Genomic DNA, 72089 nt, shown 5'->3' on the forward strand with positions numbered 1-72089 from the left:
AAATAACTCAGTGCCTGGAAAGTGCTTACAAAGTTTAATGGAATCAAATAAGAACCACATTGGATTAATATATCTTCAGTATATGAGACAGATAAAAAAAAGATATTAACCTTTAATGTAATTGATAGAATGAGTGAAGAAAGATGAGAAGATATGTTCCTGGTAGTGGAGCAGAACAGTGAAATATTAAAATAAGGAATAAGGGAAAGACAAGCCTCTGCTCATTGAGACCTAAACAGAACTGAAACTGAGGTTACTCCATTGCAGGAGATAATGGAAGATTCGTGAGCTAACTAAACTAAGAGAATAGAAAGGCAAGAAACAATATTATTTTTTTAGCAAGTTTGTCAATAAAGTCTTTTCCATCTCTACTTCTCACTATTCTGAAAACTACAAATACTCTTCAGTTTGTTGTCTCTATGAAAAAGCAGGCAGATTCTACCCTTTCTTACCTGGTATTGCAGCCTTTATGAGGGAGGTGCATTTTTTCAGCATTTTTCCAATTGACTTCCACTGTGGTGCTGCACAGAGTGCATGTATATATGTATGCGAGAGACATTGTCTGTTCATGAAATTAAATTGTGTCTTTGAACTGTATTATGTTTTAGAGCAAATTTTCTAGCTTATAATGAAAATCCTTAATACTGTAAAAACCAATTATTCCCTGCTTTATTTACCTTGATGTGTTTTATTAATAAATAGAACATGAAGTGAGTCAATGAAAATAAAAAAATTATCTTTTTTGCTTTCCTTACTTTTTTATGTGAAGGTATGGTTTCTTTAAGTGCTTGTAAGGGACGGTTTTTATGATAATTTACTTTACAAATGAGTCCTGGTAAGTTTCCTCAAATATAAGCATTTGAATCTGATTTCATTCCAGTTTGTGGATGATTTCATTTAAGGGTGTTTCTGATTTATCTCATTTTATGTGGAAAATTGGCTCTAAAGCCAAAACCACCAGTTTAACAATAAATCAAATTATAGCGAAAAGCATCCACTTAACTGAAATGTTGAAGCTTCTTTTTATCCTTGGGTGTTTCATGTTTGGAGGAATTAAATCTCCTCAAAAACCATGGGAAAGGTGAATTCATTGCACTATTAATTTTAATGTACGAAAAGGATAATTATGAATGAAAGCAGAAAGAGGAACCTGAACCCTAAAGAGAGTTTTGGAGCATTTCATAAAGTGCCTTCCTGAAAATCATTTGGCAAACAGATTCAAGTGTGAATCACAGAATGTGGTCCTTTTTACATCATTATGCTGACAAGTGGTTCTTCAGTACTGAGTGGTATCCTGCAGAGCCGAAAATGTTCCAGTAGGATTTGCCCAGTGAATCAAACATCTTGTAATTGGATATGCTACTTCTCTACAATAAAAAGCAAATGCCAGAAGGCAAGAATTTCTGTTTTTACTGTGTACATGTGTTAGTCTTCTTAATCAGCAAAATATTTATGCTAAAAGACATGGCTTTTGTCATAATTTTCTATAGTGCAGACTATCTTAAAAATAAATAATAGTCATAGTTAAGGAAAGCTACAATTAAAACTAAACATTTACTTATTTTTAATGTAGACACTGCAGTGTACCACAACTACTGGCATAACTGAATCTTTTAGCATCTCAGCATCTGTTTACTAAATTGATTTTTTCATCAGAATAAAATTGCTGAAGCTATAGAATGACTGCAGAAAATGAACATAATTTTTCATAAAGTTAAGTCCTAAGGTAAGCATTTCAATTTTTCTTTAGCTAGGAAGCATCTGGACCAAAAGAGGATGTAGCTGTATGGCAGAATAGTGTGTGAAAAAGAACTAAATATAATCATTAATTTACCAGTGTTTAGACAAGAGACACAGATATTCTTACTTCATTTTTCCTTTCTTTTTCTTCCTTACAAGAAAGTGAAGTAGGAATATCTGTGTCACTTGTCTAAGAAACCACTCACCAAATAACTTCTATTGTTTAGTTAATAACATGTAGGAAGGCTATGCTTCCGGAAGAAAAGATGCCACACCAACCAGGGAGAAACCTTAAAGGTTTAATTACCTCTGGGGAGTCTGCTGGAGCTCTGTGTGTGTGTCAGTGTGACATCCTTGGTGATACCGGCTGGTCCCTTTGCGGGATTTCAGTAGACTCCAAGAAACCTTTAATTTTTCTTTATTACTTCCTGATGTTCCAGATTTAATTTTAGTATTATCTTGGTTCCAGCTGAAAAAACAGTAACGCACACACTCACAGGGAAAATTTGCAGTAATACAGGGTTGCTTTTGGCTCCACTGATACGCAGTGTTTACCTTAACCAGCACTCCCAAAAGTCACCGCTGCAGAATGAAAGCAGTCTGGCACAGTCCTGCCCACCAGCTTATCCTTCCCCACACACTTTATTCCATTGATGGGAATGGTGTGGGTGACTCTTTCTTTGTACCCAGAGACTTTTTAGATGGGTTGGGTCATCTTTACCAAGCTGTTTATAAAGGAGCTCAAAGGAATTGCAACGAGAGGACTGGGGTCTCCTTCTGCCTTGGGCATGACTGAAGTATTTGAGGTTGCACTTCCAGCTCTCTGTAATAGGATTGATAACAGTGAGTGAAATAATGATTTCGTGTTTCCAAATTCATGAGAATCTTTGTCCACAGAGTCACAGCAGTGGCAGCAGTCACCTAAGGGAAGTCAAACATAGGAATGCTGAAACAGACCCAGAAATATTGAGTTGGTCCCAGCTACACATATCTCCAGCAAACTGCAGATCAGCAACCAATTACTCAGCTCTAAATATACTTGTGGAGCAAGGTTGAAAAAGGCAAGAGACTGGCTATCTCATTTTGTATGCTCACGTCCATTAGGAAATAGGTATTGTGCAGCCAGTTTTATATGACAAAGTTCAAACAGAATAGAATAGCACCAATAGTCACTGGCTTTAATTCAGAAAAAGGTTATTTCTCCATGTTGGTTTGCTCACATCTTTTGGTGATTAATATAACTCCACTAAGGGAATGAGAACGACCAAAAATACTGTGGCGTGAGGTTGTAAAACATAGAATATGTCACCCCATCCTCTATACTATCTCCTTTGGCTTGTGGGCTGAACAGGGAAGAGCTCTACCACTTGCTTTCTTCAGTCACTGCAGGAAATTTCATCCTTCACCTTTGGCCCCTTCCCCTTCATTGAAAACAAATGTCTTAACTTTCCCCAAAGTTCCCATAGGCTTTTAATGAGAGACATAGGATTTGAAGAAATAAATAGCACAATTTGATACTGTAGAAGATGGTTTTAATCTCTAGTATGGACAGATTTCTGCCTACTGCTTGTCTTGCTTTGAAGACTCAGGGGTTTGTCATCTGAAATGGCATCTGGACTTCTTCTACAGTGCCACAGGTATTCTAGTAAAATACTGGGGTTAATATACTACCTGGAAAGATAATCAGTAAACCATTATAAAACAATAGGAATGACAGGATTTCTAGTCAGTCAGCTCCACACTGATTAAAATTCACAGACTTAAAGGCACTAATCAACTAACAAATTAATTTCTCTAAAGCTATTTTGTCCATGTATAACTGACAGATAATTACTCTGGCAATTCTATATGACAGTTTGAAGGCCTTCCCTAATGGTACAATAACATATTTACAAAATGAAGAAAATAATGTACCAATTAAAATGAAGTTAAATTTATACCACATTCATAACATCTAAGTAATTGCTCTCCATGTAAGTGAAGTGCTGGATGACTAGGAGAAGCATACAGCTGTACTGTGTTAGTATGCACTACCAGTCAATATAATTTGGTCAAACATCACATCAAGACATGCATTAAAGAAGACATTTCTCAAGGTTAAGCAGTAGCTTTTAAAATAGCTAGTTGTGCAACAGACTAGCAAGACTATTGTTGGTATAGCTCTAAATAATTGACTGAAGACATTATTACATTTTCGATGTTAGTTCTGATGGCCACAGTATAATTAAATTCAGCACACTTGTTAGATGTAGCATGTTTTTTTTTTAAAAAAAAAAAAAAGTGTGAAAGAATAGGATTAAGTCTACTACTTTGCACACTCTGGAAGATTTTATCATTGTACTACACAGATTAAAAAAAATTGACCACAAAACATATGCATTAATTAAACTAGTTGAGATATATATATATATATTACTAATTCTTTAGGAATTCTAGAAGTAATATAGCCTAGGTGTCTACCTTATAGTGGGAAACCTAAATTGGTCAATGAAAATTAGTCCATATACAGTCTTTTCTGGAAGGAAAATAGAGCAGCACCACTATAATACACTAGAATTATCAGTAATCAGCCATATAAAATGTAACTAGGACTAATAGCCAGTAGACATAGTACAAATGAACAAATGTATAGTTGAAACTATGAAGGTTTTTATCCATTCAAGCTTTTTCTAACACAGTAATCTGTAGGTGTTAGTTACAAATACCCATTCCTCTTTATCCTATTAAGTGAAAATTAAAGATAGAAACATACAAGGGAAACAAATTTCATTATAATCATAATAACACTGATGTACTAAACAGAACTTGCAACTGAAACATCATGTTAGGCCTCTGCTTGAGATAAGAAATATGTTTCAGAAGCTGCATATTAATTAATTAGATTGGCTTACATGAATATTTCCACTTTGTTGTTGTTGTTTGCTTGATGTTATTAAAACAAGCAAAGACAACACCAATCTCCACAAAAGGAATGACTTTCAGTCTCGCATTTTTGGTTCTGCTCAGTACTTGTAAGGACAGAGAGATTTGTTTTTCTCAGGAGTCACTGTTTCAAAATCCTGCTGTAAAGTAGGATCAAGTACATATATGAGATGGTCCTAATGGTATCTAGTTAAGGAGCATGTGCCACGTCCATTGTTACAATGTTCCGGTGTTTGTTACCTCCTAATTAAAAAGACTTGTATTAAATTATGGGGGTTTTGTTGAAAATTAAGCTGTTTTTCCTTATTCTTCAGCTAACAGTACTGGAACAGAATTTATCCTCACATTCACTGTAATCTGGGCTTTTTTAATGCTTTAGAAGGCTGCTGTTTTGTCTGCCCTTAGTTTTTTATTTTTTCCATGAACAAATGCATAACCTCACTATATCCCAGAGGCTGTATTTTTAAAACCTTTTATTCTTCCTATTGTTATTCTTGCAATGCTAGGCAGTAACAGGTATTATTTTGTAATTCATTGACATGGTCATAATTTAAAATAAATTACTATTATTAAAACAAAGGGAATTCAGAACTGAGTCAGTCTACCAGGACACCTAAAACTAATATCTAGTTTCAAATGGTGACAGAATGTCTCTTGGTGATGGTTCGAGAACAAACCTGACAAAGCACTCTGCAACTTTGTGCCAAGAAGGTAAATCTGTTCCTAGTCTACAGGGAACTCATGATTTTCATTCGGTATAGAAGGAAGATACTGTTTTAAAAGCTGTAGCCTGCTTATTACAACTGCAGTTGACATTCTCATTACTCTGCTTTAAGTATCAGTCTTTATTATTGCAATCCAATGCAAGTGAGAAAGAGTGGAGATGTACTTCCTGAAGAATAGGACAGGAGCAGAACAATGGTCCCTATTTCTCTCGTTCCCTTGGGAAATTACTAGTGATAGCTCATTTGCTCATCTCTGATAACATATTTGTCTTTTTTTTCAATAAGAGATTATTCTATTAAAAATTATCTATTTGTGCATATTACTATAACACCTAAAAGCTCTGTGCTTTTACTAATCCTCCCTTCTGCTGCATGTTATAATTATAACACAGAGTACAAGGTCATTTCATTTACAAAGTCCTTACAAATTGAGTGTAAAAGAAGAGACAACTGATGGATAGGGAAAGACAGAGGAGTACAAGGGAATAACGAGACAATACGAGTCACTGTGATAGGCAGCAGTCTCAGCACAGAATCACTTTAAACACTGTGAACACTTTTTTTCCTTTAAGTAGGTAACACTGAAATTTAGATTTTTTAAGGAAAGACTAGAAATAGAGGAGGGAATAAGAAATTAGTTTCTAGATATTTTACAAGACCTGTTTCTGAGAGTGAGTTACAGTCTGTGGAACAGAAAGAAGGTGATTGTTTCACAGGGGAACAATTGGATTTATAAAGAATGGCAACATGTGCTGGCCAGAGGCTGGAGGCAGTGTCTCAATGCCAAATGAGTAGGAATACGTTGGAAGCAAATATGCTTTGAAAGGTCCTGAAAGTAAAGGCAAATTGAGTATGTCTGATATAGCAAGAAGAGAAAACCAGAAATACATATAACTCTCAATTCCATTACATAGCTTTATGGGTTTTTTACAATAATTTGCCTACTGTCTATATTTTCAAGGTAAAATCTTTTTATACAAGTAACAGTGTGCAACATGTCAAAATCTAAAAATGTTTATTCCCCCCCACAATTTGTCCAAGACATGACACTTGAATCCATGTATAGGCTATTATCATGAATTAGTAAAGAAAAGACACTGAAACAGACCAAAATATTAATTATGTTCTTTAAGGTGTTCATTGCTGATGGCTTACTGCTGACTGCATTGCTAACAGGAGGCCAACAGTAGACCAGCGTAGCCATATTCTGTACCCTCACTATGTTGATGTGTATACACGGTGTCTGTCAGATGAGTTTGATAATGAGCGTCTGTTTGGCATTCACTCTGCATGAAATACTGCCCCCCAAGCCTGAAATACTTCATTGAACAGGGTGGGCAGTGTCAGAACAAGTGGCCAAAACACCAGCTAATGGGTAGCCAGAAGCATTTGCTATGGCCCAGACTGAACACCTGTCTCCTCGTTTAAATACTGATTGAAATAAATTTCTTTATGATTCCTCAGAAAGTTCTCTTTGACTATTCAGCTTGCTTTGTTTGAGTTGTCTGTCCTTTGGTATGTACTGCAATAAAATGAATGTTCATTTTCAAGATTAGTTTCTGCGTAAATTACTGCTTAGTGTTAAATACACCTGCTGTACAGAGACACTCTCCAAGGCCTTTGGGCCTTTTAAACCCCACTCAAGCTTTATTTGAGAGCTGAGTTGAGCTTTGTTGGCGTTGTCTTCCATGTCACAAATGTTATTCTTGCAGCTTTAGGAACATAAGCAATTTTCCACAGAAAACTGAAACAAAAAAGTACTCAAATCACATTCGTTCCATTCAAGTCTCATCTTGCACTGTTACAGCTTTACAGTTGAAAAACAGAGAATGTTAAGAAATTGGAATGTGCACTTTAACACCTACAATTTTATATGACTTACTGTTAGAACTCTGTTATCTTTTTCTCAGTAAATACACATACACAGATTACATTTCAACAGAATGATGTTCAACGTTATGTAAAACTGCTGGAAGGAAAGAAACAGTTGTCTGTATGACCTGTCTGTCATTTTAAACAATTATGGCATTTGCCTTTGCATAAGGATGGTATTTATAACATTATTATTTACATCATGATCTTAAAATAGATAAATTCATATTTTATCCTGGACAGGTAAAAGTGTCATGGATTTTTCAGGCCTAAAGTAAATGCAGCCAAATATTTTTTCCAGTGTGTTTTACAAACTGACTGACGTGATAAATTCATAAGCCAGACTGCTCCCTGCATAGAAATGTTATTCTTCAAGGTTAAAGCCTTGAAAAGAATGGCTAATGCCATTGCCAAGTAAGATTTTAAGACTTGAAAGGTATGTGGTAAGGGTTTTCAAAATTTTCCTTTTTGCCTCATAGAAGATGGTCATTCTTAACTGAGCATTGCCCTTTATTTAAAATTCAGAGTTTCATTTACTGTACCAAAAATCACTGAAAAGACAATAATAGCACATAGTTTGTGCAAAGCCTTCATTTTCTGAAAGAATATTTTGTGCCACTGAAACTAGCTGCAGAAACATACAAGTTTCAAGATGCATTTGCCCTTTGTTTATTTGAAGACAAGAATGTCAGAAGTGATAAAATCAGTTAAGACAATTTCTATTGACCAGGACGGAGAAAGTTGCACATTTTTTTGCTGCTTCTTCATGGTACCCTACCACCTTCGGCATTTTTGCAGACATTTTGCTGAGTTGGGAAGGAGGGAAAGAAGAGGTTAAAAAAAAAATCTGCACCACTCTGTTTCAGCTGTCAGTCATCAGGGCCACTAAGGCTAGATATTCACCCTTCAGGCAGTTCTGTGACTGCAGTTGAAAATGAGCCCCGTCTAAGCAGAAACATACAATTATTCCAATCAAATTATTTCTAGGCTACACAATACAATTACCCAGCTTAATTTGAAAGATGAATTAACTGAAGGATGATTTTTCTTTTTTGCTTAGAGAGTCCCTGTGTAGGATATTCATAAAGGAAAGTTGAACACTTGACTTTCATGACAGAGTCTCTAAGAGAATCTCTATTTTAATCAGAAACAGACTTTGTTTCAGGTCTTTCCTTTTAGAGAGAGGAGAAGGTTTTAAGACTGAAAATCAGCTCTTATATTAGCACAGAATCAATATGTAAAAGTGGCAAGACAGAAGTGATGTTTTGTCAAAGATTTTTATTTTTTTATTTTTTTCTCCTCTTCCACAGATGCAAATTGATTGAAAGAAGGATTCAGCATGAATTGCTCCACATTGCTATCTCTCGTGCTGATGCTTGTTCAACTTTGGCCTTGCTCTCCAAGCATGCAGAACCGCAGTGCTCAAAACATAGATCAGTCTTTCACAGCAGTTCGAAGAGTGAAACGTGGCTGGCTATGGGAGCCACTTTTTGCAACTGAGGAACAGACTTCAACTGTGCCTGTGTATGTTGGACAGGTATGATAAGTAATGATTCAAGGATGGTACAAGGTTAGATGTAACATTGCTGATTAGCATCTTACTACCTTGACTTGCAAGACCAAGCATCTCCAGTGGCCTGGAATTATCAAGATAGAAAGAGGAGCTCAGGGATCTGTAACTAGGCAGCACAACATCTCTCCTTTCCTGTGACCTGACACAGGGTCAGAGAACTCCAAAAGCTGGAGGTCATGACAGTACCAAGGACTTTCCTTCACCTAGGTCAGCTGTCCTAGGAAACTCCACAAGGAAACTCCACATTCACTCTGTTACTAAAACTAGTTCTATTCACAGCAGGCAAAAATATCAAGCTGGAAAGTTCCTTTCTGTCTTCTGAATGAAAGTTAAGGACTCATTTATCAACATCTGGCAATTTGCTTGTGCTATTTTTGGCACTGCATCAAAACAGCCATACTGAGTGCAGTGTAGTTTACAAACAGTATTTAGCATGATTTTCTATTACACTAAGTAGCAGCTGATTTACCCCTCATTAATTTTTAATGAAGCAGATTAATACTAAATCCTTTTACCACTGAGAAACTACAGGAATCTGCATGGTTCATTAGATTAACATAGGTTTAGCACAACGAGCAATTATTTTTCACCCTCCTTTAAAAATGTGCTTTAAGATAATTGTCTTAATGAGGCTTTATCTGCCCCTTTCTTCTCTCTCTGCTTATTATTGTTATTATTATTGTTATTATTATTGTTATTATTTATTTTTGTATACTAGAAGAGATAGTAATCTTGAGATCTAGTTTTCTTCTCTTTAAGGCACTTTCTAGATGAATGAACCAAAATAAGTTTAACTGCTAATTAACTAGCACTAAAATTTAATTGGGCCCAAAGGGTGAAGTGCTCAAAATTCATTAATTACTTTTTCACATCCCCTTCAAAGTAACTACTATGGAAGTGTGATGTCTCACTTCGGAAAGAACAAGTGTAGACATACTCATTTTTTAATTATTATTACTTTTCCCATAGCTGCAAACAGTTTCCTGTAAAGAAACTTCATATATGTCATGTATTTTCATACAACTTTAGAAAAATTTCATAATCTTGCCTTTCTATTTCTCACAGGTAAACTATGGGGAATTTTTATTGAAGATTATGATTAATTTATTGCAGTCTAACCATTGTCTAATCAGACATATTTACTTGTGTCTTTTTATTGAGTAGAATATGCTTTCCTTTCAGTTAATGAAGTGATAGTCTATGATCAACACACAATTTTTTAATAAATAATGCCTTGAAGGAAACTGCATCAATGAAAACACAAAGGTAGACAGTCTCTGTTTTTAAGTCAGTATTCCATACCAACTTCTTTTCGCAGTCAAATTCAGAGCTCAATCTTCAAATTTCATTTAATACAGACTCATGAATCCTTTTCCATTATCATGTTTAAGAAAAATAAATGTGTCCATCAGCACTACAATGGCAGATATATGATGGCAAGTACATAAATTTTTGTTCCCAGTTCTCATTTACAACAGAAAGACCATTTATTCTTTTGTGTCTAGCTTAAAACAGGTAAACTGAAAACCTTCAGTATGCTTTCTCAGGAAATGTCACCTGTAAGAGACCTCTCATTTAACATGGTCAAGGTCATGAAAACCTTTTGGGGACAAATTATTCTGAGTGAAGTGGTTCAACACAGGTTATGTCTGAACAGCTAGTCTGAGGCATGCTTCCAGTCTTGGGGTTCGATGCACTCTGTGATCACATCTGAACCCCATTTTAGGTTAAAGATCTAGATATTCATCACTTTTCCCATGCCCTGGGATTCATGCCAAGGAAACCAAGATATATGGATCAAAAAGAATCTGTGGTGCCCCTTAGCCAGATGCCAAATTTGGATGGTGTTAAAATGAGTTCCGCCAGACCACTCATAAAGGGGTGAACCTGCCCTATGCTTTGCACACAACTACTTACGTTGAAAACGTTTGACTTTAACTTGTTCATATTTTAAACGGTTCTAAACCCCCTATCCTTGATAATTTTCTCTTTTGTACTGGCTAGGGAAATCAAGTCTGTATAGTTTAGGGCTTAAATACTCTGACACAACTCAGCAGGAACTGTTTCTCATCTGTCAGAGCAGTGTCCCAGCCACATTCTGAATAAACTATCCATTTGATGCATGCAGATAATTATGCATTATGAAAATCTTCTAAAGGCATGGGCATTGTTCCAAAGAAAATTTAAAATTATTTTTGCAACTTCAGGAACTATTAAAAAATATGTTGAGTAGATCCAATAGGGAAATGTGCCCTTTGCATCCCATAGTTACTTCTTTCCCACTCTGTGGCTGTATACCCTACACTGAGCTCTAGGGTCAATAAGCATGGAGCAAAACAGTGAGATTAATGACATCAACAGGTAGACATATTATTTGCATGTAAAACATGCTGCCTTGCAAAGGAAGCAGGCTGAATAGAACTTTTTTTTTTTTAACATTGGATTTTTCAATGATTATCCAGATTTTGAGAGATTTTGACCTCTTTTGTTCTAAACACTAAATATATAAATAAAAAATTAGAGCACACCTCATTGACTCCTCCACCACCTGTGTCAAAAACTTATCATCAAGTCTGTGCAGGAACCTGCTGGACTGTGTGTGCCTAGCTGTGTTGTCTTTCCAGCAGAAAGGGTGGTATATTTCCATCAGGGTGGTTGAAGTCCTCCATGAGAACCAGGGTCTGTGATCGTGAGGTTACTTTCAGCTGTCTGTAGAAGGCCTCATCGACTTCCTCTTCCTGATCAGGTGGTCTGTAGTAAACATCCACAACAGTGTCACTCATATTAGCCTGACCCTTAAGTCTTACCCATGAGCTCTCAACTCATTCTTCATCCACCCCTCGGCAGACCTCGATACATTCCAGTTGCTCTCTCACATAAAGAGCAACTCCACCACCTTGCCTTGCTGGCCTGTCTTTCCTAAAAAGTACGTAGCCATTCATGACAACATTCCAGTCATGTGGGCAATCCCACCATGTCTCTGTAATTGCAATGAGATCGTGGCCCTGCAACTGCACACAGATCTCTAATTCTTCCTGTTTATTCCCCATGCTGTGTGTGCTGGTGTACAGGCATGTCAGGGAGGTAACTGAGCATACATATTTCCCAGGAGGGGTGCAAAAGGATCCATCATAGCCATATACACCCTTGTATATGTACATATTGTTGACATTAACAGAACTATTTTGTTGGCATAAACAAATGCAGCTGGACTGCAATGGTCTCCAGGGCTCAGCTTCATCAGAAGAATCTTCATCATAAAGTTCATCTTAGCAAGACAACAGAGGATGCAGACCATCCTGGAAGGAAATGGAAAATGTCTATCAATTTATTTCAGAATAAATAATACAGGCTTATACCACAGAATGGCTTTTCATCTCTTTAATATTTCAACAGAAATAGAACACCACTGTCTCTCATACTTACATTTAGTATTGCTGAATAGAAAAAAATATATAAAACTTACAAAGTACACTTGCTATTCATAATAATAAAAAATTTAGATAATGTTTAATGACCTTTGCATCATTTTCAGCAGAAGTTTATGGGAGCTGATAAAGCAATGAACTAAAGTAGGTACTTACATTCATTCCCTTCATTTCAAAGTGACTGAAGCATCTTTTTTCAGATTTGCCATGCATTTATATGTCTGTTATATCAATACTCTAAAAATGAGCCATGACTGGCTGAAAATATGACAGTACACTCTTTTAAATATTAGTATCCAAGAAGGCTCACTAGTGACAGGGTTCACTGTAAAATGAAAACAAACAAAGCCTAAAATGAATATTCCAAAACTTTATTTCTCTCAAAATGTGGCTTATTTTTCTGTTTTGTACTTGCAGTTGAAATCAGATTTAGACAAGCAAGACGGCAACCTAAAATACATTTTGACTGGGGAGGGAGCTGGAAGCATTTTTATCATTGATGAAAATAATGGCAAAATTTACGTGACACAAAAACTGGATCGAGAGAAGAAACCCTTCTACACTCTAAGAGCACAAGCAATGAACAGGAGGACTGAGCTTCCTGTTGAACCTGAATCAGAATTTATTATCAAAGTTCGAGATGTCAATGATAATGAACCACAGTTCTTGGATGGACCTTATGTGGCCACTGTTCCAGAGATGTCACCTGAAGGTATGACATGCCATGAACAAAACTCTTTATTTCCTGATTTTTTCCTAGATAGCTATGTTGATATAAAATCTTAATAGCATATTTTATAGAGTGCCTTTCAGTGAGAAGGGAGCAAACTATTTTACAATCTTGGAAATTTGCAAAGGTATAGGTTGTGCATACCTCTACTTAACATCATTGCCTTTAAATATTTAGGTACCTACATGTATCCAAGTCCTTTTACAGAATCTGGATACATGCTTGGATTGACTATAGAGAGTTGTCTTTCCCATCAGTGATTCAGCCTTGAAATTGCTACTTGTTTACAAATATAACATTACCATTCAAAATAGGTAGAGTACCATAGACAGTTGATACTGCAAAGGAGATTTGGGGCTGACAGATGTCACTACTTTTTCAATCAGTATAGGACCCTAGTCTCTAGAAAATTGTTCAGTATATGATTATTGTTACAACCTGACAGCTTTTCAGCCTTCTACAAATCTGAAAGGAAAGTAGTAGGTACATAAACTTTAAAGTCCTCTGACTTCAGTTGACTCTTTTAAGGACATAAATATAAGCTTGGTTGAACTGAAAAGTACTCAAGAGCATCCTGAAGTCTACTCTGATTCTGCTTAATAATGAAACAATATGTCTTTATTACACCCTGTGTAGCAGAAATCGTATTGTACTGTAACTGGAAAAGAGTCACATTTACATCACAGGCATTCACCATTTCCCCTCCAAAGATAGGGATAGTTTCCTTCCTATATGTTCAGAACAAGAATGGTATAAAACTGATGTGGGGCTGATGTGATGACCACTCTCACACCATGCATGATGTCTACCTATTTACACTGCCAAGCCTCTTTCCTATCAGCCAGCTTCTCTTTGTTTGGATTAGATGGTGTGTAGTGAAGCACTGCGTTCTGATTTCCTAAGCACATGAATTGTAATTTTGCTATCAAGAGGAACAACTTAATCCCTGCACCTCTTCTTTCCCACTTCCACATGATCAAACAGACCTGTACTAGGATCTGTCATGTACCTGGAAACTTAATAAAACAAATACAAAGCAAAGTCAACATTGGACAAATATAGGTGTATATGTAAGTATATGTGTATATGTGCATATGCATACATAATGTGTATACACATACATTTAAATCCTTAAAAAAAAAAAGTGTGAATGCAGCTGACATAAACAAACATGTTATAGATACTGCTATCTCCAAATAACTATGTTAAAAATCAAAGGAAAACTGGATTCTTTAAAGCTTACAGAAAGAATCCCAGTCATCTTTTAAATTTGTACCCCTATCTCTTTTGGTTATTTCTATTGCAAATAATATTGAAAAGAAATTCAAATATTGTGCTACTTAAAACTGTATGAATTAATGAGGTCATTAAAGTAATAGCATCAGTGATCATAAAAGGTAATAAAAACTATGTTTCATTCAGCATTACCCATTCAACTTTTAGGGCAGATTCAGTGAATCTTTCACAGGGAGCTATAAAATTTATCCTCTTCTGCCAGCCTGGGTAGCAGTTGCAAGAAAAGGATATTCATGCCTGGGGTTTAATCAAAAGTGGGGTTAGTATCCTATTTTCTGCCAGGAAGCAGTAGCTCACCATCATCCAGCACTAGCTACAAAAGACATCCATTTAATCAATTTATTTCCTAATCACCCTGCTTATACAACCTTCTACCAGGGAAATCACTTTTGGGGGTATGATTATTTCTTCACTGCCACTTTCTTCCATGCAGACAGACTTATTCGTCTCAAGAGTTCTGCTTCTGAGCTCTTGGTCAAATAACTTTTTCCTGACACAATCAGTTGCTTGTTCAGAGGGTATTTCTAGCCTTTGCATTTTGCTTGTTCATTCAAGTTTGGAGACAAGAAGACAGGTGCCTTGTCAAGGACCTTTGCATTTTTTTATGTGCTCACAGTAACAATGGGCATCGTTCATTGTTTAGAATTATCTGGGTATTTTTATCTGGGATTACACAGATTTAGGATTTTGACAATGCCCTTTTTTCTTTTCTTTTCTTTTCTTTTTTTTTTTTTTTCTCTGTAGTAAAGTGTTGTTTATAAGGCATTTGGTCTCTTATAAAAGTGGTTTTAAAGTAGCTGATAATTTAGTATGGTTTGATGTATACTTACACAGACCTGTAACCATTCACAGAAGCATATCAAGAATTGACTTACAGATTACTTCTATTTTATCTTCCTGTCTTAGTGATGAGCTCCTGTCTTAATGATGGCTATATGGAAAAAAAAGAAAAAAGTTAGGTAGGGAGGTACTTATGGCCCAAAACAACAGTAGTAATCTTTCCCCGTATATTTCTGTTTCTCACCTGAAACCATCAACAAGCAGTTGACAGATCTATATTGACTTGAGTTGGCTATAAACTGATCCTGTAAAAATGAAAGGCTCAGCAGTCTTTATCAATAGATGACACAGTCTCCTGTGTCATCTATTATATATTTAAATTCCTAAAATACCTTTTCTCTTCAGCATAAGATTAATTAAACTGCAAAAAAACCTTAATTTATTTTGTGATATTCCTGTAAGATTATAAAAAAAGATTCCAGTAAAATGTAGAAACATATGAAAAAAACCAAACCAAAACAAAAAAACCCAGAAGTAACACCACCTCCCATTTGTCAGAATGGGTGAAAAATAAAACAAGATCCCTCCTTGCCTCCTATCTCAGACACAGACTACCTGAAATAGTAAACTCGCAGATTTGCAATCATCCAGTGTATGATATGTGAATCTAAGTCAGTCTTATGGATCTTGAAATATTTTCTACACTGCTTCTTCTACATTTTACCTCTCTAGCATTAATACCATAGCTATTTCAGAGGTCATTCTTTCACCTACTTCTTCCATGTAGACACTACTACACTACTGGCAAACTAATGCATATGTCTGGCATATAGAATGTAAGTGAAGTGTTATATAATAATATATACCTTAACAGTGGTCAGCTCCAATGGAAAAGCTGAACCACACCATGAGGACTTCTCTGGGCTCACTTACCCTGCTCCTCAAAGGGTAAAGACTGCAATTGTGAGATGAAACCTCTTTTAATGTGCATCCTAAAGCATCAATCCTTACAAGGACATTTCTAACCTCCCAGTAGATAGAAACAGTAACCAAGTAAAATTTGCAGCACTGATATCATAATAGTTCATTATGTCAGTGCTTTTCTCCCAGTAAAATAGAAAATCCTCTTGCATAGTAAGGGATGTAGACCAGAATTAGTTTAAATGATACAGTGCAATAGAGAGACTTGGCCTTTGCTCTATTTCAGAGCTCTCTAGCAGCAGTTCAGCTTACTGGTGCTAGACTTGGGATCTCCTAGTAATTTCCTCATAGAAAACATGCTCAGGAAGCGTGGTCAATACTTGGGAAAGCAGTTCACTGTTAGTGAACATTTTGTCTGAAACTAAGAAAGCAAGGAGAGAATTATTCACAGCTGGCCACTTGCCTCAGAGAACCACAGAAAAACAGAAAACAGGCACAGGTAATTTTGCCTAAAGTTAGGTAAAAATATCAATATATATATACTAATGTGCCAACAAATTAGAATACATTTTAATTCTTTCTTACCCTCTTTTATCTTTGATACTAAATTTTATAAGGATTTTATATGCAAGTGTCACAGCAAATGAAAAGTGTGTCAGCAAATGGACTCTTTTCTAGGAACACAGGGCTGTGCTTTTCCCTCAGGCATTTGGTACAATTTTACATTAAGTGTCTTCCATATATCTGTTAAACTTATACAAATGCAGTATATCTGATGGAATGGTTAAGAGTCAGATGCAATAATATACCAGTACTTAATGTTTTTATAGATTTCAAGCTCTAGTTAGAAAAATGAATAACTATTTGCCATATGAGGACCCTATAGTAGACTTAATGGGCTGCAATGTGTAAGTGGCACTGCTATGTTTTGCCCAAGAAGAGTAAAACCAAGGCTGCAGGAATACAAAGAAACAGCAATCAGCAAAATGTAGTTTGTCTTAAATAAAGCTAACAAAAAGCAAAAAAATGTGTAAACATGTTTATTACCCAGCTTAAGACATTACTGTGTACATAAAACACAGACTTCAGGCTAAAGTTTATATCAATATCACACAGACTCCCATATTCAAAAATGCATGTTTGAAAGCCCACAAACATATTCAGTTGTCTCTTCCATGACATCCATCTTCACAAAAGTGTTGTGAAACTGTATCATGGTTGGATTATTAATTATATCATGTCATAGCTGGAATGTCAAGAGGTGGGTTTTGTTTGTTTGTTGGGGGAGGGGAGTGTTAATTGATTCTTTTAAAAGATACTATTTGTATCTGATCAATTATTCTTCTACCAACCATGGAGTTACAAAACATGGCTTTTTGGAGTTTTTGAGTATATAATATTAACTTTATCATTTCTATCACTCAAATACAAATGTCTAAGTAAACGTGATTCCATTCAGCAGATGGCTTGCTTTGTTTGCTGCAGGTTAAATGTATAAAGAAATACCTGCTTCATGGCAGTGAAAAATTAAAAACTGAAAAAGTATTCTAAACCCAGGATACTACTTTTCTGCTTCTTACATAGTCCAATTTTAAAGTAGATGTTCATATAGTGATCATGAAATCTTTGTCCTAAAAAAATGCCAGAAACTGTAGTCCTCTCTTTACATGGTATCCTGCCACCCCAGTTTAGAAATAGTCTTCCTTCTGAGAGTGCAGGAGATTTGCTATTTCTTCCCTCCAGGTCACCTCCCTTTTTACCAGATGCCCCTTGCCTGCTCACCTTTCCTCCTCACCTATATCTACCAGCTGCATCTCACTGAGCCCAACTGGGTAAATTCCATGCTTCTGTCTTCTGCTATTCTCTGAAAGAGTCAACAGGCTAGCGGAAAAGTAGACAGGGGCTTAGAGAAGCAGCAAATGTTCATTTAGATTCAGCATTTCTTTCTAATGGTTAGAAACTGTGTAGAAAATAAATCTACCTTTAAATGAGTGAGATGCAAAAAACTGCTATAACTTTGCAGTCTTATACTTGTTGGATTTTATTCCTGATTTATTAAATATGGTGCTCTAAACAAGTCCATTTCTAAATGTAGTTGTTGGCACTTGGGTTTGTTTAGTAGAAAATGGCATTTATAACACACTGTACCTATTGGATTATTCATAGTTCTTGATCCCTTCTTAACTAGCACTCCATTTTTTTTTTCAAAGCAACTGCATTCTCATCATGCTAAATTGTCTTAGAGGATTAATTTCCTGTATTAGTTAGAACAGGTTCCATAGGCCACAGCTGATATGAAGTTAACAGTTTTGTAGCTGAAGATTTCCTTTACCCCTTCGGTCTTATTAAAGAATACTGTTATTTCTGAAGCATATACGTACCTTGATTAAATATTAATCTGTCATTTTATCTTTACATTTCTTCAGAGCAATAGGAAGCAGTATGTATATATGTATACATCTATACACACGCCTAATACAAACCTAAATGTCAGAAGTTTGGTATTGTATGTTTTGAAGGACATATCACTTCAAAAGCTGGTGACATTTAATAACACTTTAGTGTACCTCCACTCTGAGAGAAGATAACATGCATTACAGAATCACTTGGAGTGCCGCTGAATAAATTGACAGAAAATGCAAAAAGTATTTTTTTAAATAATCAAAATATTTCTTTCAGCTTAACCTTATATGAGAAAGTCTTCTTCATTTCTGTTTAAAAATAAAACTATTGAACTGCTAGAAAACTCAGAAATTAATATATTTGTTTTATTGGGGATAAGTATCAACTTTGATTTTGCCATAAAAAAGGTGTTTCTGGTCTAACTCCTTGCACTCCATTGTTTCTTCTTCTTTTCTCCTCCAGCATAACTATACAGCTATATTGGTAAGCAGGTGCAACCATGTGAACGTATGCCAGAAAGTTTTAGAAAGTAGCTTGATTTCCTGCTGTTCCTCATGAGAAGTGATATTTGTATTCTTATGCAGAACCTAGGTGAGGAAAAAAGACAAAAATAATGATTACCTTACAAAACAATGCTACTGCAAATATTTTCTTTTAAAGAACAATCATCACTGATGGTGCCATGAGATTGTTACCAATCTTGTATCTAGGACATAACCAGTTTCCAGCCAGAGATGAAGTCAAGCTCTGCAGATTGATTCTGCTGTGTCTTTTGAACTGGGGATTCTGCCATGACTTTTGCACTGGGACAGGCTCATTAAAAACTCAAAGATAGAAAATGTTATCAGAGCCTTGTTATACTTCTTGGCTGCTTTGCTTGCTAACAATTAATTTTGTTATCACCAGTGGGCCTACTGGTGATAAAGTGGCTGTGTTTTCTTATTCCCTTGGGAAACTTCCATAAAATACTCTGAAGAATATACAAGGGGAGGAGAAACAATTTGCTGTATTCCATTCACATATCAGAAATAAGGGAATAAGGCATAAGATATGTAGTATTTTAAGCAACACAAATATAGTGCTGAAAAGTCATATACCATTTATTTTCATTTTAATTGAAAATTTGAATGCAACAAGAACAGTTGCTGAGGAAATATTTTCCTTTTTTAATGATAAATTTCAGAAGGTGCCATTTGCTCCTGTAAATTTTCAGGACTGTTTCCTAATATAACTGGTATGTTAAAAAGTTTTTAAAGAGTTTATGTTTTGTAATTATGAGATAATTTATACGAGAAGAAAATAAACATAATCTTTTTTTTTTTTTTTTCCTTGAGGTACTTCAGTTACACAGGTAACAGCTACAGATGGTGATGATCCTTCTTATGGGAATAGTGCCCGTCTACTTTACAGTCTCATTCAGGGACAGCCTTATTTTTCTGTGGAGCCAAAGACAGGTACTACAAGTGATCTTATAACTTAAAAACATTCATAAACTAACATAAAATGGATGCAAACAAAAATGCTTGTCTGCATTTCAACACAAAGATCAATTGATACAGCCCTACACTTGTACATCTTTGAATAGTTCCTGATCAAAAAAAAAAAAAAAAATTAATTCTTTCTTTCCCATAGGAAGCTGAAATTCTTTCTCTAGAGAATCATCAACTTACTTAGCAAATTATCTTGCTAAAGAAAAGAGTTGGATTCTGAGTACCCCATCCAATAAATGGGCCGAGGAACGCTTCTGGATTAACAGCTCTATGACTCACTATGTGACATTCCTATCTCTATGTTGGAGAAACCAGAGCTGTATGACATCCTTCCAAAATCCTCATTTCTGGGGAAGAAAGAAGGTTATATATACGGTTGTTGCGGTTTGACCTGGCAGGCAGCTAAACACTACACAGCCGTTTGCTCACTCTCCCCCTCCCCAGTGGGATGGGGGCGTGAATCAGAAAAAAAAAGTAAAATCCAAACCACAGCACTATGCCAGCTACTAGGAAGAAAATTAACTCTATCCCAGCCAAAACCAGGACAATGGTAGAGGAGATATACGGTGTATTCTGCTCCCCAGAACTCTAAGTATGCAGAATGGATCTGTCATACAGTGTAGATGTTGCCATGAGTACTAATTCCCAATATTAGGACAGTTGTGCTGTGCATGGTGTAGAATGTAAATTCATAACTGTGTCCAATAATGCATTTTATATCCATGTTATATGGTCATATATTGGGAAAAAATGGGACTATTATATGTTGTTATATTATACTTTTCATTTTTAGGGGTCATCAGAATGGCCTCCCAAATGGATAGAGAAACAAAAGATCAATATTTGGTCATCATCCAAGCTAAAGATATGGTTGGGCAAGCAGGGGCATTTTCAGCAACAGCCACTGTTACCATCAACCTCTCCGACATCAATGACAATCCACCTAAATTTCAACAGCGTGAGTATAGGCTATTTACAGTAGTTGAAGTCTTGAGGAAATTTACATCTACTGTAGCTCTATTAAGTTTACTGGTGGGTCTTTTCAGAACAAGTCTGTGCTTTAACTACAACATACAGATTTAAAAAAAAAATTAAAAAAAAATCCCTCACAAAAGCTCAAAAATGAAGAGGAAAAGAAAACCTATCATTACAAAATACCTCAGGCTTGCTGGTTTTATCGTTAGGCTTTGGAGGCAGATGACTTACTAAACTGCTTTCCATACAGTTTGCCCTAGCTAAGGCTAAAATCTGGGCAATGGGATATTTAGTACCATTTTCACTCACCTTCTTTCTTTTTCTCCTCTCTTCATTCTTTGCTGACAGATAAAGTAAACCTTTTGGCAAGTGATATGACCTTCTCTGTCCAAGAAGTTTCTAGCTGCTAGCTGGGCTGTCAGGAAGAACAAGTGAATGTGGTTGTGAGGTTTTGCCCTCCACTTTTTTTCACCCTGTTGGTTTTCCTCAGCTCTTTATTTACTGCTAAAGTGGGCTGAGAGACGAGGCTGCATGAGTGGAAAGGTTGTCATCCCCTGCCCCCAAGATCTATCCATTGCCAGATTAGTTCCATTGCTCTAATAAAAGCTGGGGGCTTTCCCAAACTTTCTGAGAGCCTCAGGCCATCATAGCTACAGCAGCTATTAACCATGGCAGATCACTAAACTGTGCCAGTATTTGTTTCTTTAGGACTCTACTATATGACCGTCTCTGAAGAGGCTCCTGTGGGCACTACTGTAGGTAAAGTCTTTGCAGAAGACAGCGACATAGGGGAGAATGCAGCCATGAACTATTTCATTGAAGATGATAGCTCAGATGTTTTTGACATCATTACTAACAATGAGACTCAAGAAGGAATCATCGTATTAAAAAAGGTGACATCTCAGAAACCTTCTAAAAATCTCTAAATACTGGAAAGAATCCCCTCAAGCAAGTTGGATGTTTAAATAAGGCCTATTGCTTTGGATTCTACTATTTTTTCTTTCTTCAGGTTTTGTGATTTGATTGAGCTATTAAGGGGATAATAAGAAACATGCTTTTCTTTTGTTTGGGTTTTTTTTTGACTCATTTCTATTACTTCTGAATACAATAGTGGCAGCCAAAGTATCTTAATGTTATTCCTAGCTGTGCAACACAGTGCATCCCATTGTGAGAAAATGTTCTATCTCTTCTGTCCATCATCTGTAAAATCTTTATCAATAAATTGTATATAATATTTCCTCACTTCCAACACCTCCTGTTAAACTTAACTCAAGCCAGAACGTATTACAGTATTAGATAGACAGTAGAGTTCTCGTTATGACATAGCTTTGAAAAGACACTAAATACACTCAAAAATATTCTAGTTTATGAAATAAGATATTTAAGAGGCTTTGATACTATATGATTTATTTTGGAATCACATAGGAAGATTGCTGGGTCAATTGAGTCATCAGCTGAACTGATGATAGAGTTTGATAGTTTAGTGAAATCCAGGAGTCTGAAGAACTGAATGTTATAAATTTCATGGTTTGTTTTGTTTTGTTTTGTTTTGTTTTCTATTTGGATTCATTGCAGCTCAGGAAGGTATTTATTTCGTATTTTTTTTTAATTACAGAAGATAACGACTATCTAAAATAGCAATATAACTACGTGTTTAGTAAACACTCACTGTTGCCTTCTGGAATGTATGTCCTTTAGAGACTAGATTTTAACATACTCAACACCTCCAGATTAACTGATTTGCATGGTTTATGTAAGAGTAAAGGATAGTGTTCACTAAGGTTACTCTTATGTTGGAAATACAAGTACTAATAGAAGTTGTTTTTCTTAGGGTTGACATTCTATGAGAAGACTTCTTTTACAGTGTTCTTTATAACATTAAAGCCAGCCTACATGTGAAAGCAAACAATGGCATAGCACAGTTTAATTTAAAAGTGTTTTTAATGTTAAAAAAGAAATCTTAGAAGTAACTATTTTTCAAACATTCCCAAAAGAAGGATAGCAATATTTTGTTTTTAACCTCACACCACTTATTGAACTGTATTTAATTCAAATGTGGAGAAAGAAATATTCCATATCTCACTTTCTTTCTTAACAGAGAGTGGATTATGAGACCAGGAGGAGATACAGTATTCGAGCAAAAGTTGTAAACAGGTACATTGATGACCGTTTTCTGAAAGAAGGACCATTTGAAGATAAAACCATTGTCAAAATCAATGTGGAAGATGCTGATGAACCTCCAGTTTTCACCTTGGAGAACTATGTGATGGAGATTGCTGAAGCGGCTGTGAGTGGCTCCTTGGTGGGCATTGTAACTGCTAAAGATCCAGATGATGATGACTGCCCAGTCAGGTACCTAACTTAAAATGTGAACAGGCCTCAAATATAAATGTAGTTGGGATTTCCAAAGGCTATTTCTGTTCCTTACCTTGGCTCATGATTACAGTTAATCATGCTTTCATTGTGACAGCCTAGGTTATTCTATGTGTAGTGGTTTAACCCCAGTAGACAGCTTAGGACCACACAGCCACTTGCTCACTCCCCCAATCAGTGGGATGTGGGAGAGTAACAGAAGGGTAAAAATGCAAAAACTCCTGGGTTGAGATAAAGACAGTTTAATAATAAAAAAAAAAAAAAGAAAAAAACAACAAAGGGGAAAAAAAACCACACAACAAAACCCCAAGAAAAACAAGTGATGCAAAAAAACCCCAAACAATTGCTCACTCCCAGTTGGCTGATACCCAGCCAGTCCCTGAGCAATAGCAGCCCTGGCCAGCCTCCATCCCCTCCTGGTTTTATTGCTGAGCACGACATCATATGGTATGGAGTATATCTTTGGTCAGTGCGGTCAGCCATCCCAGCTCTGTCCCCTCCCAACTTTTCGTCCACCCCCAGCCTACTTGCTGAGAAACAGAAAAGGCCATGATGCTGTGTAAGCACTGCTCAGCAGTAACTAAAACGTCTTTGTGTTATCAACACTGTTTTGGTCATCAATCCAAAACATAGCCCTGTACTAGCTGCTATGAAGAAAATTAACTCTATCCTAGCCAGAACTTAGGTTAAATCCTGCCCCCTAGCCCAAAATCTAAATAAAGGAGCTTTGTCTGTGCATCTTTGCAATCACTTTGAGATGGGGTAATATTTTAAACAGTAGTCTGGAAGAGTCTGTGGATAACAGCAGAACTAGGATACCACAGCCAAACCTGTAAGTGCCTGGAGGTGTTCCAGTCTGTTCCTAATAACTTCTGGAGATATGGAGAGTTGGACTCATTGCTGGGAGGGAGTCAGGACAGCTCCCCTGGCATCTGCTCAGCTCAGCATGACCAAAAATTTACAAATTCCCTACTTTTATCACAATTGCCCTATAGAGATATTATATTTAAAAAATCCCCCAGGCTTTTAATTTTGCAAAATAATTTTGCTGTTTCTTAAGGGAGAAAACAGGTAATTAATCTTTAACAGGAAGTTTATAATTAATATAGTTTCTTAAGTTACTCTATATCACTGTGTACTGTGCAATTTAGACAAGCTAGGATACAGGACCATGATGAGACATAAAATAACTTATGGTATGTATATTAATTTAGCAGATTCCTAATAGAAGAAATATATATATATAGCTACCTATAGTTACTACTTCAGAGGTTTAGTCAATGCAAGGCCATTTGCTACGATTTTGCATTCATTTACTGTTATTTAGTAAGCTAGTCATAGGTTAAATTAACTAAGAATAAATAAAAATATACATGCACCTTTTTTCTTTTTCAAAGAAAAAGGGGGTTGTGTTGTGGTTTATTTAGATGAATGCAGCATCTCATGTGAAAGATTTGAACACGGTGCATATCTATGACTTCTTAGTTTTAAATATTTTGATGGAACATGCTACAAAGTGAATATGTCTGCATAGTCCCAAAACAGTGACAGATACATTGCTTCACTGAGTTTCTCTGAAACCGAGCATGTCACTTCTAATGTAAAGACATGTTTATTGGGCTAAGTGCCATGTGTATGAATCTAATTTTGAAACAACTGCTATCATAAATGACAGCTGTTGCTCATAATACCAGAAACTGACTGTGTTGCATTGTGGACCCCAGTTCTCAAATAAACAAAGTAAACAAAGACATGCAACAAAACCTCACCACATCGATAATAAAAATAACTAAAAAAGTATTCAACATAGATTTTCTGAAAATTATCTGTCAAGACTCAGATTACCAAAAAAAACCCCAAACAAAAGAAAACACCAATGTCAGAACACTCTAAACAAGCTTTGGATGCAGAGAATGAGAAATACTCACATTAAAAAAAAGAAAAAACAAAAAAAGGAATTTTAAATCCCTAAAATAAAGGTTTATAAATGTCACATCTTTGGCTCAAATGATAAGAAATTTCACTGACTGTGTTGTGCTGGTTCCTTGATTTATCCTCTTACTGATTTTCAAAACAGACAAAATGTAACTATAAATAACAAGTTATAGAGCCATCCAACCACTGGCACATAATCTGAGCTGGAGTCCTAAGTGCCAACAGGAGACAGAAAGACTTTGTCAAGCACAATTAAAGGTACAATAAAAGAGGGAATAATTGCATGTGGGAATTCCAAACTGGAATGGTAAGAACCTTTCAACCTTTCAAACAGGTTTTATTTCCATGAAAAAAACTCTACTAGGACCTGTGACATACAGTCTTTTTTATGTGACGTGAAAAATATTTGTAAATATCCTTTCCATTTGAAACAATATCTTTGGTGTCTTTTTCAGTCCATCTCTGGCCTGTGACTAGTGGTTAGACTTTAACAATTTGAATGGTATGTATGTATGTACGTGTGCATGTGCATGTCTGCATACGGATGTAGCATCCAGAGCCTTTTAAGTGAAGCCTCAGGAACACCAGACTTGTTTGCAATCATCGCCTAGTTTATGAATTTGTACCCTATCTAGGTGACACCTCATTACAGATAGTTGCCTGTCTTTATAATGCCCATTCCCTTGGCATCAGAGCATGTCAGCAATGATAAAAAAGATTTGCCATTATACCTCCACTTAGCTGTTAGTATTATTCATTTCACAAGTGGCACTTTTTCTGTTTCTTTTCAACGAAGTCATTCACCTGCTGTGAGCCTGACTTAGAAGTAAGAATGAATAATGCATTTCAGATTCAGTTCACATTAATATAGATCTGAGACATATTTAGTTTTATAAAAAGAATAGCTTTGATCTTGGCAGCAGTGTATTTTAAATGTTTATAAGTGTACATTTTTCATGATTTCTGAGTTGTTGCAGCATGCATTTATATGTATATATGCACAGCTCTGTTTTCTCAAGTGACAATAGATTTCTATGTCCTTGCTTCTGATGGAACATTTCAGTATTAGGGAATCTCTTTACTTTTTTTGGTGCAGATACTCTATTGTCCACGGCATGCATTTAAAGAAATTGTTCAGCATCAATGAACACAATGGAACAATCATTACAACTAAACCTCTGGACCGAGAGATAGCTTCTTGGCACAACATAACTGTTACAGCCACAGAAACAAGTGAGTAAGAAATTTAAGGAACACTGTGCTTTATATACTGCAAACTGTAATTATCCTCTGAATATGCCTTCTTTTAAGTGGAGAATACATGCTTCTTTCTCATTATATTACTGTTGCTTGCTACATTAAGGAGCATTATTAAAATGAGTAGTTAAATAGAAGGGGAATGTATCTGAGCTCCAAGGTCCTGTGCTCTTTCATAAAAGATGACCTTATAAAAAAAAAAGGAAATTATAATAGGATCGAGACCGCAACACTTTCAAGTTACATTGAAGCATATGAATTGCTCCTGCAGTGCAAGATCTTATGTTAAATTAGACCCTGGTTAATTTCACACCAGATTTCTGACTAGTGTGAAATTAGCCAGGGTCTAATTTAACACCAGTCAGAAACCTGTGGCTCATTAATTGTGAATGTAAGACCTAAATCAGCTAGACTTCTCTTCAGTGACAATTAAATCTGTGAAGCATCCGTTATATAGATTTCACCTGTCAGTTTGGTTTGAAAGTCAAATGCAAATTGCTGCTGTTTGTGCTTTTGGTGATCTGGTTGCCCTAACTCTGGGACAACACTCTAGAAAATTAACAGCTACTGATTTATAAGGCATCTTAACAGGATTATTGAAATATTATTTAAAAACTAATCACATCTATCCTCAGGAAGGAGAAAAAAACATATGAAACTACAGTCCAATCAATAAATCAGATAGGTTTTTCCCAAATAGTTTTAGCATTTTTTTTTTTAATCCTGAATCTCAGTTAAATGTTATTTTATTGCTAAGACTACTTTAAACACATATTCATAAATTGCATTGTTCCCAAAAGGGGACATTCCTTGTATATCTATAGAATATTACTGCTATAAGTCTAATATAGGATAGTCAGTAGCTGTTTTCATTGAAGTCTTTATCTTCTGTTTGGGAATTGACAGTATTTTCTTCCTTTTTAGTTTCTCTGCGAGTTTTTAAGCATGGATGTATTTTACTTCTCATGTTGTTGGGCAGCTGGCAGGGAAAATTGATCTCTGGCATATTTTTGTCATGTCTTGAATAGTGCTATGGAAACACAGCAGGATGACTTTGGTCTGGACTTTTCTGTTCAGTTAAACAATAAAATAGGAAGAACCAAATGTTACAAATGAATAAGTGTCTCTTGTAGCAAAAAAAAAGTGTCTTTCACAGTAATGAAAGTTATTGTAGAGAAACCGAGCCCTCATTATCTTCATATTCTTATTCTTTATGTCTTTAATGATGATAAGGTCACTGTCTATAACACTATATTCAAAAGCATTGAAGTTAGGTCACCTTGGTCTGGGCATACCTGAAATGATTTATGTTATGAACTAGTAGCATTATATTCCTTGAAATATAGTCATAACATACACTGTGTGTGTGAGGCATTTGGTGGATGACATTGTGGCTCCACTGAAGCCAAATCAAAATTCCATTAGAGTTCATCCACACAAGATATTCATTGCAGCTGAGACAGATATTGAAACTGCATTACAGCAGCAACCTCCCTAGGGGCCTGTTGAGGTCCTGGTGTTCAAAAAAGGCACAAGCATTTTGCCTCCATTGTAATGACAGGGATCAGAGATAAGTAAGAGGAGCTTGCCTCTATTATTGCAGATTTGTGGTGTGGATCATCCTATCCTCAAGCCATTGAGACAGCATGTTTAAAGGTACCCAGAAGTAAATTTAATTCATTGGACCTTAAACACAAGCAGTCAGAACCTGCAAACTGTTGAGTCTTATTCCACTTTATGCCTAAGATGGTTCTAGCTCAAAAGAAATTAAGTTTCCTTTGCTCAGTTTTTACTTGGTTGTAATCAGCTTCCACCTAGTACAAGGCTGAAGCATAAACAACAACATTCTAACTGTGCATGAGAGCTCTTAAGAAATCCTTAAGTCATCAGCTTTACTTAACACTGATTTACAGAATCAGATGAAGACTGACTGACAATTAATTAATTTAGAATAGGAATATCCAGTTCAGCTTTCTCTCTATTGAACTGTAAATGACCAACAAAAAAACCCAGTTATAACATCTGGCTTGAGCTTATTTTGATCCTTATTTCTCTATACGCCCATTGGAAAAGTGCACTACCAGTCATAAGCTAACTTACCTGCAAGATAAACAGTCATTTTCCCACTGGGTCTTGCAGATGTCCTTTCATAGTGGCTTCTAGACCTACTACATGACTGCAGAATTTACAGGTCTTTGAAGGTTTCAGTCATGGATCATATAACTAATTCCATTTAATTGTCACCCCACTGGTCATATATAATTTTGTTGACAGACTTCTAACATTTTAGATTAGTCCTTAAAAAAAAAAAAAAAGTGTCCATTTCCTTTAGGAAGTAAAGAAATTTGCTTTAGCCTAAATTATAATTATAACAACAACTATTATTATTACTATCATACTGCAAGTACTGAGTTCTACTTTGTCTGTAGAGATGTTCACTGCTTTTCTTTTCACACAGCTCCAAAATAAGCAAGTTACTAATTTTGGTCCCTAGTAATTAAAATATCAACTTCATTCTTCACACTGATCCAGCCTATTGCACTTAATATCCTGTTCTCTCAGACCTTGTTTTTCAATTTCTGTTCTCTCTCATAGAGATTATGACAAAGAAATTTTCTGCTCATTGAAAGATCTTTAGACTAATGTTGGATATGAGTACAATAGCTGTATTCAAATTCTGACAGCTATTTTCCCATGTAAGGGATAAAAGCCAAATAAGTGTTGCCTATCATCTTCCCCAACTGCAACCAAAGAAGTCACTCTGCTTCACCAAAAACCCTTCATTAAATATTTACCAGACACTGATTCCAAGAGTGGCTTTGTAATGTGTTGCTCCCTCCCAAAATAAAACATCTGTGATTTCAAAAAAATCAAAAACTTCCATACTGTTGTCTTCCAGCAGCAACGTGAGGAATGATCTTCCTTGTCATTTAACCATATGTTAAAGAAAAAAAAAACAAAACAACCACAACACAACAACCCAAATATAGTAAGGAAGTAGAAAGAAGACTATTGCCAAAAATAAAAAAATACGAAAAGAAGGGTTATTTGGTGAAAGGAAACAGATGTGAATGGCAGCTCTATGCTGAAAGGTGTTATCCAAATGTTTGTGCAGGCAAAAGGTAGGCTTTAAAGCCAATATATTACTCATGAAGCTTATGAACAAGGAAGTTAGGAACAGGCCAAGGTAGCTGGGTCCTTCCCATGCCACTTTGTATACAACTGAAGCCACCAAAGCCACCTGCCTCTTCGTAAGTGTTACAATCTTTTCCTTTCAAAGCCAATCCAGCCAAATCTCTGCTCTACACATCCAATTCTGACTTAAGTAAAAGAGGAATCTCTGCCCTACACATCTAATTCTGACTTAAATAAAAGGTTAAGTAAGTCCTACACTCTCGGTATTATTTCTAAAAGGGAGGTGTGCTACTTTTTATTTTTATTTAAAAGAATAAGCCAAGCACTGTTTCATTGCCTGCTGTATTATTATGGATGTTGGGATTCAACAGGAGAAATGTCATCCCACAAAGAAGTATTTTTGAGATGACTCTGACAGATCAGAAGCTTTGGTAAATTAGCACGGCTCTAATGATTTCACAGGGAGAATAGTAATGTGAAACTGCTGAGTATCTAGACCTTTATCTCTGTGGTAGATGCTTTTGCTGCCATTTCCTTTGGCAAAAGACTCAAAGCTACCAGCACAGATTGCATAAGATCCAAGAAAACAAATGTTTGCTCCAAGCAACTAGTGAATTATACATTAAAAAAGAAATACACGAACCAACCAAACCTGTACAATTTGAAGTGGGGCAGAAACGAGTACTTTTGTTTTTTTTCTCTTAAAGGTCCATTTGACTAATTTAAGAAAATGCCTTAAGGACTTCTGAACAGGTCAGAAGCAGTGACACTAGCACCCATCATGAGGCATATTTTAACTATAATGAATATTCTTGTGAGTGTCATGCCTCTAGTTTAGACAGAGCAGATTAAGATATTGATAGATATTTAGGTTGATAAATATTTAGTATTCCTGGAATGTCTTAAGATTACTTTATTCACTGGAAAAATATATTTATTATGGTCCTTACCCAACAACACATCCAAGTTAATGTGAATGTTACTGTTGCAATGAAACTTCTTGCCTACTAGAGTAATAAATTACATTGTGGGACAGGCATTTCTCAGAGTTATACCATGTAAGTAAGGGTTCAATGTGTTGATATGCGAAGGACTTCTAAGAGGTATTCAGTATAGAATCATAGAATCATTTCGGTTGGAAAAGACCTTTAAGATCATCAAATGAAATTGTAAACCTAACACTGCCAAGTCCACCACTAAACCATGTCCCTAAGTGCCACATCTACAAGTCTTTTAAATACCTTCAGGGATGGGGACGCAACTACTTCCATGGGCAGCCTGCTCCAGTGCTTAATAACCTTTTCAGTGAAGAAATTTGTCCTACTATTCAATCCAAACCTACCCTGGTGTAACTTGAGGCCATTTCCTTTCATCTTATCACTTGTTACTTGGGAGAAGAGACTGATACCCACCTCGCTACAACGTCTTTTCAGGTAGTTGTAGCAATAAGGCCTCCCCTCAGCCTCCTTTTCTCCAGGCTAAACAACCCCAGTTCCCTCACATATGACTTGTTCTCCAGACTCTTCACCAGCTTCATTGCCCTTCTCTGGACACGCTGCAGCACCTCAATGTCTTTCTTGTAGTGAGAGGACCAAAACTGGACACAGTATTCCAGGTGTGGACTCACCAGAGCTGAGTACAGGGGAACAATCACCTCCCTGCTCCTGCTGGCCACACCAGTCCTCATACAAGCCAGGATACTGGTGGCTTTCCTGGCCACCTGGGCACACTGCTGGCTCATGTTCAGCCGGCTGTCTACCAACACCCACAGGTCCTTTTCCTCCAGGCAGCTTTCCAGCCACTCTTCCCCAAGCCTGTAGCGCTGCATGGGGTTGTTGTGACCCAAGTGCAGGACCTGACACTTGGCCTTGTTGCACCTCATACAGTGGGCCTCGGCCCATCGGTCCAGCCCCTCCAGATCCCTCTGTAGAGCCTTCCTACCCTCCAGCAGATCAACATTCCCACCCAACTTGATGTCATCTGCAAACTTACTGAGGGTGCACTTGATCCCCTCATCCAGATCACTGATAAAAATATTAAACAGAACTGGCCCCAATACTGAGCCCTGGAGAACACCATTTGTGACCCGCCACCAACTGGAGTTAAATCTATTCACCACAACTCTTTGGGTCCAGCTATCCAGCCAGTTTTTTACCCAGCAAAGAGTACACCCATCCACACAATGAGCAGACAGTTTCTCCAGAGGAATGCTGTACCTGCAGATCTTCCTTCCCTTGGTTTCAGTAACATATTTATAAACATTTTAACTACATAAACAGTTTTTTAGCCTAGTCTACACACAACTTTCGTACTATGAAACTAGTAGAGTTAGGTCTGGTTTTTCATTGTCTGAAGTAGTTATAGCAATATAACTTTATGTAAATTCCATAAATGCAGGAAAAAAGTGCCTTATATTAGTAGATTTTATTTTCCTTTTCATACAGGAATAAGCCATACTGACATAGCTTTTATATCTAAACCCACAGTAATAAAGTGGGTTTAGATATATACTGTGATAAAGTATACTTGTATAACAGAAGCAGTACAGCTTCTGTGTGTACAAAATGCTTAAGAATTCAACCTGTTGTGCAAATAATACTTGGAACAAAACTATAAGCTCATTCTATGAAGTCTGACAGCAGTAATGCCTTAGACATGCCTGGGCAAAATCAGACTTCTTTGTAAATATGTGTTTGAGGATCAGCAGATAGAACAGCTCTGTTGTTCCAAATTCAGTCTCAGCTTTCTGCTTTGGCTAGGGTTGGGTATCAGTGTCTACTGCAATTACTCCATGTCTAGCAGTGGCAGAAATATTTATAAAGCATGTGAATTTTGGCAAAATTTTCTCCCAAATCTTTAAAATTTCAACATGTTTCAAAGAAGAGGAAGAGTAACAATTTCTTAAAGGACTGTGACCAATTGTTATAGTATCCATGATGTTAAGTAACATAAGAAAGCACAGCCACCTCCTCGCGTTGCTCTGGCCCAGGACCCTCCTGCCCAGCTGCTGGAGACCAGCCTGGTGCCCGGGGACCTGAGGCCTCTGCCCAGTCTCAGGGATATGGCTGATAGTTTCCTGTTTGCAGGCTCAACCTGTAGCAGAGCTGAGCACGTGTCCTAGAGACACGCACAAACACACACACACACACACAGAAGACACTGACACAGCCGGTCATAATGGCTGCCACAGACAAGGCTCTGCCTTCAGCAGCACCTATATACAGGACTCACATAAACCACAAGGGCAGACAGCCAAGTCCCCTCCTCCTCTTCGTCTGGAGAGGCAGAAGGTCGCTGGTGCAGGCACACATGACACTCTCCAGTTTCACAAGCACACACACTCTCCTGGATTGCTTCAGTACCTGCATGGATCCTCTGTCTGCCTTGCACACCTGCCTGGATCTCAGGTCCTCTTATCCGTTTCATGGGTCCCCAACTCCATGTTCAATGCCTGATGGAAAACCCACAGCACTCACACACTTGTCCCTCACGCACCCCACATTCACAAGTCACCCCTGAACGTACCAGCATGGAACCCCCCTGAAAGACTGGCCTGGACCCAAGGACCCCCTACTCACTGTTGAATCCAGCTTAAAGTTTATTAGCGAAAACACACACCCCAGACACAGTTTGGGGAAGATACAGACACTCACCCCTGCACCCTCTATTCATTCCAGTAGCTGGCACCATGTGCCAGAGGTGGCCACACACCCATCTGACTCCAGTAGCTGGCACCAGTTTTCACTCACATATGTGGGCTCAAGCTGCGCCAGGGGAGGTTTAGGTTGGAAATTAGGAAAAATTTCTTTACGGAAAGGGTGGTCAAGAATTGGAACAGGCTGCCCAGAGAGGTGGTGGAGTCACCATCCCTGGAAGAGTTCAAAAAACAGGTAGATGTGGCACTTTGGGACATGGTTTAGTCTAGTCTACCCTTGATTGGTTTAGAGTGGACTTGGTAATGTTAGGTTAATGGTTGGACTGGATGATCTTAAAGGTCTTTTCCAACCTAAACGATTCTATGATGCTATGATATGCAGGTCTCACTAGTAGCTGGTATTTAGTCCCTGCAGCACACATACACATGCAGTGATAGAGAGTGAGATTATGCAGAGAGATAGCTAAGAAAAAAAAAAAGAAGATATAAGATGATATGAATAACTGGTGATCAGGCACAGGGCTCAGCCAGACAAGCATACTGGCTGGCCCCATTTTACATGCGGCTGGCCCCTTTTATACCCTTTTCTGTCTGCCTCCCCTTTACTCCTCCCTGCACATCCCCCATGGGTCTGTACATCTGCGCTGATTGCCGTGTCCCTCTGGTTCTGCGGTCCTTCTGGTTTATAGTCTTATCAGTTGCAAAGTTCAGGTTGATCTACCTGGAATTGTTGCCCTGTGGTTTCTGGATAGCCCATCAATTATTGTGAGGTTTGTTTCTTGCCATTTTCTCCATGTTTGCTTTGTCAGTCTGTGTCTTTGTATATTTTGATTCTGTTTTCCCCTTTTCCTCCCTCAGTTTCCCAATTGACATGGTCCCCAATCTGATAACCTCACAAGAATAAACTTTCTCATGCTCTCACATGTCCCCATCAATTAGTGTGTCTGACCAGGTTTGGTTCTCATCACCCCCTCCCTTATAATTTTCCCTCAGGTTTGTGTCCCTGTATGTTCTTGTTTATGGCTTCCTCTTTTTCTTATTTAGTCTTGTTGCATTGAATAAGGTCCTTGGCCAGATGCCCTTAGAGGAGCAGACATTCTCCTTCTACATACCCTTACACATTACTAGTACAGGAAATTGTTCTGCGTAAACAAAACCTCATTTAATTTCATTTTTTTCATTTTTTCATTTAATTTTTACATTTAAATCAGTTTCTGATTTGGTAAATGAGTGAACAAGTCCAAAATTTTACATGAAATAACCTTATATATTTCAAGATATACTATTATAATTTAACGTGATGGATTGGTGAAAAGCCAAAAACAAAACCTCACCACCTTTTGTAAACAGAACCCCAGCAAAGAAAGACAATGTCCTTTTCTATATTTATAAGATATCTTTGAAACCATTAAAAAAATTTAGTATAAAGTGTGCCTGTACATCTCAGTGACTATTTTCTTCTCTGGAGAATATAAGTAAAATTTTCTAATGCCTACATTAGTTTAAAATATGTAGTAGATTATAACTTTTATTTTCTGTCTTTTTTTAACCATTAGAAAATCCTGAAAAAATTTCAGAAGCAAATGTGTATATCCAAGTTCTTGATGTTAATGATCATGCACCAGAATTCTCTAAATATTATGAAACATTTGTTTGTGAAAATGCAGTTTCTGGTCAGGTAAGTGTGAAGGAGTTAGCCATCAGTTTTCTCATTACAATGAAGACTTAGTCTGAGATGTTATTATTTCCTTTAATATTAATTATTTCCGTACTATGAGTACAGGCTGTATTTTGCCTATTTCCAAAATTATTTCTGTTGATATATGTATAGTTTGAAATTTAGATTTCAGAAGACTGATGTGTACTTTTCCCCCCTTTAAAACAAAATCCATACATCTCCTTGTTTTTCTACCAAAACAGGTAATAAAGAAATACAGACAGAAACTTCTGAAAAAAACAAACAGCATGAAACACAAATTTGATTTATGTTCATGTCACAGAAGTTAAAGCTAGGCCTGGCATTTACAGCAACAGTATAATGTAGTCTGGAAGAACCAGACTTAGACCAGATTCAAACCAGATTTGTTGTGTTCTTTGGTTAGAAATTATTTGTTGTGAACTGAATTCAGCCCCTGCCTAGTTCAGTGGAAATCTGAAGATCTTAAGTCGTGGCCCTTGCAACACCTTCCCTAGCTGGCACCTTATGGGATTATCTTATTAAGCATCCTTCCCTGGAGGTTTTTTTTCATTTTCTACTCCCTCCCCAGGTGAATGGGGTCAAATCAGTCAGCTGCCCTAATCCCACAGGTACACTGCTGACTCTTCATTTTCCTCCAGCCACTTTCCTCTACAGCTTTATATTTTTTTTAAGTGATCCAGTTCTATAGCTTAAACTCCAAATTGTGCAATACGCATGCCACCAGGCTTCACACAGCAGTCTAAAAAAACCTGCAAAAATAGAAACAGGATATTCAAGGTTAAAAAAAAAAGTACAAGGTAAGCAACAAAAAAAACAACAACAAAAAGCTATAGGCAGAAAAAATCATGGTTTTTTCACCACTTTAAAGCATTCTTTGGACATCCAAAAGAGACCTTTGGGATATCTGTGATGGTTCCATTCAAACATTTTGCTATGTTTTGATTTCTGAATCACAGAGCCTTTCTTTTTACACCAGATTGGTTTCCTTTGACCTTGATTAGTCTGTAGTTAAATAAAGCTTTCTTTGTAGCAACAGCAATTTCTTCATAGTTTTTTTGCATCCATTTACTATATCATTATCAGCAGTTGGTTTGTTTGTTCTGCATTTGGTAATTTTCCACTCTGCAAAGGTTACCTCTGATTCAGAGGTACTTGGAGCAAGCCATTTCTCTTGGTGCTCAGGTAACTCACTGACAGGTCAAAGTACAGGCATTAAAGCAAATCCCCCTTCATGTTTCTTGTCTTCAGGGCACCACAAATTAAATATGGAAAATTATAAAATGGATATTTGCAATCCATGTTTTGGACTTGCCTACAGTATAAAACCCAGATGATTTATTTCTCAAGGTTTTTATCATTCCATAGTTGCTTATTGATAGATAACCTCTGTATGCTGGCCCATTAATGGCTACTTTTCAATAACAAATTAGGTATATATATATTAAATATTTTGAGAATCACTGGAGAAGATGACACTGTAAAGAATAGTAGCAGTAACAATAATAATAAACTCTCTGAGGATAGGATACAGAATTATCCCTGTTTAATATTATAATACCTGAATGAGTAATGAGCAGGATATTTTCCCCATTTTACAGACAAGCAAAATATTACTCTAGATTTCGGGGTTTTGGGGGGTTTTGTTTTGTTTTGTTTTTCCTTTTTTCATTGCTATAGGTTTTTAGGAGTCACAGGCATCTTCAGTTTAGCCTTTGGAGACCATGAGAGTAATGTTAAATAATCTTCTCATTAACAAATGATCTTAGGAAGAACAACAGGAAATTGCTACTACACTGTATAATTATCACAGTCAAAATTTATGACATTTTATTCAGTGTTTATGTTTGAAAACAGAATTGATAGCTGATGTATCTCCTTCAGTGCTATCATACTTTTTTTAGTCAGAGAAAAAAAAGTTCTTTATTTTCATCAGCAAGAAGCCAAAAGATTTAAAAATGGTTTTATAGATGTCCTGATTGTCCACTGAATAACACAATTTACATTTCAGTGGAATCAGTTTAAGCAGTTGAAGGATTTAATCAGGACATTACACAGCTTTTTATCTTAGCCATATTTCTGCAATCAATTCCAAAGAGCTCAGGAATCTGCTTACATGTCATGAGTTGAGATCAAAGCTTGTATAGATATTCTATCACATTTCAATTTCTAAAGTAGCTATCTTTATCCATCTAGCTGGAAACGCTATATTGAGAAATATTCTCAGAGATGTTTTGAACCTCTGGAATTCACTTGCTTCCCTGATCTCAGCTGAGCTGTATCTACTTTCATGGGATATTCTGAAATATATTTGCATCTCCCATCTTACAGTGTTTGGGGGAAACGAAGGAAAATCACTGCAGAGGACATGATGCTGTCAAAAAAGAAATCTTCTTATTTGGATGACTTTTTCTTGGTGTCTTCCTGGTTTACAATAAAAGCAACATAGAACCATGTGGCAAATAAATTATTTTTACACAGCCTTCGAGTATGTGTAAAGGCTATGTGTGTAGGCTATGATAAAGAATGTGAAATACATCATGAATAAAACTAGTTGCACTAATTATCCAAACACAGAGGTAGTTAATGGTAACTTCAATCTAGAGAAAAATGCTTGTTCTGAAGTTTTGGATTTTCTGAAAGATTATAAAAAATTCTTTGTCTGCTTTTATTCAATGAGTGTTGACCTTCATGTCCCTGTATGGTGGTTTTGTGAGAGTTACAGACATGTTTACCTTAGCCTCTGAAAGACATTCAAACAAAAGGATTACATTTCGGTCTGTGGGACTATAATTTCAAATTTGACAATAAAAATGGAAGTAAAGAGGATAGATAGGTGTTTTTTGGCATCATTCTAAATCCATTCATCATGTTTATTAGACATTTTTCATGTTAGAGTTCTGTACTGTCCTATAATCGAAGTCAGCTGCGTACCACAGCTAAAGTTTTCTTTTACACATTGAAAAACCACTTTCACTGCACCACTAGTATTAAATACATTATTTTCAAAATAACTCAAACATGAAAGTTGCTGTGTAAAATAGATTTCTATCCTACTACAGCTATAGCTGGTATCACATCAAATAGAGCAATATTAATAAGACATCCAGAACCAGGATTCCCTTTTTGATTGGATCTTTTGATTTTATAACTGTATGTAGATATGGTAAATGATGACCACAAAGTGGTATTCTTTATAGTTACCCTTTAGGTGTGTGTACAGTAAATACAAACTGTTGAATTCTAGAGGCTATATTCTGTAAAAATAATCAGGATTCAAAATGGACCAAATCTGTCCCAAAGGTAACACTAGAAACATCCCAGCAAAAATGGATTTGACCCAGAAAGCTTAATTCCCAAGTCATTAACAAATTAACTCAGCTGAAACTGAAGCTTGAAAGTTTAAAGTAAGCTATATCAAATGTCTTCCATCATATGTAAGCAAGCTGACCATCCAGAATGTACCTATTTTTACATATGGCAATTTCAGTCCTTTTTGTGGATATTGGTCTTTCTTCATATCATGCAGGAAAGAGATTTCAGCTGAAGATAAGCTGTGCCGGATACACCTACATTCTGAATTAATGCTTTCTTCTCTAATGCATATTTATTCTGGCAATTCTGAGTTCCTGTGATTTGGGGATCACATATGAGGTGACTTCGATGCTTCAGCTTGCTTAGTAATCTTTATTAGATACAAAGTGACTAGGTATGCAGAGCACTTTGAGTTAGAGATAAAAAAAAAATATTTACTCAGTACTTAGTATATAATATAATCACCAGTTTCAGTGAAAGTGAAGAGTACTCATTTGATATTACTTCTCTACATAATGAAATGTTGACAGAAAAGAGGGAAAATCTTTAACCAAATTCTAGGGGTATATTATTAATGTTAACAATGAGCAGTTTGCTAAAACAAATCCTTTCTAACAAATCATGATGTAAAATGATTTTTGATAGCAGAGAAATAAAAGTGATGGGTTAGTAAGCCAATGTTTATTATTTCACCTTGCTATGTTCTCTTCATCATTTACAAAAAGCACCAGAGCAGAATTGATGAGAAAATAAAAAGTTAAAAAGAAAAAAAGCAATGAGGGCATCCTTTAGAGTATAAAAACATGGTGAAGCTGTGAAAACACCATATATTCTAGCAGGCCCTTACTCTAAGCTACACCTGCAGATGCACTGAATGTAACTTGTGACATTTTGAAATAGTGGGCACAGTGGCCCATGGAAAATTCCTTTTTCTGTTTTATACAGACTGTGATTCAACATTATCTCATAGCAGAATGGAAGAGGTAGGAAGAGTTTATCAGCATACAAAAACAAACATAAAAAGGCACCTAAGTGTCATGGCATGAGCTTTATAATTGTTATTCCTTTGCTGAGCTGTACACCATTTTATTTATAGCTGAGCAGAAATATCTTACTGTAGACCCAGAGAAATCAGATCAATATTGTGCCAATTTGCTTTTCAAAAAAGAAATGGAAGCAGTCAAAAAGAGAACCTTGGTCTTGAGGTAGAAAGTCTACCTGGAAAATGCAGGTGTTGACTATAGTAATGAACATTTTAATCTTTTACCTGCACTAAAGTCTTATGGTCATCAAACATTATTAAGCAATGAGAAAAATCCTCCTACTTATAAAGCCTCTGCCGATTTGAAATAAAAACCAATTCTGTACTCCCAAAACAGGTGGGTGACCAGATCTCTTACATCCTATAAAACACAGCAGACCTGCTATTGAAGGATGCTGGGTGGAAAACAAAACAAAAAGAAACTAAAGCCTAAAGAGAAAGGTGACAACTCTGTTCCTACTTCCTTCCATCTGTCTAATGGGAATAGTAAGGCTATAGTTAGGTATGGGAGCATGCACAAAGGACTCCAATTTATACACTCAGCATACTCTAGCATCAAAATTAATGGTACTAATGGTTGTTCAGGTGGACAGCCTTTTTCTTAAGCTGAATTTGGTACAAAGAAAGTCCTTAGAAGCAGAAAGGACTGTAACAGAGAAGCTTTCTTCTTCCTTCTGGACATCTCTATAATTCCAATTCAGTGAGACCACTTGGGGTTGAGGAAATAAATTTTCAATGAATTTTCATCAAGACTACCAGGCAATCAACTACTCCATACTCCATAACTTGTTATTTGCAAGACAAAAAACACCCAGCTAGACATTCAGTCCAGAATGGTTTACAGAAATTCCTTTCTGTACAAAATAATTAATAAGAGATCAGAGCTGTTACCAATATCTTAGATTCCCCCACTGATGATATTTATTAGTTGAAAGTGCCCACTAATCAGGTGGGTGGGAAAGTTGAGTATAACAGGCTACATCTTTTTGTGACCTTTGATCAAAGGAGCCCCTGCTGTTCCCAGCGGTGATCTCAGTCTGTTTGGAAAGAAACAGTAAATGAGGCCTACCCACCATGAACTGAAATCAGTTTTTCAAGAAAAATCGAGTGAATTAATCTCAGTTTTAAAGAAATGCATATTTTCAAATGGAATGCTGCATTATTAAAGCTTCTAGACTAATGAGACTTGAAATAAGAAATTTTACAGCAATTAAATTTCAGCCTAGTCAATACAACTGTTATAATCTTACAGAAGCAACACATCATTCACTCTATTTTCTTTGTTTACATACTAAAATGTAGCGGTTTTTTAAACCTTGACTCACAAACAATAAGTGCATTTTTTTTCAGTCTGTGATGCCAGTTTCCCTGGTGAAAGGCTAGAATCTCCTAGGTTAGATGTACAAAAGCCTAGGAAACCAGAAGAAAAGAAAGTTTCCTTCTCTCTGGGTGATTTTTCCTTTAGAGTCAGCAAAATCAGAGCTGCCTATTGCTCTCATTATTTTATAGACTCATCTGGGCTTTGCTGAATCTTAGCGGAAGTGATACAGTAAGAAATAAACAATAAGGGTTTGCCTTGTCCTTATGTTCCAAATATTCCCCTGCTTCTAGGGTGGATCCTTAAAGGCATGTGAATATGCCTAGAATAACCATAGGAGTCTTAGGTTTGTATAGAAGAGCACAGTACAAATCAAAATAAGGGAAGGTGGGGTTTTTTGCAGCTAGAAGGATGCTCCTCAGAATTATATTGATAGGATCAGATATAGATAAAATTTATATAAGCAAATACATTCTGTATGCAAAGTAAGGGAAGTTAATAATGAAATAGCAAAACAGTATCTAATTTGCAACTGCAATAATTTTATGATTTTCAAACATGACAGACTCCTACAAATATAATTTCCAAAGACATTGCTAATACTTAGTTAAATAACTATTAACCAGAATGAAAACTGGAGGTATAAAAATCACATCTATAATTAATTAATGCTTTTTTTTTTTTTTTTTTTTTGGTAGGTAGGTAGGTAGGTAACTTTTCTCTGTCAAGTAACTAAACTAAAACATAAAAAAAATAAAAAAATTAGATGTGGCTATAATGTCTTTGTAGATTACTATATTATTCTACGTGTTCAGTCTAGTTTGATAGACCTGGAATTGTACAGAGACATATACATCCATACAAAGCTTTTTCTCATCTGTGGCCATGAAGATTTTACTAGCAAATCATAAGCAAAGGCCAGCAGGGTCTTTTTTTCATTTTTTCAGGTATATGGCAGAATATTATAATGAAAATCTGCCATTGATCATGTTTCAGACTGGATATATAGTTTTCTTCTCTACTGCTGTTCATAACAAGCATATTCTGAGAACTATATGCCCTTATGAAAAGGAAGTCTATGATTTATAATCAGGTAATATTAGGGATCAGTTATTGCTTTTCACTGATTTCTTGACCTACATGCCTATACAAGTATTTGCATCACATTAGCTAGCTTGTTTGCTCTGAGGAAAGGCAAAAAAATTCCTCAGAAAGCTTCGTCCTTTGTACACTGTCACCAGGTATATCACTGAACAATCACTCCTCTCATTAGTGGCAATAAAAAAATCTCAAGGGTCCTCATTTTTCCATAGAGTGAAAATATAGATTTGAAATAAATTTCACATATAAAAAGGGCAGAGTGTTAAGAACACAAAGCTTCTGGGGTATGAGCCACATTTTGCACCCTGCTGTGATGATTTCATCAAACTTAGCTTGCTTGAAAAGAAATAGAATGTGTGCTGAAGTCTTAGATCTTTGACTGAAAAATGGTTTAATCGGGAAAAAGTTTTCAAAGGCACAGATGGAAGGCTGTAGTCACTTCCATTGACTTACTGCTCTGCTTTTAAAGCACTGCTTGTAGCATTCAGACGCTTTCTGGTTCGGGGAAAGTTGAGGCTTCAAGTCTCCTGGGTACAAATATCTACAAGGTATGAGATGACTGATAAAATAGAGACTTAGTTCAAATCAGACACTTTTCTGAAAGTTGATAGTCTTGCATCAGTTTGCTTTCCTCTTGGTTGGAGAGGATACTCATCTACTAATATACACTGATGCCCAGGTCATTAAATATTTACTGATAAAACTAATAAATATAAGCTCTTTTAAACCAGAAATATTGTTAATTATGTTAACTGTAGTGTGGTTGTTTATTTACAGAGATGAAAGATAATATTTTGAATTATGACTGTTATTTTTTATTTTATCTTGCAATGACTGTGTGGTTTGATATATTTGTAAATGAAGGTTATTCTGCTTTCTTGAGAAAAAGGCACCAAGAAGTTCCATAATCAATCTGTTATAATATCCAGAATCAAAAATTCAGCACATGAACTTGTCATCATATCTCACTTACTGGAGCTACAATATATCAGTTGAATGATGTCAATGTGTTTGTAGGCTGGAAGGACATGGGGTTTGTATGGAAGGATTTGTTCAAATGTAGAATGATATACTTTTCACCTTGAAAAAAAAGGACAAAACACTATATATATGATTTTTTTTTTCATTTATGGAAACTTCATTTACTTCTTGCCTTTTGATCCAGAAAATCTTTTATGTTTTCTCAAGATTTTAATGCCTGCCTCTCTCAAACAGATGAAAAATCAAAGTAGAGTATTTGCAGAACATGAGTCTTGATGAGACAGTTTGAGTATGGGAGGTGTGTATTTGTGACTGCATACCATGCACTCAATATGTGTTCATAGATCACATCTCTAGCATCAACAGTTTAATGTACTTGATATGTCCTTTTATTGTTTTAAAGGACAAGTAAATACTTTTATTCTTAAACAATTCTGTTTATCTGTGTTCCCAGCTAATTCAAAGCATCAGTGCAGTGGATCAAGATGACTCAGCAGAAGGTCACCATTTTTACTTCTCATTGGCTCAGGAGGCCACAAACAACTCACATTTTACTGTCAAAGATAATCAAGGTGGTGTCATTGATGTAGCTCTTTAAGACCTTCCTAATAAAAAATGCATGCTTGTAGTGGTCCTCACACCACTCATTTTATAAAAATTTCCACTTAAATAGAAATTGTTGTTTTATATAAGAACATGTCATGGGGTGCATTTCAAACCAATAATTCAGTAATACTAAACAGTTTATTTTCCTTTTTCAGCCAAGTAACATAAACAGCAAAAGACAGTTTTATTTCAAGGAAAGAAAAAATTGCTGAAATGAAAAATACACTGGTATTCCTTAAAATTTATTTTCTTAATGTAGGATATGGTGGGTAATACCCACTTTCTTGTTAAAATCATCTATTTCTCTAAGAAACAAGATCACCAGAAAGAGAAGATTGCTGTTAATACAAGTCAGATATTTCATCACTTCAGCAAGACCAAAATTATAACTACTGATAAATACGAATATAATCTTATTTTCTAATATATTTTAAACTGCATATGCTGATTAATTATATCATAAAATGTTTTCTATATGTATTTTAATGTTATTCAGAACTGATATTGATTGAGACTCTTACAAAGAGTGATATAGAGGGATATCAAGCAAAACCTGTCTGAGGTGAAAACGTAAGTGCAATATCTGATGGAACTGCAGGGAGCATGACCGCTTAAAGTCAGTCTGCTGAGACCACAAAGAAGAGGTTCTTCAGAATCAGCTAAAGTACACATTGCTTTTATTGACTTTGTTAATTATTTGAATGTTCTGGCTAGGTGAATAAATCAATGGAAACAAGTTTTGGAAAGTTCAGACTATGTTAAATGGTAAACTACTTCTCTCAATATCGCCAAAGTTAAAGTTAATGTATTAATATCTGTTTCAATTCCCAGCTTCATTAACCTCTCACTCAGTGCCAGGAAGAGATAACTTGTTACATTAAGGTCAAACTGTGTACAAGCCGCAAACCTTTCCCACCTTTGCTCATTCTGCACAAAGTCCAAGCAGAGCCATGCACCAGGCGATACATCCTGTTCCCTGTGGTGGCTATTGATGGGGAAAAAACCCAACCCACCTTTTATAACATGGTAGGGTCAGCCCTCAGTCTCTCCCTGTCTGCTGCATTTCACAGAAATGGCTGGGTGAATTGGGATAATCCTAGGCAAAAGCAAAAGTGAGTCTACAGATCTGGAGCATTTTATCTCAGAGTTGTCTTCTGAATTATGACAAAAACCTAGAAGAACTTAAATGTGAGGGAGTTAACTTCAGTAAACTGTTTGGATTGATGTGTCATACAGATAATGGTAGAAAAGCTGGGTTTTTTTTTTCTACATACATGTACGTACACATGCAGTAATTCACCCTGCCATGAATAAAATTCTGACATTTAAACTTTTATAGATGTTTCTTTTTTCCATTATACACAGATTTAGACAGGGCTAATTTATTTTGCAGCAAGCTAAGTTTCAGGTTTGAATTAGTTGATAGGCAGCAGGAGCTGAATTTAAGCTGCTTACTGGGTTTGGTACAGAACTGGTTTCTAAATACTAAATACAGAGCAAGGGCAGACCCTATAGCAACTTTTCCCTAATTTAGACAGTAGGAACTCAGCTAGCTCCAGGTTTCGAGTCAGGGAAAGAAATAAAAGACTATTTTAGTGGACTTTTTTCTGCTTTCTCTTCTTTCGTTTGCCACTTGCTTTCTCTGTGTTCTGCCAGACACATTTTTGAAGCTTTTTCATTGGTAAACTGTCTATATTTCATCTATGAACTGCTGGATTAGTAGCAGCTGGTTACATAGAACCATTTTAAGAACCAATTAGTTAGTCTGAGCAGGTGTCAGGTACTGAACATGGTGGGATTTTTTTTAGCTCTGAACAGTAGAAACAGAGCTCCTACATCAAATTTTATTATTGCCCCTGGAATACATATGTCAAAAATAAATGCAATTGTTCATGACTGACACAAAAAGCCCACCATATGTCAGTGCTTGGTATCACTTTTTAAACTTGGTTAATATATAGCTTTGCACAATACCATTGTTTTCAAATAAGTTGGATTCCACCTGAGTTTTATTGTTGTTAAAAAGTGATAAATGTATTTCATGCATAATAATTTATCTTCTAGATAACACCGCTGGAATTTTCACAGCAAAAAGTGGCTTTAGAAGGCAAGAGCAGTTTTCTTTCTACTTGCCAATCTTAATTCTGGATAATGGAACCCCACCACTGACGAGCACAAATACCCTCACTATCACTGTCTGTGACTGTGACACTGAAGTTAACACCTTCTACTGTCGATATGGAGCTTTCATGTATGCCATCGGTCTCAGCACAGAAGCTTTAGTTGCTGTTTTGGCTTGCATACTAATACTCCTAGGTAAGCATGAGTAAGAGAAATGACTTTGTTTCCTTTTACAGTAGGCTTGATTAAGTGACAAATACGTTCCCTTGACTGGAAGCCTGGAATTGCTGTGCTATTGAGAAAAAATGCAATAAGGGAAATGTTTCATTTCTTTTCTGTTTTCTTAACTATAATTTACACACACACACACACACACACACACACACCAGCTTTCACTAAAGTTTGAACTCTAACACAATGTCCTAAAAGTTGCCTTTCATTGAGTCATGGTCCTACTTGTCTGTATTGGTCCAAAGTCTATACTGAGCCCAGGTAAAACTGAAGACAACATTACACAAGAAAATTGGTTAGCATAAGAATATATTAGAAGGAGCAGTACCTTACTTATTCTGCCTTAGGTATGCCAAATGTAGAGCTAAGATCAACACAAAATAATAAAAGAAAAAGAGAATCTGATACTCTCAGAAAGCAACTCCAGAAACACACAGGAAGTTTCTCTGTCAATTAATAAGGTTGCATCTCCAGACAGCCGTTTCTCCAAATGTTGTGCATCTCCTTTTTCCTCTCACAGGACACCAAATTAACCTCCATTACATTTGGGAGCCTGTGGATGTGAAAAGTGGGTTTGAGAGTGTTTTAAATGCCCAGGAGTTGCGCTTGTGCCTCTGCAGAGGGTCATGCATAGCTGGCACATGGCACTCAAAACCAGACCAACTAGCCAAGGCTCGCTGTTCCTGTACTGCATGGGGCTATGGCTGCTGCACAACTTATTGGAGTGGCAGCACTCAGGGAAAACACTTCGCTTGGTGAAGCATACAGCTATTGCTGCTAAAAGGCATTTTCTTTTTTTCAGCAAAAAGACATTCCTGGAGTGCTCAATGAGTGATTTAATGACACTGACACATTATAACAGCAGGCACGCTGAACTAATCATTCCCCAAAGGCTAAATATCCATCCTGAAATTCTATAACTGTCTGAATTAGTGAGGTTATGGTATGGTAGCTTCTGAGGCCAGGAAAGAAAGAGAAGTGATAGAGCTGAGCAGGTTTGTTTTCCAAGGCAAAATGACTGACCTTAGAGCTTGGTCACTTATGGTCGTCATAGGCCTCAAGACCAAATTCAAGCTGATGCCAACAAAGTAACAGGGAAAGACTTCCAAATCCTTGTTGCCTGTGTAATAATATGGCATACTGATATTATGCCATATAGCAGTATATTTCATACAGCGTCATATCTAAAAATACCCCAAAACAATTGGTGGATTATGCTAGTAAAACCATATTTCCACTAACGAAACTGCAAGCAAACAACTCCAAAGCAAGAAAATGGTGATAAAATCAGGATTTCATTAAGCAGTGTGATATCAAAACATCATTATAAATTGTGCAAACCTAACATAAATTGGTTTTCAACAAAATTCTAAAAAAAAAAATCAGAAACAAAACAAGAAAACTGCAGCACAATATATAGCTACACAAATATAATGTCTGAAAAGAAAGAATAATAACAGAAATTACATTGCCTTAAGAACCAAAAACTTTCACTGAAAATTATCCTCTCAATGTATTTGTTAATGAGAGCAAAACCAATAATAATATTTTTAAACTCCTATATCACTGAAAGAAATACAAAACGATTTTAAGTAAACACTTTTTTTTTGGCCTATGAAGGATATCTAGGTAAAGAACATTCTTTTTTCTACCCTTATTATACAATATGACCTCTACCAGTCTCTAAATAACAGCATACAACACTAAGCGTATCATAGTTAACTACAAGAAAGCTGAGGCTTGAAAAGGCTCTCAGCTGTATTCTGATGCTGTATTTTGATCTGCCATAGTAGCAACAAAAGACAAGAAAGACAAGTCCAATAAAGCTAATGAAAGTATTTTGACTTTACACCAGTGAAAAAATAAATTTAACAAGTTAAAAATCACCCATATTCTGCATTGTGTCCATAAGGATATGGTTTATTTGCCTTAGTGTAAGGAATACAAGCTGGCTCTAATAATTTCCTGTTGTACCTTTGACCTCTTGATTGAATCTCTTGGTGAGAACTCATTGAAATTTCTCCTCAAATGGAGCCCTGTAATTTAGTCCCTCAGTTAAATGAGTTGACCAGAAGCAGCATGCATACCTGCTAGTTATGAGTCACCATCTTCATATGGCTTTGGGCTCTCAAAATTAGGTAACATGCAGGAAGCTGCAGAAACAGAATGGCCTACAGAAAAATACATGTGTTTTTATTTACCTCAACAAACATCTTGAATAGACAGGGCAAGGATGAAAACAATGAAAGGGTACCTCATTATTATTACGTCTAGATAGGATTACTCTTGGCCAGATGCTAGCCATTTCTTGACTATAGCAAAGTCCAGGGATGCACTAGTTCCCCTACCTCCATCTCCTTGTTTCCAACAGAGAAAACAGGAACATATAATTGGATTTGTGGTTTCTAGACTTGCCTGCACTCCTAGGGTCACCTTATTTAAATCTGAGCTTTCCTTGTCCCAGGTAATCTTCATTAGTGGCGCTGGAAAGTATCGCCCCTGAATGAAGTCTGTGCTTTAAACCTGACAGTCAGTGGGAGCTTACAGGAAGGCCAGTGTGCATTTCAAGTCTTCTTTTACTGTTGCAGGATATCTGAACTTGGTCACTTTGTATTATGTACTTAAGGGACTGAGGATCAGGCAAACCTTATCACTGCATTAACCAGGCTATCAGACAAATTATATCACTGCATTAATCAGGCCATCAGCAGAATTATTCATTCAAGGTCCTGTATCCAGATGGAATAAACCCTTGGTGTCTACTCGGCCTACACATATTGCAAAAGTCAAAGCAGGGACATACATAAATACATTAATCAGAAAGAAAAAGAAACTAATCTACCACAATCTTTATAGACACACATTTTAAATGCATTAAATCCTTGAATGTATTTTTGTGATTATTTAAAATGAAATAATAGAAGGTTCTACACATAACATGTTTGCCACTTATATCTGAAACCAAAGTTTCATTTTTTTCCATTTTCCTCTATCGTTGTGTGTACTTTTAGAAGAGTTCACCATGAAAAGGGTTTGGAGAGCTGAAACTATCTGGGTTTTGTAAATATATAACAACATTGCAGAAATTCTTATTTCCAATGCTTTTAAGTTTGGTGTTGGTACCTCCCAATCCAATGAAATAATATAGAGTAAATCTGTAGAAATAAAGAACTGCTACAGGTTCCTCATATCCCTAAGTGAGGTAAAGTCCTGTCATTGCTGGTAGCTGTATCATCTTATGTCCTGAGTAAAAAAATTACAGACCACAAACTACTTACTTATTAAATAGAACTGCAGTAAGATTTAGTTAAAAACTGAAATCAATAATCCCTGTGAAAGTCATAGACTATTTCAAAGGGGTCATTCAGCTAAAAATGAAATTAGGTAGGATTAAAAAATAATGCTTTAACATAAAATTTAAAGAAGCTTTCGTATATGGGAAAAACAAGCTGCTCTAATTCATAGGTCTTGGTAGTAAGTACTGCTACAACATCACACAAAATTTAGTGATAGTCTTCAAATTTCCAAACTAGCATAGCAGAAATAATTGAACCACACCTTGCACAGTCTAGGGAACTGAATGATTCAACCAGCTGAAGAGGATATCTTGTTCATTGGCTCATTTTTCATTTGATCTTCCTGGGGTTTTGATCTGAGAGAGAGAGAGAGATTAGGAATTTAAATTCTGAATGTGAAATTGATATATTATGTGATAAACCACAGCAGTTTCAAAAAGCATAACCTGTGTTTCCATCAGTTTCAAACTCCTATCTACCAAAAGAACTGCTCCATTTCATTCACGTATTTTATAAGTGCCTTTGTAGCCATTTTCTCACCACATGCTATGCTGATCTCAAAACCATAAAATCAGTAAAAATTACAGCTCTATAAATTTGTTAAGATAGCTTCACTTTGCAATAGCATTGATATTAAGAAAGGTTACCGTTTTAAGTCTTTCCAAGCACATTCAAAGTATCTGGTTCTGTTTATTTTTTCTCTTTTCTCCTCTCCTCTCCTCTCCTCTCCTCTTCTCTTCTCTTCTCTTCTTTTCTTTTCTTTTCTCTTCTCTTCTCTTCTCTTCTCTTCTCTTCTCTTCTCTTCTCTTCTCTTCTCTTCTCTTCTCTTCTCTTCTCCTTCTCCTTCTCCTTCTCCTTCTCCTTCTCCTTTTCCTTTTCCTTCTCCTTCTCCTTTTCCTTTTCCTTTTCCTTTTCTTTTTCCTTTTCCTTTTCCTTCTCCTTCTCCTTCTCCTTCTCCTTCTCCTTCTCCTTCTCCTTCTCCTTCTCCTTCTCCTTCTTCTCTTCCTCTTCTCTTCCTCTTCTCAGTGTTCTTTTTGGCAATTGTAGCCATAAGGCAGCAGAGGAAGAAGTCTCCCTTTTCGGAGAAAATGGAAGAATTCAGAGAGAACATTGTCAGGTATGATGATGAAGGAGGTGGTGAGGAGGACACAGAAGCCTTTGATATTTCAGCACTGAGGACCCGCACTGTCATGCGAACGCACAAACCTCGGAAGAAGGTCACCGCAGAAATCCACAGCCTCTACAGACAGTCTCTGCAGGTTGGCCCTGACAGTGCAATCTTCAGGCAATTCATTTCAGAAAAGCTTGAAGAAGCAAATACAGATCCTAGTGCTCCTCCATATGACTCACTTCAGACCTATGCTTTTGAGGGGACTGACTCTTTGGCAGGATCCCTCAGCTCTTTAGGTTCACACATGTCAGACGTGGATCAGAGTTATGACTATCTCACAGACTGGGGACCTCACTTTAAACAGCTTGCGGGCATGTACACTTCCCATAGAAGTGTGGGGGATTAGTTACTCTTTGGTTTGTTGTTTTATCTTCCTAAATCTCAGCAACCAAAAACAACTGTGGATTTTTAAAAAGGAGATTATCCCACATTTAAGAATGAAAAATAAAAGCCCAATGATTTTTTTCTGGAAAGTCTTAGATGTAGGGATCTTTTGAAAAATCACACCAGGCGTGTCATGAGGTGAGGGGATGGAAACTCCCGTTTGAAATTCTCATGGCTATTATGTGCTCGAATGTAAACTGTGCTGCTTTGGATATCTAGGCCCCCTTCTGGATACTGAAAACCTGGGTCCTGCAAGTACAAAAGGAGGATTAGAAGCCATAAATGGATATTGTAAATATTCTGTCATCCATAAGCTTTAAACTGTTTCCAAAGTTAAGACAGACTTTTGCTGTTGTAGTTGAATATATTAATTAACCAAAGTCAAACATGCATATTTGTATAACACTTCATTATATAAATATACTTGTGTGAAAAGGTAGACCCTAGATATTCTGATACAATTGTCAGAAATGCTCACAGAATCTTCTATTTATTTTTCTTAGGATGATAAAACTAAAACAAATGTCTCTTCCTATCAGTGTAAAAATAAAGACCTATTACAACATCAGCAAGTATTTGCTGCCATTTTGGTTTTTAATGGAGCTATTGGAAAATGTATAAACCAATACTTAATTTAGCAAATAAGATAGAAAAAAGAAATCAGTTCAAGTTAGAATCAATATTCAACGTAAATACTGCGATCGACCACATTATATATCACTATACTTAGAACATAATGCTATACAAATACAGGCATATTTTCTTTTATTAAGAGTTTAAAGGATGACTGATTTACCGGCACAGATTTTTTTTTATATTATGGAATATAAAATTATCTGCAGTAGTCAGTTTTATTATAACAATATTAAGAATCTTTAAAATCCTAAGCTGGTGGTTATAAAACTTTATGTATAACATTAGATAATAAGATAATAAAATGCTTTAATGTTAATCCACTTCTGCAAATGATCCCAAATCATTCTGTGAGACTCAAGTCAGACTTCAAAATTAATTTCCCACTGTATTTTTTCCAAATATTCCATAATGAATATAAAGCTGTCTCAGAATATTTCTTTACTTTTACTTATACCACTACCCAGCAGCAATTTTGGATCTGAGGGTCATCAAATATGTTGAAAATGGTCTGTCTGGAAAAAGCATCCTGCTTGGTTTTTATTCATCTCTTTTCCATCAGTTACTTAATTTACAGAAATTACATCATGTAATCAACTGATACATTTCCATGGCTAAAAGCTGACATCAAGATAAAGAAAATAATGCAACACATTTCTCCCCCACCCCACTTTTTTTTTAATAAGATTTTAGGTAAGCGCTACAGAATTAGAGAGAGACAGGCAAAGCTTATGCAAGGAAAAAAACAACCAAATAAACAAAACAATAAAAAAGCAAGGGCATGTAACATACAAGCTCTGCAATATTTACTACAACTGCTCTTCACTGAAGAAAACCAAGCCATGTAGGCTCAGGAGAAAGGTGCCAGTGCAGGGTTTAAATTCTCATCAGCTAAAAATAAAACATGTGGAGGAGTTTGAAAACCAGGAGGGATTTCCAGTGTGAGGTCTGGTAAGGGCAGAAACATTATTCGTGATACGCATAGCTGAAAAAATATAGGGGGAGGTCATCCAGCCAGGTGCAGATGAAGGAGCATCTGCTTTGTAAGGAAAAACTGGTTCTTGCCAGTCTGAATGAGCAACTACAAAACAGCTTTAAAAGATGCAAAAGTAAAAACACTGTATTAATGACTCTAACATTTGTGGTCAATGGCTCTCAAACAGATGTGACAAAATAACTTTTATTTGAGATAATATTGTATATATTAGTAATTTTCTCCATGGAGAGAAACAGAGAGAACAAATATACATGCACCGTTTGTTGGAGATGGTGAAAAATACATTTCTAGGATTAGGTCTATAGATTTATGTGGGTTATACCCTAAACAAATCCTTATTCCACAGATGGTCCCAGTGGCATTAATAGAATTCCTCGTGCTTTCAGGTTGTATTTAGTACAAAAAATATAACAGTGTCTGATCCTTTCTCAATCCAGAGATTTTGTCCGTTTATGTCAGGAAATAGCCTTGAACACCCAACCATATTTGCACTTATATTATAATTTCCTCTTTTTACTGTAATAACAGTATTTTACAAATAATTTTTGTAACCAGTGTATACCACTGTCATATAATTTTTGTAACCAATGTATGGCATTGTCAGTAACTTCTATATGAAAGAGAATAATGGCCTACAATGGATATTAAATGATCTTTAGCTGAAAAAGCCTAAGACTCTGTTTGCACAGCAGACAAAGCGAGTCTTCAGCTCCAAAGTAAGAAGTTATTCCTAGCTGTTACTGGGCCACATCTTATTAGGCTCCTGGTATTCAATGTAAGTCAAACCTGTCAATTTATTTCCACATGTGAGAAAAGAATCACTGAACTGACCTAGTAACTTCACGCTTCTTCTAATATACTGTACTTAATTTAGCTGAACAATGTCTGCAAAAAGGTTTTGTAGAAGTGTCTGCTTATTTGAAGGAAGTAAACACTCTGAGGAAACCAAAATTAAACCCATAAGAGATATCACAGTAATTAATAGTATGAAATTAATAAAGGATAAATTATAAGCCAGAGTTCTATTAAGAGATTATGATTTCTATGATTATGAGATTATGAGATCTATTAAACTGTGGAATGTTTTTCCCAAAAGAATCCTCCATTACCTTTATTTTCTAAAATTCGTTAGTAGCTAGAATTAGCTATGCTATTTGCTGAAGGGAAGAGTGCAAGTATGGTACCAGACAGTAAATATATATTCAGCTGTTCATGACCTGCCTGAGAGAATATAAGGAAGACTTATTGACTGGTCAAAGGAAGTATCATCATACACACTGCTTTTCTGTATGAATGCTTTGAAGAGATGTTCTTGTATATTTTTTTTTCTGTAACACGATAATGAGACAGGTTAAGAACTGGTGCAATGCCTGACAAAGGTTGTCTTCCTGTTTCAGTCCTCACTCATAGGGATTCAGAGTGTTGTGTTATTGGTTTTATTATTTAAAAGCCAGGGAAATGAAGACTATGCATAGATTAATAAATGCTTAACATTCAGACATTTGAAGTTAAAGAACAAAAGAACAAAATCACTTGAAGGCACATTGCAGTTGTGCAGTTGTGCAGTTGTGACCGGAAAAGGGTTTTTTCTTTATTGATTCACCCAAAATAAAATGTTTTCATTTTATTTTCATTTTGCGTATCACTATGTAGGGTTTTTATTATCACAACACTGAGAAGCAATCCTGCTTGCCACTGAACATAATCTTAGTCTTTAATTCACATAATTTTCCTACTGCATTTTCTCACAGATACTGTCATTACACTCCTAGATTTGCTTTCAAAATTTGCATTGGAAATGTGGTTGTTTTAACACTCATTCTTAACTGTATGGGGTAACCCTGTCAGATGAGACTAAAATATTTTTGAAAAGACAGTGTGCATTTTATGCTTCAAAGTCAGATCTAATATATGCTCTCTGAGGAGCAGAAGTTGAAGGAGATTATGTGATTTTACATTCTGGCAAAGAATACATTTTACCCTTGATCCAGAATATGAACAAAAAGAATAGAAGTTGTATTAAAAAAATCAGTAGCTGTTAGTAAAGTCTGTAAGATTTCTCTACCAGAAATTTGGTAAACCTATATTTTATAAAGAAAAAAAAGAGTGGAATAATGTTTATAAAGAAAGTTGACATATTTTTCAACAGTAATTTAGATGGTCTTGTATTTATTCAGAAAAAAGAAAAATTTTTCATATATGGGTCTGTATCAGCCTTATGTCTCATACACAGACTATGAGGAACAGTAAGATTTAACTACAGTGCACGGGATAAAACATACTTACAGAGAGACTGCTTAGATCAATATGAAACACATTACCCACAGCAAACAGATAATAGCAATAGTCAGAAATATGCATAAGATTCAAGAGGATATATGCCAACAAAGGCGGTTAGATATATGGCACTAAGAGCAAATATTAATAAGTACAATTAGAAACCACCACTACTTCACAAAACTTTCCAATAGCAGAAACCAGAACAGGATATCAATGGCTCTTAATTCCCCAAACATTTTAATTGTCATTTAGGTATAGCTTTAGTAATACTGAAGTTTATGATTTAAACAATACTCCACATGTGGAGGCACAAATATAATTGGTTTGTAAAGAAACAATAACATCTGCATACATATATCTGACCAAAAGGATACAACAGAAGTTATTGGATTAAAGCTTAAAAGGATGCAAATGTACCCATAGATATAAGTGCATCCCTTCTGACATCATTGTGTGCAAATTAATCTCTGTCATCATGAATTTCTGTGAAAAGAGACTTGACAAAGGGCATCTTGGATAACTGTTTTAGTAGCTTAGGAGTGGGAACAAGAATTTTTTATATACTTATTCTGTATGTTGGACTTACAAATGTCAAAAATATCCCCTGTTATTAATAGTGAAGATACCAGGTATATAAGCAAGAACTGGATCACCTTGAAGACTGGAGAACAGAAAATGGATAAAATGTAATGGCAAAAATAAAGATTCTCCACTCTGGAAATAGTTCTTAAAAAAAAAAATCTGTTATTATATTGGGTACTTATCCAGCAGAGTAATTAAACAGGTCAAGGATATTCTAGCTGCTAAAATAACTATGAACAGCCAACAAGATTCGGCCCAGAAAAATGAAAAAAAAATCAAATATGAACTAAAGCTGTACTAGAAAATATACTAGGCAAAAGAAAATGATGAGCATGAAATTAGATTGAGATTAGACTACCTGTTTAGTTACTTCACAGCTCATTCTCTTTTGTGTGACCAGCCACACTAAAATTGTTTCAGTCACATGTTCATTTAAACAGTAATCCAAAGGTAGTTCCAATATTAATTATTATTAAAGCATTTTTATAGGACAAAGTCTTGTTACTAATTTATTATTTATTCCATATGTACAAACTCTTAGGCAAGGCCAGATAAGGTATCCAACAGATGTAAAAGAGGTGATAAAAGAAGTTATCCTTAAACATCTCCTTTTATAATTTCAACAGTCTAATAGAACACGCACACAAATTCAAAATATCGTTACAATGACAAATATTTTATGAGATTTCTTAAAGATTACAATAACTTTAGTAATATCTTATCCAGGTTCTTGTTGGCAAAGCAGCTTATTCTCACAAAAATCTTACCTTGCTTTTGCCATCACTGAATATAAAAACCATCCTAATTAGCTTCTAAAAGCATTTACATCCACTGCACTTCATCTCACCCAACCTTAGCCACCTAAAAATTGGCTAAGCTATTCAACTTCCTTCCTGCCCTGTGTTTCCACTCCCTCAGACATCCCAGAAGTTCAGGATAGGCTGGACACTCTCCAGGACTGCAAAATGAGAGAGGTATCCCTCCTTATGGGACCATCTTAGACATGATAGACCTTCCACAGCAAAGAACTCCTGCTAATACATCCCCAGCAATGAATCACCCCCAAAGTTTCATCTTCTTTCCCCAACCTGATAGAGGTATAAGGATCTTGCTTTGTCATCTTACCTTCATGTACATTTGAGTTTATTTTTAAAGACCTAATCAATATTTTTCTTTGACAATAGTTCCTGTCAGTCTTGAATGATTATTATTGCATTATAGTATTCTACTAACAGCTAAAGGTTTCTAAGTCTGCTGCTTGTGGAGATAGCTATTTTGCAATCACAAATTTCAGGAAATGCAGAGAAAGAGACATGAAATCAAGGCCAAGGGAGGTCAAATGATTCATGTAGTTGGTCAGCTCCTGAGCTGGAAACAAGTTGTAGATCCTGAAATATTCAGTCCACTGCCCAGCTCCCCAGACTACAGTTAATTTTTTGCAGCTCTGCTTGTGCTTTCTTGGTGAATAATAAAGTCATTTAAAATAAAAATGCTGTGTTCACCTGAGTTGGTCTGTTCTGATTTTGTAAATCACTTTGAACAATTTTTTGCATGTGACCAGTGTCAAACCAGGTGAAAGTAATGCAACTGCTAGTTTCTTGTTTATGATGTTTTTTCCCCAACATAAACTAGATTATAAGTGCATGAATGTTTTTTTTTTTTTAAAAAAAGGTAATTTAAGGGTACAGCTCAGGGAAACACTTTATCTTGTCTTCTCCCTGATATATAACTTATCTATATCCACCTTTGCCCTGTCATGCCTTAAAAGTAACAGAAAGCCTTAGCAAATGTAGGTCTCACAATATTCCTTTTTTTATGGGAACTTTGTAAATAACAGTCTATGACTAAGATTCACAGTTAATTGTGGAGAAGAAAAAAAAAAAAAGAGAGATAAAAGAGAGCTGAAATGTTTAAGGAAATCACCATTGCCTTGTCACCAATTAGTTGCAGCCAAGTTGCAGAGTAGGTTGTATGAACACCCACTGATTTGTTGGACACAATATCTTGCTATAGAGAAACAGTTATATTCAAAGGCAAGAATTTACTGTTGGTCTGATTAAAGTTACTATTAGTCCAGTTATTAAAATTCATAGTTCAAATTTTATACTGTTAAAGTGCTATATAATCCTATATAATATAAACTTTTTCCTCTCTACTCTTTTTTTTTTTTCTGGTTTTATGCTCATTCATGCTCCTAAGGCTTCAGTCTGGAGCAGGAGGAATGGTACCACAAGTCATCAGTACCACTAGTCTTTTGCCAGGAAGAATGCAACACTGATGTTGATCATGTCTTACTCCTTGCTCCAACATTTGCTTGGGGGCATTTTCATATGTTTGCTAACATTTTTACACCTTAATCTTTCTTCACTGGTCTACAAGTCTGAATATACTTTATAAGGTTTGTTTTACATAAGCTGAATACTTCTTTGTTCTAAAGCTCATTTTACCCAGCTCCTAATATTGCATTCCTTTGGTGATCAGAAGTTAAACCCTGGTAAGCTGTTTGTACCCCATAGCATTCTGTGCCAAAGGCAGAATCCTGGGCCAATACTTTCAAGGCCTCTTCTCATTCTGTGCTTTTATTCTATGCTGCATTTTATTCTAAGCTCGTAGGTTCAGTCTACAGCAAATAACTCAAATAATTAAATATAAAAATACATAAATATATATAGTTACACCACATAATTATACAAAGCTAGGCAAAGCTAAAATAAATTAGATAATAGTCACCTGATCATTAGGTAATTTCTTTTACAGTTAAACAAGCCAAAATATCTCCGGTCAGGCCAAGATAAGTCCAGAGAATAGCTGGCAGGTCCTGAGGCCTGTGTCATCGTGACACTAAGCCTCTTACAAACAGTGGCATTTCCATACTTACCACCTAAAAGCCTACAATCCCTGAAAGGTTTTCAAAGGGAAATCACAGTCAGAAACTAAGAATTAACTCTCTCCTACAATTTCAAGTATTTCTGGAAGAATAATCACCTCTGAAAGAAGGAGAGGATAACCCTGACTTCTCTGTCGGCCTGAGTTACCAGAGAAAAAGTAACCAACATTAGAACTAATATAATTTGTAAGCATTTGACAGAAATGTATTTTCATCCTTGTTATTTCTTCAGGGTATATTTGCAATATGAAATTCCTGACATGTTTTGTTCACAGATCCTTGCCCCCAGCTGAAAAGTTCCTCAGCCTTCTGCTGTATGACTGCTCTTATGTGCTAGATGGTTCAGATTCACTAAAAAAACCCCCATTAACCAGCCAACCCCAACCAAAAAAACACAAGCAGTCTGCAGTACTTATTGGAACAGGATTGTAATATTTATTTTCCATAGTTATTGGAGAGTGATAGAGACAATGAGGACCTGATGATTAGAGAAAAAATCTTGTAAAAAAGTTCCCATGTGAATGTTTTTGCTATAAACTTGCAAAATTTTGGAACAGAAATCCAAAGAAGAATCTACTTGGATGATGCTTTCTGTTTGCTTTTTTTTTTTTTTTTTTCCCTTCCTGTCCAGGAAAAGAACTTCATAATGTAAGCCATTGTGGGGACAATAAAAAGGCACCAAATACCTGTTGTAACAGACCACTGTAGAGCCCCATTTCATTTGTTGGATATGAAGCAGATCTTTGCAAGCTGTTAGTAATGTTGATATCATGGATTAGGCCTAAGTAGCAGGGTAAAGGGAAAGGAATAATATTTCTGGACACTGAAAACTGCATCCAGTTTGTACCATCTTTCTAATTTTCCTTTGCAGTGTCCAGGACATAAATTAACTGTTCCTGACATTCCTTGTAAAATCCATACTTTTTTGGTTTACTCCAAAGATCATACAGAACAATTTTAGCTTTCCAGGTTTCTCCTCCTTATTGGTTTGCTGGCTTGTAGGATTCTGACAGATGTGCATTTTTTGCTCTGAGTATTTTCTTGATGTTCTTTTTTGTGTGCTACTTTAAAAAAAAAAGGTAGAAATGCCACTGTGGAATGCAGTTTAAAACACAATCAGAAATGGATCTTACCAGGAGTTCTACAACTTACGCTGTAATAAAAGAAGAATTTGGACCTTTATTTTCCCTTTGCAGGGCACAAAATACCCTTATAGACACCTAACAACATTCCTGCTGTTGCAGAGATCTGGGACATCAGAGATGCTTTCCATCATCTAGTTCTCTTAGTGTGGCATGTTACAGATATTTACTGTGGCTCTTAAGCTTGCAGTAGTGTGCAGTAGTGTGCTGGGAAGCATTTTGTAACCCTTACTAGGGAGCTGATAATGGGAAAGATATTTCTAAGGTAGATGTAACGAGGATGGTTACCTACAGATATTCTGATCTCAAATTCCTATTTCTTTTTATTATAATTACTATTTTTATTTTAAATAATTTGACAGCTGAAGTCTGACAGTTTAAAAATGCTTAAGAATGGATATTCCTTGTCTACAGGAATTGTTTAAGGAAAAGATAATCAAATCTTTATGCCATTTTGCACAGAAAAAAAAAAAAAACCCCAAACAAACAGAAGGCAGAAGTCCCATTGGTTCTCACAGTGGACCTCAAGCACCCCAACATTTGCTTGGAGAGCAACACAGTAGGGTGCAAGCAATCCAGGAGTTTCTGGCATGCCAGGTGACAGCTGTTTAATGTACAAATCGGATGAGCCAGTTACAGGACTAACCCCATGGGCCAGCTAGAAGGTACTTTACCTAAAGTAGAAAAAGATCAATATGGTTGGATGGGTGGAACTACAATATGGGTGACAAACTGGCTAGACCACTGGGTTCAATGGGATGTGGCCTACACTTCACCAGTGTCCAGCCTAGTCGTGTTCCTTAAGGGTTTTTTACTGAGCTCAATACTATTTATCATCTTCAACAATTCCCTTGGCAATGGTAGGGAGCACACCTTCAGCAAGTTCATGGACAACACCAAATGGGGACTGACATTCAGTATGTTGCAGGATAGAGATGCCCTCAAAAGGTATCTGATGAAGCTAGAGGCACAGGCAGCAATATGCTGAAATGGTAGGGAAACATTACTCTATGACTGTTTGTAGGCGTCCTGCTCTGACAAGGGTCACTTACTTGTATGAATGATAGAATGAATTTGTTAAGATTTACATAAAAACCCCAACAATAACCAAAACAAGAGGTGTCCAAATGCCACTAGTAAACTGGAAGATGTAGCATCGTTTTGAGCATGGAGTTTCACATGTTAATATGATACTCACTGTCATCCCTTTTGCTTAGATAACTCAGGAAAGCAATGTGTTAGCCAATTTAACTTTAGGGATAATTTTCACCAAATGTAATAGTTACATCCAGAAACATTCTAGCTGGGAGAAAGGAAAGATACAAAATAAGTAGCATAACCGTCTGCTTATCTAGAAAGCTGTTAGTACACAGATGAGCTCAAAGTATAGGCTTTCTGTTTGGTTTTTTGATGGTTTAAGAGGTGCAAATAACTTTTTGCCGAAACTGTAATATGCATAGGTAGGCAGAGAAAGCATGCAAACTCTGTTTTCTTAGATAAATAACATCATATGAGAATTGCCTGACTTCCTGGGAATTTACTATTCCCTGCCATTTTGCAGAAGTTGGCATACCCTAAAAAAAGTTAGATTGAATCCAGGTGTACCTGAAAAACTTTTGTATTCTTACCTCCTTACTACTATCTCCCATAGTAGCTGCTGAAGGGAACCCCTACAGCCTGTGCCTTAGAGAAGACTGTGGGAGAACAAGAAAGAAAATAAAAGGCATGCAACTCAATACCAAAATTAGAAATTAAGTCACAAGTCATCTTTGATAACAAAAAGTAAAAAACAAAGAAACAAACAAAAAAAATCTTTTCCAGATCTTGAAAATCCATTAAAAGGTAAGATTTAGAGATGAACCTGAGATACAAACATCAATTTTCTTTCTCTGTGATTGTTTTAAAATGACACTATACCTCTTATCCATCCTCTGAGCTTTCAAAAGTACATCTGTGGCAACAGTATAAATATAGGAAAACATCATTTTCTGATACAACAACTATTTTCTTCAATGCTATCTACAATACAAGTTTTTAAGTTAATCTTTGAGCACATTCCAGGCAACAGTCCAGCTCAATCTGACATTACAGCTTTCAAAAACTTCCTTCTGGTCTCAGATGCCTTTTTTTTTTTTTTTTTTTTTTTTTTTACTATGCATGCTTCCTCATCAAAAAGCTAATTATCAAATTTACAACACATGTTCTAAATCCCTACCACCTGAAAATGATATGTTGAAGCCCCAGTAAATACTTAACCCTATCTTATGCAAAACAAGTAGAAAATAAAAAAGTGCCTACTGATTTTGGTAGAAGGTATTTTTCTTTTTACTGAGACAGGATTCTCAGCTCAGAGCAATGTATCATCTACACAGTGAGAAACCATATTAGAAAAGTCCTTAAAATAATGCCATTGTGGGGATATTTTTGGTGGGTTTTTTTTTTTTTTTTTTTTTTGAAATACGGAGCTATTTACTGGTGGTAATGTTTCATGCAGGTTTGCTTAGACTAATGGATGGGGAAAAAAATCACTTAACAGTTGCACTGCTAGAAATTCTGAGTTTCTTTCGAAGCACATGGCATCGTTAAGACTATACTCATATGCTTTAACACTGAGCAGTTTTATAGACTGTTATACTATTGAAACAATTCTGAAAATGTTTGCCTAACACTTTTATATTAGTGTTATTCTGCATTGCTGGACTAGTCTAAAAACTTCATCAAGAACTTTATCAGCTGTCTATTAGGTTTCTGCACCTTGTTGCAAAACATCAGAGTAAAGTGGTAGGACTAAGCCCTTGGTTTTTGAACCACTAATACATCTTTTTTGTTATAGGATGATATTTGCAGTGTTGAAAGCTCTCATCAACTGAAATTATTTTGCAAAGCTATTGAAACTATCCTAATGAACTACAGCTAGGCCTGCTGGCTTTATTTATTTATTTATTTTTCTGCAGATTGCAGAAAATAGTTTTTCATCTAAGTAGTGAATTTTTATTGCTCTACAAGAGACTTGAAGAGCCAGTGCTTACTGAGAATTACTGCACAAGCAGCTTCCACTAAGTAGATGATTATACACATTCTTTCATTTTCCTATATTAACTTAAATGCTGATTATTGTGGTTCTTTTTCATTTTCTTTCTTTCTTTTTCCTTTTTTTTTTTTTAACTTAAGATGGTTCAGATGGGTTGAAGTATTAGCATGTAAATCATAGATGTGCTACTGTAGGGTCTACTTTATATACCCAGAGCTTATTGGTGGGAAAATCCTGATATCCAGGATTAGCTTCATACTGTGATTAACTTTTCAGTGGCAGCAGGATGGGATTTTTAATTCTAAGTTTTAATAAGTTTATGTCAGTTATCAGTTGAATACCTTGATTAGAAATACACTATTCTCATATGAAATGTCTTTATTCTACATCATCTTCTTTTTTTCAGCTTCTCATAAACCAATTCTGCAAATACTTCTTATTCTTTCTTAAAGGATTCATTTCAAAATAGACTCATAGAATTCTTTCAAACTTTAATATTTCAGTTATTTTCCTTTCCAAGTTTTTTTTTTTTTTTTTAATTACACATAAATGTTTAATGCAGCATCCACTTTTAAACAAATCAGGCTTGTTTGTGGCTTACCTATATGGGTTCAGCTGTGGGAGGAGAGGAGAAAAATGGTAAATAACAAGGACCTAAAAGTTACTCAAGGTCTTGTCACAGTTTTGGGAAATGATTGGCTTAAAATCTGTTACTGACTTTGGGACATTAGAGAAATAAGGGCAATCATGCTCAGAAAATGTCCACCTATACAGTTTTAAGAGTTGACTTTTGAATCCCAAGCTGACCAACCATCACCCAGCAGCAACCCGGGGCATTGAGTCTGTAAAAGGTGACGGCTCTCTGGTTATGAGGTAGTGATTTTATTATTTATTACTATTCTGTATGTGATAGGCTAAAGTATTTGCTGCCTTATAGTGATATTCTTCTTGAAATGGGTACGGATCCATTGTACAGCTCTTAAGGCCTGTAGAATCCAAGGTCATTCCATGTAGCTGCGTTATTTTGTCTCAGAAATGTACATCAATTCAGTTTGATTATAGGATATTCAAACTCATTTCCTTTTTTTTTCCCCATCTGTCCCATTGTAGGTGCAACATCTGTCTGCCTCATGAGCTACTTTTACTTCCAATTACTAAAAGTATAGTCATAGTAAAGCTAACTGTAAAAACAAATTGTTAGTCTGAATATTGATCCACAGACTTCAACAGCTGAAAATTATTTACTGCATACATAGACAATAAGGGCTAGGGAACCAGGGAGGGAAGGGACCAGGAAGGCTTGATGAGTTCACCAAAAATGCTGTGCAAAGTGATACCCAATGCAGCATAAAGAGTCATCTAATATGCTCTGCTGTAGGGGATGCTACTGGGAAGATAACAGAAGTGTGGTACAAGTAGGAGTCTTCACAGGAGGTGTTCCGCTCCTGTCACCTTGCTTCATGTGTACATATGTATGTATGAATAAACAGAGAGCTGCAGAGTATCATGTGAATATTCCTGCCAGCCCCTGAGCTGTCCAGATGCCAGCTAGCTGTAGATAGAAAAACCTTATTACCATTCAAGCACAGAAATAAACCCTTATTAGGAAGTAAGTATGCTAACTTGGTCTAAACCCAGTTCCAGTATGCAGCTCCAGAATCATAACTGGCTTACATGTGGCTGCCTTGATATATCTACACCTGCCTACCTGCACCTCTCTGCAGAGAGGTGCTCTAATAGTAGCCTAGCCCTGACTTATTCTGTGATGATTATTATACTATTAGAGGTCAAATTCAAAAAGAGCAGCTTCTCAGGGGAATAGGTATTAGTACTTTGTGAGTTAACAATTCTAACAGCATCCAATAACACTGCAAATTGCAGAAGTGGACCTTCCATTATAAATCACTTGTTTCTTCAAGTGGTGCTCTGTTTTCTAATTAATTGGTCATATAAGACTTATAGAAACTCAGAGCCAGAAATTGCTGAAAATTATGGTAGAGTAGTTGAGCACTTCAAACCAGCCATGAAAGAACAAAGGTTAAATTCTGCCTTTGAGCAGTACTCATGTCAGGCAGACTATAGCCTGAAAACATTCACTTTATGAAATAAACTTCAGCTATTTTTACTCTGCACAAAGCATAGCAAGCCAGATAATTTACTGCAGTCGAGCAGATGCTTGTTTTGTTTTGTCATTATTATTGTTATAAATAAAAAGAATGAAGAATAAGCCATCCCAGCCAATGGAGAAATGTTATTGCTATAAATGAAGAGCTTTGAAATACTGCACAAAATGAGACATCAAACAAAGAGAGAGCATTACTTAGAAAGATCTCTAAGAAAAATAATAAAAGAAGGATTCTTACAATAAGGAAAAAAAAAAGGAAAGAATAAAAGGCGTTATGGACGGAGTTTTCTTTGGTTCTCCACCTTGGTGGGTCTCCTGCTGTTAAGGGGCTGGCAGTGGTTTCTGTAGGAGAGCCAGAGGCCGAAGGGAACTGTAAATTAAATAACCAGCTTCCCCTTACAGGAGGCAGAGCTTAGGAGTGGCAAGAAGCACCCATCTCATCCTCCTCGTTGGTAACGAGGTCAGAGCTTGCATGAAACGCCTTGCTCTGAGCAGCGCCGTCCACAGGGAATGCAGCGGCACGTTCCTACAGCACTAAGGGGTACACGGCAGCAACTTGTTAGGAGACTCATTCTGTAAAGCGATAGACTTCATAAATTAGGGATACTTGTTTGTGGGGAAGGCAAGGGAGGAGGAAACCACTTTCTGCATGATTAGGATAAGTTTCTACATCTGTGTTCTATATGAAAACCTTGGTTGTGTTTTCTAGCACTATAGGAACAGGTTTTGGACAATTTCTCAAATACAAAAAGTGAGATTTGTTCTTTTTGCATGTAGTGTTTTGCCCACTAAGAAAGGTAGAGATCAAAAGCAGAGATTATTTAGCCTAGTGGCCTCAGGCTGTCTGAAGACTATGTGATGTTCTGAATAAATCTTGCCGACTACATGGTGGTTTGCCTGGCTGACAGTAAGTTAGGCTTGATGTTTGATCTAAAGAAACCAAACTTAGTGCTCAAAAAGTTAAATTGATAGCCAGAAGGAACATGTTTCCAGACTGAACTGCCCTAAAGCATTATGAGTTTTGCCTGTACTGTCTGAATAAGGTGAATAAAAAAATTCCCAAATATTCCAAAATGCCATATAAGGCAATTCTGATAGATGCTCCCATGCAGTTGGCATCCTTTCCCATTAACCTGTTTTACAAAATTGTACCTGAAGGGTCCATTGAGTCCATCAGGTTGCTTGGCTGATATCCCAGGGCAGATAGTTGGCACCAAGTAGGAATGACAAGTTCTGGTTGTTCAGTATGTGACAGGATTTTTATCACCAGCTATCACAGCTGATGGCACTCGCTCATTCGGTTTCATTGAAATGACTCTTTTTTTTTTTTTTATTCATGTTCTTCTTAGTAGAGGTTTCTGGGTTGAGATGTTCTACAGCTATTATATCAGCTCCACACACATACACACACACATATATATATGTAATAGGTATATGTTTCCCTAATGAAAATTTGAGACAATGACATAACATTTGAGTTTTCAGGTATGATGGGATTATGGCATGAGCCCAGAGAAGAGCAAGCCAGTCTTAACCTATGTTAATGGTTGTTTTGGTGTGTTTCTCTTCCACTCATTCTAATCTTTCAAGCATTGACTTAATATTAACTTCTTCCTTGATTGCTGTCTTATAGTTTCAAGTGGCATTGTTTTTAAAAGACATTTTTGTTCTCTTATATATTAACATACATCTGTAGGAAGAAGCTGTCAAAGCAGTATTTTCATTTTCTTTTTAAAAAGAGATTAAATACTTAGATTTTTAAAATTAATGTTTTTTAAGGACAAATCATTGAATGCTCAAACATTAAAAAATTTTAAACCACGACTGAATATTTTTTGTATTTCTGTTGGGTTTTTTAAAATGTTTTGATAAGAAAAACAGGAAAAAGACCACTAGAAATGAAAAAATGAAAAATGGAAAAAAAATACTCCAGGAAAAAAAATACTCCAGGAAAATATTAGTTTAAAATACAAAAAACAGTTTTCTCTTTCTAGTTGTGTATGAAGTCTTAATATATAAGTAGATATGTTCATTGTTTTCCCTCTGAAACTTTTGTTTCAGTTCAGTAATAGTTTGTCTGACTGAGATTTTGCAAAATATGTTTTTAGATTTCACTCATAATTTTTCACCCTCTTGCTATTTCTTTGAATGATTTTTTTTTTTTTTTTCCAGTATGATTACTGTGTATGGCACTCCTTATGAGATTCATATTATTTAGCTGTTGACCTACACTGCCATATCTAGTGTTGGTAGGGGGCAAAGCTTCTAGGCTCACCCCCAGCTCTCCACAAGCCACATTTAAAGGTCTGCATGAAATGCTGAGAACACTCTTATTCTATAAGTTTCACAAAACAGGTATTTGAAACTGATTGTCATACAGTGCTACACTTCCACAAAGAATGGTTGCAGTCAGAAGAGACTTCTAGAGGTCATATGGTCCAGTGCCCCTGCTCAAGCAAGGACACCTGGAGCCAGTTGCCCTAGACCATGTCCAGATGACTTCTGAATATCTCCAAGGTGGGAGGCTCACAAACTCTCTGGGCAACCCATGCCAGTACTCAGTCACCCTCACAGTAAAAAAAAAAAAAAAAACCAAACCAAAAACCAACAAGTTTTTCCTGATGTTCAGAAGGAACCTCCTGTGTTTCCACATGTGCCCATTGCCTCTGGTCCTGTCACTGGGCACCTGAAAAAGAGTCTGGCTCTGTCTTCTTTACACCCTTCAGCTATTTGTACACATTGATAAGATACCTCCTCTGAGCCTCCTCTTCTCCAGACTAGCCAGTCCCAGCTCTCTCAGCCTTTCCTCATAGGAGAGATGCTCCGGTCCCTTCATCACCTTAGTGGTGCCTTGCTGGACTCTTTCCAGTATGGCCACACCTCTCTTGTTCTGGGGAGTCCAGAACTGGACACAGCACCCCAGGTATGGCCTCACCAGTGCTGAGTAGAGGAGAAGGATCACCTCCCTCCACCTGCGGGCAATACTTTGCCTATTGCAGCACAGGATGCCATTAGGCTTTTTTGCCACCAGGGCACATTGCATATACTGGGGAGGTTGTTCCTCCCCACGTGCAGGACTTTGCACTTCCCTGTGCTGAACTGCAGGACTTTCCTGTCAACCATTTTCTCCAGCCTGTTGAGGCACCTCTGGAGGACGGCACAACCCCTTGGCATATCAGCCACTCCTCCCAGCTTTGTGTCATCCACAAACTTGCTGAGGGTACACTCTGCCCCATCATCCAGATCATTAATGAAGACGTTGAACAGGACTGGAGCCAGTAGTGATCCCTGGGATACACCACTAGTTACTGGCCTCCAACTAGACTTTGTGCCACTGATCACCACCCCCTGGGCCCAGATGTTTGCTCAGCCAGTTTGCAAATCCACCTCGCTGCCTGCTCATCCAGCCATACTTCATCAGCTTCTCTATGAGTATCTTACAGGAGTCAGAGTCAAAAGCCTTCCTGAAGACAAGGTATGCGATATCCGCTGCTGTCCTGTCATCTACCCAGCCAGTCATGTAACTGTAGAAGGCTATCAGGCTGGTCAAGCATGGTTTCCCTTTGTGAATCCTTGCTGACTACTCCCAATCACCTTCTTGTCCTTCATGTGCCTTGGAAATCGTTTCCAGGATTAGTTGTTCCAGTATTTTACTTTTTGTTTATGCTCTATGTTCTACTGTATTTAAATCCAGTCTCACAGTAAAATCTCATACAAGTCAGCTTTCAAACATCTAGAGGAGTACTAGTGACTTTGAGACAACCTTGATTTTCCTATCTAAAAAACAGGCTACATAATATGTTATTGCCTCATATGGAACAGAATAAGTTTATTTTAAATTGGGTCCTGAAATAAAAGTATTCTGTAAAATGGTTTTGTTTTTTTTTTTTTTTTTTCTGACACATCTAGATAAGTGGAACAGCTTTATCAGTCTTACACATTTAATTTATTGTATAATTTGGCACAAGAATATGTTAAAATAGTACATAATATAAAAAATTTCATACATTTGGAATGCACTTTTCTGTAGCTGCTAGATTGTACAAGTGTCGTATTCCAAACTTAACAGAATTCTGGAAAATTATCTGGGATTTCAAAGAAAGAAAATAATTAGCTCTAACTTGGCATTCATTGAAATGTCTTTCCAGTCATTTATAAAGGCCTTGATTTCATAGACTAGCTTCCAAATTCATGTTGGCAACAATCATTAGCACCAAACTCTAAACATGAGAGCCAGGTAGTGACATCACTAATCTACAGAGAAGCTGGGCAATTTCCAGTAATTTATTTACAAATTTCAGATAATTAATTTGATGGAAGGCTTGTCAGTGTTCACTTTTCATACCAAATACTGGCTTCTATTAAAATTGTCTATTTTGGAGTGCTTCATTTTTTTGCCTATCCACCATCACAAATTGTGAGGGCAGAGAGAGAGGGTTTTTTTGGAGGGTGTTGGGATTTTTTCTCTCCTGGCTTCCAATAAATAACATCTGACACCTGTAAGCTGTAGTAGCTATTACTCTAAAGATATCTTCATTGGCACCTCTAAAATTACCATGTAATGGCTAATAGCATAACTATTTGAGGAGTAAACTGTCATGTATTATTTCCTCTCCTTCCCCCATTTTTTGTCAGTTTAAGCAGGTTTTAGGTACATATGTTATTTTCTAAAGCAAAGAAATCTTTTTTATGCACCAACTTAAAAAATAACATAGTTATTAAAACCTCTTATTGTGTTCTGCTTGAATAGTAGTTGGCAAAATTGTCAGTTACGTGTTTACTTCATGGTCTTTGGAATTTTTTAGAAGTTAGAAAATATACAGTTTGAATTGAATATGCCTGGTGGCATATATGTACCTGGTGGTTAGAGGGGATGAAAACAATAAAAAAACCCTTCTGACTCAGACACTGAGGAAATATAATACAGAAATTACAGATAAAAAATTAATGTGGAACTCAACAATACCAACTTTTTTGTCAGTGTTTAGCATCCTTATCACTCAGATCTTCATGAATGTCTGAAATGGCTTCTAATATCAATGAAAGAGGCTGCACCACCCCAAATTTGCTCTCTATACCATCGCTGTAGCTATACAAGAACTAATTACACAAAATGTGAAAACCCTGCTTGTTTTCTCTCATTAGTACATTTTCCTCTTTGACTGGAGGATTTCTGCCTACTGTTTTGGCTTCTTTTATTCATTATAAGGAATTCAGTTTAGAGAGGGAACACAGCTCTCCAATAAAACTGTAATAAACACTATTGCAAACAATCTAGTAAAGTCAAAGAGATTATTCAACATACTTCCCTTTCACCTGTTTATCTTTTCTGAGTTACTACTGATTTTCTATGCTAGGTCAGACTTTTAAAACTTGAGGTTAGCTTGTGATGAAACTAAACTTAAATTTACAGTTTTCTTTTCAGCATGTTCAGCATTTTTGTGTTAAAATTTTTGTGCCTTTTTTTAAATGTTATTGCCATGTTTTTATTATACAGTTTAATTGAAAGAATATTTTCTCCCTTTTTTCTCCAACTTTGCTTTTTTTCAGTCCTTTTATTGTGATTCTCTGATTGTTCATATTCACCTCAAACATATTACTTGCAAGACTAGATGAGAGAATAAGAAAGATTTCCATAACTTACCATATTAAACTTGAATGCATACTAATTTTTTTTTCTTTTCAGGAAAAAATCATGCACTGCATTTACAGAGCTGTAGGTTTTAACCTGAATTTGACATTACTTTCAACATTCTGCTCTCAATTCATGTGCATGTTCTCAGCAGCAGCAGCAGTGGTATGATACATGTGCAGAGATAAATTTCCATTTTATAAATGTACTTTTAAAGGCATTATCATAGCTCCTAGAAGGCCAGTCATGGCTGTGTTCCTGTTGCACTTAGTAGTAAAGAAATTGTGATCTAAACGACAATGTCTACTTTAATGACTTCACATGTTAACAGCATTAAAAAAAAATTAAACACTGGCTATGTACATACAAAGCCTTCAGAGAAACAAGGAGACAAAATTATGGATATGTCTTCTGAGTCTTTTGTGTGACATTTCCTGTTAGGAGTGGTCTTGTCCTTTGATTCAGGCCTAGATTTTACTTTGAGGACAACTGAAATGGTGTAAAACAGGGGCAAAGAGAGCAAATTATTTTGCAGTACAGTCTTGCTTTCTGGCTTTTTTATATAGTAATGCACCATTAGAGACCAAAAGGAATATGTGCATCTTTCTCTATGAAAATAAACTCTGTTCACAAAAAAAAAAAAAAAGGAAAATTTGACTTTCAGCATGACTAGTATGCGTGAGAACTCAGGCTTTCCAAACTGATATAAATGGTATACAATTAATACCTTTTTTTTTTTTTTAAATCTTTATTCTGGTCCCCAGGGGAAAAAAAAACCAGTCTGAGCCAGGCAAAGTGATGTAGTCTCTTTGATAGAGGTTATTCTGCGAGTTAGATCAAGGATCAACATTATCATGATTTTGTCTGATATTTTAGAGACTCCATCTCTTTGTAGAGATGACACTTTGCTGCCTTCTCATTCTTTATGTTTTGATTAAAATGCTGTGTTGCTTAGACTCTTCAAGTCATACAAAAATGACAAAGCATCAAACCTTGTAAGAGTACTTCAGAACTCTCTCAACACAGATTTTAGGAAAAAGGGTGATTTGTTATCTGTTGTTAGTTAAAACTAAAATCCTGTTCACATGTCTCCAAAGAGATATCAGATTTGGGAACTGAGCCTCTTAGCATGCAGGTTGCAAGCCTGAATGAAGTTAGACAAGAAGTGAGGAAAAAACTTCCACTGAGACTTGCAATCTCTGTGTCTGCACCAGGCTGCCTGTAGCTTGGAGGTATAAACATAATCTGTAATCTCCTGCACATATGTATGATCTATAGTATCTTGAGACATAAATATTGGAATTTTATGGGATCTTCCTGCCTGAATCTGGCCATGTAACAAGGTTGCAAGACATAATCAGTGCATAATGACTGAACCATAGTGACAAGGTATGGCTCATTTAGCCAGACTGAAAAAATAAGTTATGTTTGGTTTTATATAAAATTACCATTTTGTGTTCTGTAGTCTGTGGCTGGAAGATTTCCCTAAGTCTGTCTCTTAAGCCTTATTTCTGTCTAGCCAGTGTGGGTAAATGTAAACTCAGCCTCCAGCACAGCATTGAAGGTAACATAGCTCTGGCCTTCAGAAACAAAATATTGATCTGTATGACAGTATTTCAAATATCTATAGAAGAATGAGACCATAGGGGAGGTAAATACAGCTGAATAGGTGATAGTTATGCAATCTTTTCTGGTTTTCCATCACATTTAATTTTCATTGATTTCTGCCCCCCTCCCCCCCAAATAGAGTTAGGCATAAGACAATTATTTTAACATTTTTTTAATAGAAGCTGCTATCTTGTGTCCACTGTAGCAGTTCGTCTATGACTGTACTCAAACAAAGCATCCTGACACCAGTTTCACAAGAAACAAAATGAAGCAAACAAGAAGGACTCAAAAAAACCCAACCAAACAAGCAAACACTGAATTTATTTCAAAATTCAGCATATGCTTATGTTCTGTTCCTAGGAGGTGAATGAATAAAAACTGAGAAAATCAGATGGATGTGATTTATTGGTAGGAACACTTAAATGAAAACTAAAATTGTTTTTGAGTAGAAGGCTAGAGGCATAGTATTATTAAAGGAATTGTAACTCTTTGTTGGACTCAAGAGACCAAGTCCCCAATCCCTTTGTATTTGGAATTTTAAAAAGTCTGGGGGTGGGGGTGGGGGGGTGGGGGGGAAGGAAATTAAAAGATTAGAAGGAACACTAATCTAATGTTGTTCAATATTTTGCTACAGCTCAAGGAAGGCCCTGTGGCTGAACTGTTACTTCTAATGTTATGCTCCCTTTCCAGACCATATTCT

The 72089-nt window shown here is 36.3% G+C and overlaps 1 protein-coding gene across 1 annotated transcript; it reads left to right on the forward strand.

Moving 5' to 3' along the window:
• The first annotated feature begins 8598 nt into the window (after nt 1-8598).
• On the forward strand, nt 8599-50434 carry CDH19 (cadherin 19). Its single transcript, XM_075706458.1, has 11 exons — nt 8599-8796; nt 12678-12972; nt 19725-19844; nt 20674-20838; nt 21564-21748; nt 22954-23207; nt 26260-26396; nt 34767-34888; nt 43118-43235; nt 45334-45585; nt 49944-50434. The coding sequence occupies exons 1-11, from the start codon at nt 8599-8601 to the stop codon at nt 50432-50434; spliced, it is 2337 nt and encodes a 778-aa protein (XP_075562573.1).
• The last annotated feature ends 21655 nt before the right edge of the window (nt 50435-72089 follow it).

Source organism: Pelecanus crispus, chromosome 2 (assembly GCF_030463565.1).
Source record: "Pelecanus crispus isolate bPelCri1 chromosome 2, bPelCri1.pri, whole genome shotgun sequence".
Taxonomy (NCBI): Eukaryota; Metazoa; Chordata; class Aves; order Pelecaniformes; family Pelecanidae; genus Pelecanus; species Pelecanus crispus.

What these genes read in the sequence shown, in the direction of transcription:
- CDH19 (XM_075706458.1), top strand. Translation starts at nt 8,599, where the DNA reads ATGAATTGCTCCACATTGCTATCTCTCGTGCTGATGCTTGTTCAACTT. An exon ending in TGCCTGTGTATGTTGGACAG is followed by an intron (nt 8,797 to 12,677) that starts GTATGATAAGTA and finishes TTGTACTTGCAG; the next exon opens with TTGAAATCAGATTTAGACAA. An exon ending in GAATCATCGTATTAAAAAAG is followed by an intron (nt 21,749 to 22,953) that starts GTGACATCTCAG and finishes CTTTCTTAACAG; the next exon opens with AGAGTGGATTATGAGACCAG.